General features: G+C 38.3%; 1 protein-coding gene and 1 long non-coding RNA gene across 7 annotated transcripts; one reads left to right on the top strand and one right to left on the bottom strand.

Annotated features, from left to right (window-relative positions):
• Positions 1 to 31,417: 31,417 nt before the first annotated feature.
• On the bottom strand, positions 31,418 to 44,807 carry NABP1 (nucleic acid binding protein 1). Of its 5 annotated transcripts, none has more exons than XR_635623.4 (7): positions 44,179 to 44,775; positions 43,757 to 43,895; positions 40,869 to 40,940; positions 39,100 to 39,175; positions 38,621 to 38,687; positions 37,062 to 37,315; positions 31,418 to 34,622 (listed from the first exon to the last, which is right to left on the bottom strand). XR_635623.4 is itself a non-coding variant. In XM_009182660.4 (6 exons), exons 3-6 carry the CDS (start codon positions 40,928 to 40,930, stop codon positions 37,146 to 37,148), a joined length of 375 nt encoding a protein of 124 aa, XP_009180924.1. In that variant the 5' UTR covers positions 40,931 to 40,940; positions 43,757 to 43,895; positions 44,638 to 44,807; the 3' UTR covers positions 31,916 to 37,145. The 5 variants fall into 5 exon arrangements, 2 of the variants coding, with proteins under 2 accessions (XP_009180924.1, XP_003907794.1); XR_635624.4 differs by adding an exon at positions 40,289 to 40,392 and having other exon boundaries at positions 31,916 to 37,315; positions 44,638 to 44,803; XR_001893487.3 differs by adding an exon at positions 40,289 to 40,392 and having other exon boundaries at positions 31,916 to 37,315.
• Positions 44,808 to 44,892: 85 nt separating this feature from the next.
• LOC103876396 lies at positions 44,893 to 49,137 on the top strand. Of its 2 annotated transcripts, none has more exons than XR_635621.4 (3): positions 44,893 to 45,259; positions 45,876 to 45,969; positions 48,978 to 49,137. It is a non-coding gene; the product is annotated as an uncharacterized LOC103876396 (long non-coding RNA). The 2 variants fall into 2 exon arrangements; XR_002516209.2 differs by having other exon boundaries at positions 44,893 to 45,357.
• The last annotated feature ends 22,952 nt before the right edge of the window (positions 49,138 to 72,089 follow it).

Below are 72,089 nucleotides of genomic sequence, written 5' to 3'. Positions count from 1 at the left end.
CAGTATACTCCTCACTCATCATTAATATCTTACATTACCACAATATATTTGTCAGAGAAAAAAAAAAGCACCAACATTGATACATTATTAACAAATCTCCAGATTTATTTGAATTTTACCAGTTTTTCCATTAATATTCTCTTTCTGTGTTAGGATTCAATCCAAGGTATCACATTTCATTTACTTGTCATATCATGGCTTGTCTTCCTTGTCTCCTCTGGTCTATGACAGTTTCCTCCTATTTCTTTTTCATGGCCTTGATAGTCTTGAGGAGTACTGGCCAGGTATCCTGTATAATGTCCCCCAATCTTGGTTTGTCTGATATTTTTCAGAACTAGACTGGGATTATAAATTTTTGGAAAGAAAGGTGGATAGAAATGCCCTTTCATTTCACCTTATCAGAGGATATGTGCTATCAACATGACTTCTAACTACATAACTTTCATCATTTGGCTAAGGTAGTGTTTGCCAGGTTTCTCCATTATAAAATTGCATTTCCCCCTTTCCATAGTCTGTTAATTTGGAACTACTCACTAAGCCTAGCCTACACTCAAGGAAGAAAGAGTTCTACTTCCTGGAGGGGAGAGTATGTAGCATATACTAAATGGAAGGCTTTGTAAGTAAGATTTGTCTCTATTTATTTATTTATTCATGACTATTTATTTCTATCAGTATAGATCACATACGATATGTTTACTTCATACTTTGGGGTTTTGATATTATGATTATACACACACATATATACACACACACACACACACACACACAGATTTTCATCCACAGTTTCTGGTTCACAAAACTCCCATAACCTTTGTTACAGTCCTTTGTTATAATGTTGGAGACAAAATCTTTCTCTCTGACCTTCTTCTGCCCTACTTTCACCTGCCCAAGGCAGAACTCTAATCTGATTGTGGATCATAAAACCCTCATTCCAGAGAAGGTCCCTGCTTCTTACTTTCAAGGAAGGAAAGCCTCACAGAGAGACCAAGAGGAATCCAAACAGAACAAGCCTCATTGTGTGTAGATAATGCACTTTTTGGCCAGCCACGTTTCAACAAGGTTGTCCATCAAAAGACAGAGTTCAGGGAGCTTCCAGAGAGCTGAACACATAGAGGCTGACAGGAAGGTGAAGAATAACTCGTCCATGAGCTGGGAGGGTGGTGCACCCCAACTCCACAGGGACAGAAACTCCTGCACTTGGGACCCCTTTGACCTTACCCTATGTATCTCTTCACCTGACTATATTCATATCCTTTAAAATATCCTTCTTCATAAAGCAGCAAAGATAAGTAAGTGTTTCCGTGAGTTCTCTGAGCCACTCCAGCAAATTAATCAAACCCAAACGGGGGTCATGGGAACCCCAACTTGAAACCAGCTGGTCAGAAGTTCCAAAGGCCTGGACTTGTAACTGGTGTTTGCGGTGGGAGGCGAGGAACAATCCTAGGGACTGAGCCTTCAACCTGTGGGATCGGATACTATCTCCAGATAGATGGAGATAGTGTCAAAACTGAATTGGAGGACACCCAGCTGGCATCTGCTGCTTGGCGGGTGGGAAAATTCCCCCCCACATTTGGTCATAGAAGACTTCTGTGTTGATTGCTGTAGTGTTATGCCAGCAGAGGAAAAAACACGGTTTGAGAGAGTTTTATCCTGTACAGGGTTAAAATCCAATACTATGTTATCTATTTTGTTACTCAAATGGTTTCAGATCTTTCAGGTTGGCACCTGTGTTGCTTTGATGTGATCCCATTCTACTACTCAACTTATTTGATTTCCTTGATTGAATCTTTTGTGTAGCAAACCATCAAACATGCTGCATATTCTGCTCATTTGTCTTTTTACTGTCTAGGTTTCCCCTTGAGAATGTAAGCTGCTAAAAGCAAAATTTTTCCTCTTGTGTTCATTTCTGTATCCTCAATTCCTAGAACAATGCCTGCCCTTTGTAGAAACTCAAAAATGCATGTTGAATAAGTTTCTTTCCCCTTGGTCATTTCAGGATCTCAGTTCAGTCATTTCAAGTTTCTGGGCCTTCCTCCCTTTCCCTGGGGGCTGCATTTTTGTTCTACTTGGGCGTATATAGAGTTATGGCAACAGGGGAAAGGGTACCTGGTCCATAGTTGTCAGACATGATAGTCATAAGGCAAGAGGAAGTAAATAACAAGAAATACCTGTGTACTCATGATGATTTCCAGTTGAATAGTCCATGCACATTGCAGCCTCCTCATTCCTGTTGTGTTGTCCTTTTGGATTTTCTCACTCTCTGCCCCAACTCCCAGTACTGCCTCAGAGACCAGGAATGCTCTGCTGCCTAAACACAGGAAGCTGCCTGCAAGCCCATTTGCTTGCAAAGGCCTCACTGCCCAGCCACCACACCAGCCCCTAGCCAGCCAGTGGATTCACAGAGAAGCTGACAGTCTCCTTGGGCTACACTTGAAAAGGAGTCACAGGCAAATTTTTTTCTGTGGGATCTTCTATAGGATCTTTATGTAGGATTGTGATCACCCTTGCTGTCTTGAACCATGGAGAGTTGGCACATAATCAACTCCAGAAGTTTATTTTCCTCATCTTCCATGCAGAAAGGGATTTTATATCTCTGCCTGGGGGAGGTAGGGGTGGGTGGTTGTATTATCTCATATTTGTGATTAATGGATCAACTTTACTGAAGATTTCCTTTGATGCTTGATGCTTAAAGTGAAGATTATGGAATTAAAAACAAAAAAAAAATCTTTTTTCTCTCAAAAAGCTCTTGCAAACCAAAAGCACCCAGGCTTTCAAGATGTAGTTCTACCACAGATTTTTCAATGTATTTAGAAAAGTAAATAACTTTTTCTTCTTTCCTTACTCTTCTGTATGTGGCCATGCCAAGGGCAAATGAATATCTTGAAGGGCTTTGGCTGGGTGAGGGAGTGGAGGGGGAGGGAGAAGAGTGTAGGAAGGTGGAGCAAACCCAGGTCAACAAACCCACCCTGATAGCTCCAGAATGTGTTCTGCCACCCAGAATATGCTGCTGGAAGTTTTATAAAAACTCGGAAATGGAGGTCTAGCAGATCTAACTTGTCTCTAAACAAAGCAGCCAGATACAGCTTCTTGTACCGCACTTGGAGTCAGGAGATGAGGCAAACCTGGCCATGGCTTACTTGCTGAAGGGCATGAGAGTCAGTAAATGGCTTCACTGGTTTATCTCAGGAAAGGCTGTAGCAGCAAAAATGTGACCTTTCAGGAACTAAGTGCCCTGGAGTAGTGGTCTCCAAAGAGGGGGCACACGGTGCAGGAGTTCTAAAAAAAAATACGATAAAAACTATATTGTGATTATTTCTAATTCTATTATTTATTTATTTATTTATTTATTTATTTATTTATTGAGACAAGAGTCTCGCTCAGCTGCCCAGTCTGGAATGTAGTGGCGCGATCTCAGCTGGTCTCAAACTCCTGACCTCGTGATCCACCCAGCCTGGCCACCCAAAGTGCTGAGATTGCAGGCGTGAGCCACCGCGTCCGGCCACATTATTATTTCTAATTCTATTCTATCTAAAGAAAGACAAGAAAGTAGTTCAGCTTCACTATTATTTCGTGTACCAATTCACCCCAGCACTCTGCCTTGTTCTATCTGTGCAGTAGCCATGAGCACATTAAATTCCAGGTGTCTTGAGGGAAGGTGGGAGAATCATGAGGTCGGCAGTGGTGCCCGAGTTGTTCATTTGCCTCTGGCATATTATAATAGATCATCATTAATCTGTGCCTGATAGAGCAGCCAGGTTGGTCTGAAATTTGCTGACGTGGCTATTCAGTAAGGAAATTGGCCCCTGGAAATTAATGCAGCATCATGTATTAACCATCACAAGACAGCGAGCTCAAGTCTCAAACAAATGGATAAATCCTAAGGTTTTACCTGACTACCACTCCAGCCACATTCCACTGTATTATGTTATCTTGTTTTAGCTAAATGAACCCTCAAATGTTGGGCAAGTAAGTTAAAGGTGTTGCCACAAAGAAAACCCGGATCAAAGATGACGCTAATAAGGCAAGCAGGAATAAATTAGAAAATGGCAGTGGTGACAGGAGAGAGCTCTGACTCAGCCACATGCAGACAAAAACAAGCAGAGTCTTATCCAGAGGCTCCCAGACGTTCACAGTTTATAACATTCTTGGTGTCTCGGCAGTTTTTTCACAGCACCCCTAGACAAAAAGTTTTAAAATACTCAAGAGTTTCGTTTATTAAGAAGTTCAAATAACTTGTTAAATATCCACTTCCTAACAACTGAGTAGCCATTTAAAAAAATAATACACATAAATTGGAAAAAAACTTATTTTCTTCTTTAACAATGACACTTACTTAACAATAGGATATATGCACCTGTTGGGGACTGCACAGCTTCTCAAACCTTAGAATCCAATTGGGCACACCACCTTCATTTTCTGTTCTACAGTGATTTCCAGAGGCACGTGGCTTTTATCCTGGTAACCACAAACACCTAATGCTGCAAATACATGCCATCACTAAAAATATTAAAGTGCCACCTAATGTTGAAACGGGAGCTACCTTGTGCCAGTAGGTCATTGCCTGTCGACAGATATTGAGTATTGCTGTATTCCACTCAAATATTTAAATATCTCACTGAACCCCTCTGAGTTTGCAGTAGCATCCTTGAAGAATATCTGAGTCCATGTCTAGGGCAGGAATACATAAGCCTAGAACATTTTCTCATACCAAATATGTGTGGGGGTGAGGGGATAATCTACTAAAGACTGCTAGAGTCATATCAAAGAATGGCATGGAGAGGGCCTTTCTAAGATGTTAAACCCAAAATAATAATAGAAAATACTGAAATTTGACCACATACAAATTTTTAACTTTTGTAAATAAAGAAATACCACAAAAAAAGTTAAAAGATAAACAAATTGGAGAAAGATATTTGTAACACACACATCAGAAAATGAGGTAATTTCTTTAACATTTAAAGAACTCATAAATCAGTATTTAAAAACCACTGCAATAAAAAATGTATGAAGACATGAAGCATCAGTTTCCAGAAAAACAATTACAAGATCTATTGCCGCTTTCTTCATAATAAACAAAGTCTGAAAATACGTGTTTATTGATTATCAAAAAAAGAGGGGAACATGTAGATTAAAATAAAATTAAAATACACATCAATCAATTGCATTGTGTGGACATTACTTGAATCATGATTCAAATTTAATATTTTCAAAGAAAAACATTTATGAAACATTGGAAATTTGAACACTGACTGAATGATGATGATAAAAAATTTGTTTTAATTTTTTTGGCCTGATATCATCAATATTTTTAAAAGCACTTATCTTTTTGAGAGTCATGCTGAAGTACTTACTTATAGATAAAATTAAATAATGTCTGAGATTTCCTTCAAAATAAATAAGGAGAGAAAAGCATAGAAGAGATATTAATGGCTAAGTATTGATAGTGGAGCTGGGTGTTGAGTACATGTTGGTTCATAAAATTACTCTGTCTACTTGTTATTGTATATTCAAAATTCTCCTAATAAAATGGAGCTTTCTGCTTTGTAAATAAAAGCCATAGAGGAGACAGTATAGTCTGATATAATTTTAGGAGTGAAAGCTTCAGAGTCAACTGCCTAAATTCAAATTTAAGCTTCATGGAGCAATTACCTGAGCAGACATTTTCTCAGTTTTCTGAACTGCTAATTGGAGAAAATAATGCTCGCTTCATTGGATTGTCATAAATATGGCTTTGAGATACGATCCAAAAATTGGCCAACATAATGCCAGTGACTTTGATTTCAGAAAATCATGACATACAAGTAATTCCTTTCATTACCTACATTATTAGTTCTAATTTTTTCCCACGTCATACCTATCAGTACAAGGAAGTAGTCTATCAGAATCTCAAAATAGGAGATGATATTTGAACAATTCCACATGGAGATTCTGGTACATTTGCCATAGGGAATCATGCTCCTGCTTGAGACCATTACTCAAGCTGTTTTATGGAAAGGCCCATATAGCAAGAAGCCACATGCCAGCTATGTAAGCGAGCCACTCTGCAAGTGGATCATCCAGCCCGTTAAACCTTCACATGGCTGCTGCCCCAGTGAACAACTGACTCAACCTCAGGAGAAACACTGTGCCAGAACCACCCAGCCAGGCCACATTCCTGATCCACAAAAATAACAAATGCCATGTCAGATCAAATAACAAAGTGCTTATTGTTATTTACAGACACAAAAATGTTGGGGCAATTGATTACACAATAACAGATAACTAATACACATATAAAGATAATGTGAAAATTAAAATTCAGCTATGAAATGCTACCCTACTTTGCAAAATTCTCAGAAAAATATTCTGAAATGAACTTCAGAGAATTTTCTCGACAAAATCAGTACTCTTCATGGTAAATATATGGACCGATTAATACAGCATAGTACGTGTTGGCCCCCACAATCTTTCTTTTTTGGGATATATAATTCACTTGCTTGAAAACATAGTATGTTCTTGAAAAAATGAACATTTGGTTAGAAATGACCCAATATAAAGCTTAAGATGTAAAATGGATTGTCATCAACAAACTGCTCCCCATGGCATGTGTATTTTTGGTTTGTGGTTAATACTTTTTTCTCAAGCAATCCTAGTAGTTTTATCAGAACCATTTGGCAATATTACTTTCAAATATGCATTGGAAGTCCTAGTATGGAACTTTGCATGGTGCTATGCAAATAAAGTCAGGGGTGGTTGGAGCTATAAACTATAATTGATGAACACTTTAGTTGAACAGAAGGTCTTCTATTAGCCAAGCACTGTGCTACATGTTTGAAACAGAAAACTTATTCATGTGTGGATTTTTAAAAAACTCAAAGACTCTGAGAATTCTTTTCCAGTAATTAAATGCTTGATATAAGGGACTGATCAATTCAAGAACGATGAGAGGAGGACCAGAATGAAAATCATGGGCCACGGAGAACCAAAATGATCAAAGAAAAAGAAAAAGGCCAACCAAGAGTTATAAGACTTGCCCACTGAAAAGATACTGGAAGTTCAGTTAATTACATCGCAATGTGTGTTACTTTTAGATTTTCTGTAATGTAATTATATTAATTGTTCAGTAAACTCAACTCTCAATTAACTCTCATTCTGTGGGGTGAGTTCTATCATTCCCAGCACTTTTAATAACTATGTAAACTGTACTGGGAAAATATTTACACAGAAATATACATAATAAGTCACACTATATTTAGTTTTTAAACCTTTAAAATTAAAAAAGAACTATTTAGTAAATGAACATATCCTTAACCTACTAATTCCCGTTCTAAGGAGATAACTCAGAGAAAAAGTTTGCACACATGAACATGAATACATGTAAAGAATGCTCTATTGTTTATAACAGGTAATATTAGAAACACTAATGAGACAATAAAGCATGGTTTGTTTCATTACTCTTTATTCCAGCATTTACCTATTTCTTCTTCTTTTGTTTATTTTCCAAATTATCTTTAGATTCCATTTGTCCAGGGGAAAAATTCAGTGGCAGTTTAGCAAGGTAGTGGGGGAAAGCCTTGAATTTATATGTTAACTTGAGAATTGACATTTCTGTGAGGTTAAGCCATTGTATCCAAGAACATAGAATGTCCTTCCACTTGCTTACATTTTCTCTCCTTTTTTGTGTGTTTATTTTGTTTGTGCTTTTTTTTCCCGTGGAGTTCATAGAGCCATCCCTCTCTCACTGTCAGACCAGTGGTGTGGGTGGGGTTGAGACTAATCTGATTGAGGGGAAAGAGAAGGTATATGACCCAGGTTCTGTTAATCAGAGTAACAGTGCTGGGTTCGGAAATGGATATACATTCCAATCTGGACCAATGAGCGTCAGCTTAAGAACTGTTTCTGGATGTAGTAGAAAAGAAAGATACTTCAGCTGGTGTTGCTAAGATGGTAGAGTATAAGCGTTCAGCTGCTCAGAAAGACCCTAAAAACAAAGTCAACACCAAGAAAAAACAAGTCAAGTTAATGGAGTGAGTCAGGTTCTTGACAGCAATCTCTGTATAGAAGGATCCAGCTTAGGCTGATCATACACCCTGGAGTCAATATTTTATTTTCTTTGTTTAAGATAGTGCAAGTTGAATTTTTACTACTTACCACTGAACAAGGAAACAAGACTAATGTAATATTTTGTATTATTGTCATAGAATCATTTCTGTCTCCTACCAAAGTCACTCTCATGTCACGTCATCTGGATTAAAGTCTTGAAGTGGGGGAAGGATATAATAAGAAATATCCAAGCCCCTTCCTTTCAGAGACAGAGCTCATACAAGCACACATCACTTTCTCTGGAAACTCTTTTGCCTATAACTGGATGAGAGGGTCTCTGCTTAGGGTCATGCAATTACTCTTATAGTAAGTATTTCCCTTCAGGGAGAAATAGCCTTTCTTTCTACCTACTACACACCGTTCCATATGCATAAGATTCCTGGTAACAGTGTTTCTGACATGTCCCTTATTTTCTGAACATAAAGATCAGCCTCCTAGTTATTGCTTTACAAAGCAGACATAGGCTTTCTAACTGATTAAACACGTATAAAGGACAGAAAGTATGAACCTGGAGCTACTGTTTCTAAGCAGTTTAAATATGTGCAACCAAAGCTACAAGATATCTTTAATATACCCGTCTTCATTTCGCATATTCTGCTGCTTATTGCCTGAATCACAAAACACAAAGAGCCTAGCAATACAACAAACCCAGCAAATGTGCAGTACACCATTTCACAGCAGGGGCCTCAGCATCTCACAGCATGTGGTTCTGCCTCTCAATGATGTGAAAAGCCTGTCGCAGATTCACTTTCCAGCTGATGCTGCAGCCCCCTTACACTCTGGATAAGCAATTTCTATACTGTTATTCTCTCACATGGATTCCAGAAATGGTTAATATGAATTTGGCTCAACCTTGCCATCTGAAATTTCAGGAGAAATGACACTTCTATCCCTGGAAATATAAAGTAATTTGTAAATGTATTTGAGGATTTTGCTTTAAATATTTTGTTACATATTCGAGCTACACTTTGTCTCTTGGCAATGAATAGACTTGTTTCTCTTCAATCATTCTAAAATGGATGTTATGTTTACATAACATATACTCTCTTAAAAAGTATTAGAATCTCTGGAAAACTGTAAATCATTACTTACTATCATCCATTCCTCCTCTTTCATTATTAAGCATTTATTATGTACTACTAGACATTTTGAATTGTGCACTAGTAATTCCTTCTTTATTCTGTTCCTCCTCCTTATTTCCCTCCCTCTTTTCATTATCTCCCTCTTGCCCTTCCTTTTATTATGCAAGGTCCTTTGCTAGGCCCTGGATTAATTTTCTGCATGTATTTGTGTATATATATTTAATAGAATTAAATTAATCTGTTACAGGTGCATTGACTTGATCCTGAGGTGTGTTTACTGAGGGGTTTAGGATATCTCCATATATGTAAAGGAATGGTGGAGCAGGCAAACCAAAATTCTATTTGCAGCAGGAAAAATAATTACTTTCCAGAAGAGGAAAAAAAAAAAACCCTCATCCTAAGAGAAAAAAGAGTCAATATGTACATCTTGGTAGTAGGATTAGGGGGCAGTGAGTCCTAGACAAAGGGGCTACAGTAAGAATGAGAAATGCTAGAACAGCCGGAAGTTTGGAGAAGCAGAGTGGTTAGCACTGAAGACATCAGCCTCAGCAGCATCAGAAGATGGCGCCCTCAGTATGCATTATGCATGCTCTCATAGCCCTGGCTGCCCTCAGCCCAGACTTATGGACAGACCCAGCTGCCCACTAGCACCCTCTGGCAGCCAGGGACATAGGTCCGTGGAATTACCAGCAAGAGAACCAACCAACACTGACAGACATCAATGCGTACTCCCAGAGGCATTGCCATTTGGGGCTCCGGCAGCAACAGGAACTATCACAATATGTAGGGACTAGAGGGCAATCTCTCTCAGTATTCATTCTTAGAAGCTGTGAAGAACAGGATTGTGTCTATCTTAAATTATTATCCAGCATCTAACATAGTACCTGACACATAGTAGGAATGTTTATAGAATGAATGAATGAACTAGAAAATATCCACATCACTGGATATACCTTTTCAACTATGGGAATACACACCAAAGGTAGCCTTTAAAAATGTATAAAAGGAATGTTTGTGAACACTTAAAATTCCAGTCGAGGTTACTGAGAGAAATCTCAAGGAGGCAGAATGGGCATTTGCTCGTAAGCAGAATCCTAATCAAGCACATCAGACCTGAATTTGGAAGAAAAACCACATGAATAGAAGATGATCAGTCACAGAAGCAGGGGAAAAAAAACAAGGTCCCAGAGGAAGAAAATGTTGACAAGTAATTATGCAACTGTTGCCTAGAGGAAAAAAAAAAATTTTGCTTAAGCATGAACATTTTGAATTTCTAGGCAACACCATCCCTAGAGTACCTCAGTCTGTTTTAGCAAGGAGACACTTCTTGAATCAAATCAGTCCTAATGTTTGGATTCCTTGCTCACCAAACTTCTGCCAGTCCAGGCATTCTCATCTCTTGACGGTTATATTGCTCTCTAAAATTTAACAAATGGGTCCATAGGAGACAAGCCTCTGAGAGCTAAGTTAATCCAGGCCCCACCGAAGGGATAGCCCTGTCTCGGTATGCTGATGAAAGGAGACTTCTGAACTCCAGAGCTGGGGACTAGCTACATCCTGATGGTGGTGTCACACTTCCAGGATGAATGCCAGAAGCTATGGGCAGTGGCTGTTGCCTGGCTAGCCTCCCAGGAGTCACCTCTCTGCTTTACCCTGCGCCTTTGTAAGCATTACCTGTCCCCACAGAGAGCCAGCTAAGGAGAGGAGGAAAATGGCAGATGCCACTTGGAATCAGTGGTTTGTCATGAACACAAAAAAACTCTGGAGTCCCCCAGAAAGGTGTGAAGAATTTTTAATCCTCTGGATTTATATACAGAGCAAATAGAAGCAGGACCAGAAAAAAAACCATTTTGTGTCTGTCATTGTGACTATATTTTGTTGGGCCAGTGTCTCTGGGAAATTTTGTTTATACCATATTTATCATAAACCTAATAACATTCAAAGTCACTTACTCTTGGTTTTTATGCATTCCATGCAGTCACCAATTGCCTCCAAATTACCAAGCATGTCTTGTGCATTGATTATTTTGGTTCTCTAAAGGATTTGACATTGTAGTTCACCAGTTCTCTTCTCATTAGGCACAATAATGTGGCAATATTAGAGCTCACTTCCTATCTACTCCAGAGCCTCCTTCACTAGGTCCCACTTCTCCTCCTGATCCTAAGTGGCTTTTCAGTCTTCAGATCTCTAGTCTCCGTCTTATCTTTTCTCCCAGCAAGTCCCAACCCATTCTGATTACTCAAAACACACTCGGTTAATATTTACATATTGAGCAGTGCCTGTGTGGCATGCTACCATCTCCCTCCATGTTACTCAAGCCCATCCTCAATTGGTGTCCTGACCTTTAGATGCATGTCCATAACAGAATTGCCGGACGTGGACATGCTGATGGCCTACCATCACCTCCATCAAAGCACAGTACAACATTTGTGCTTTCTCACAAGTCAAAACAGCCTAAACACAGGTGACAATTACTGACTCAAGCCCAAATATAGAGTGGATTTCAGGATTCTGGCTTCTTTTCTATCTCCCTCAGCTCTGCTGGCTTCCATGGGTTGCTTTAATTCTCAGGCAGGCTTTTTCATGGTAAGATAATCATTGCTGTAGTTTCAGGATTCAAATGTACATCTCAGATGACAGAAGAGAGCCTCTCTTCCACAGCCACCGAACAGAAGCTAAGGGTTTTACTCTGACTGATAAATTGGGTCCAGTACCTACCCCAATTCACAGATGTATGATCACCTGTGATCAGAGAAATGCTATGAGCTATTGGTTTATGGCATGGCTACAGGCTCATTCTTGAACTAGTTACTCTAGCAGGGGCATGTGATTATCATGAGTAGCTTAGGCCAAGCAGAGCCTATGTCTGGAGCCAGAGGTGTGGTCAGTCCCACCACGAGCATGGCTTCTAAATAGTGGAAGAATGGTGGAATGGATACTGGGAAGAAACCAGTAGTTTTAACTGTATCTTATTTATTTGGAACCCAGTGAAAAGGAATAATTCTCTATAGCCAGGTTTTCTAGACAGCTAAGGGTTCACTTCTTATGTTTTTTAACCAGTTTGAACAATATAGTTGAAAAGTGCATTTTTTATATTTCTGACTTTTAAAAGATAGATACCAAATTTAATTTAACCATTTAATGACAATTTGAGGTCATCAAGATATAAATGTATTCTTACACCAATTATAATGCAGTGACTGACCTCAGGATTACTGAGCTGTGTGTGACTGTGCCCATTAAATGACCCCAGAACACTCTTCACTTTAAAAAATTATATCTACTTTTTATGACTTTTCTTTTTCTTCTCTTTCTCTAAATTGCTACTTCTAATCTACAGTGGTATTGAGAACCAGATAATAAAGCTTTTAAAATTTCATATACATTTAAAGTAGAAATGAAATTGCCTAGGAAGAAATATGCAAAAGTGCAAACTGTGCAGGCAAAGTGCATATTGCCTCTGCATAGGGACATTAACAGTTTTTGTTTGTTTGTTTGCTTGCTTTCTCATTATTTTTTTCCTATAGCAATGAAGAATAACTTTATGATTACACACACATGCACACACACACACAAATGAGTGAATGAAGTAAATAGGATTTGTGTGGTGCCTTCAAGTTCCCTAAGTGGAAAAATGTTCTAGCTGTTAATCCTCGCAATCCGTGACAACTCTCCTAGCAAATTAGAGGCCTCACTGAATTCGTGGTTGCCTGGTATGTTTGGAGTTAGAGAGCAGAAGTGGTCATGGAAAAGCCAGAACATATCAGGAGGAAGGTCAGCTGTCTATCTACCATGAGGGCTTAGCAGGGAGCCTTGACTGGTAGGTCACCCCCAGGCAGAGACTGGACTGCAGTCTTATAAAGAGAGAAATTCGGTCTTGCCTGCACCCCAGAGTTGGACAGATGGTGAGGGTGATGACTCAACATTGTGGAAACTCAGAAGTGACAATTTAATAACAGACAATGTAAAGGGATCTGCTACTCACAAGGAATTTTTCTTCTGCCCTAGAAACTATATGAGGAACCAAAGTATAATTAGAAGGTATATTTGGTTAGGATAAAATTAGAACAAATGATGAAGTGGCATAAGGTTAAAATAGACTGGTGCATCCATCCATCAACACACTGGGCCACATCTGGCAATCACACCAGACCTAAGCCTCATGCCACTAAATGGTGCTCTTGTGGAACTGCCAAATTTTGTCTCCATGACTCACCATTTTCTTTATTTCACTACCAAACAATTCTTTAAGGAGCCATTTTTTTTTCTTTACCTATGTTAAGATAATCCCAGGCTATGGATAAAGGTCGTTGTTCTTAAAGTTACTTTTCATACTTCTCTATATAACTATAGCAGTTTCTGAGTTCCAGGGCAACCTCATGGTTACATCCCACTCTACATACTACATTCAGCTTCTAAGAAAGCTGACAGCCAAACAGAAAAGGGCTCAAATATGTATAAAACTAAACTCATTATCTTCTCCGCAGCTCCTCCACTGAAGAAAAGCAGTTTCCCAAACTCACTTTTTAAAACATCACTGTATGTTCATCTTTCACTTTTCTCTCTTCGTTGGTGCCCCACATTCTTGTGGAGGCCAAGTCTTATTTATTCCTCTTTCTCTATGTCTCTCCCATCCATCATTTCCTTTCACTGCCATTGCCCTACTTCTTTATCTCATTCTGAAATATTGCAATGGCCCAATAACAGGCATCTGTCTCTTCCCTTTTACTCTCATCTCCGTATTATTGCCCTATTAATCCTCTAGAAGCTTTCTTATTCAAAACTTTTAACGATTCTCCATTTTGCAGAGAATCACATGCAAATGCCTTGCATCGGTGCTCAAAGCCCTGCCATATTTGGTCTTCATGTTATGTTTTGGCTTTACCTTCTGTGACCCCTCCACATGGGTGCTCTGTATTAGCCTTTGTATAATCACTATGGACAAATTAAAACATTAAATATAAGTAATGTTTATGTTTTGCGATGCAAACCTACAGGAAAGAAGTCTTCCAAATTAATACCAATAGATACAGTATGCCGATTTTCATTTTAACAGCCCATTAACATCTTTCTTTCCCTCTCTCCCTCCCTCCCTCCCTCTCTCTCTCTCTCTCTCTCTCTCTCTCTTTCTTTCTTCCTTCCTTTCTTTCTTTCTCAGAATCTCACTCTGTCACCCAGACTGGAGTGCAGTGGCGCGATCTCGGCTCACTGCAAGCTCCACCTCCCAGGTTCAGCCATTCTCCTGCCTCAGCCTCCCGAGTAGCTGGGACTACAGGCTCTCGCCACCACGCCCAGCTAATTTTTTTGTATTTTTTTTTTTAGTAGAGACGGGGTTTCACCGTGTTAGGCAGGATGGTTTCGATCTCCTGACCTCGTGATCTGCCCGCCTCGGCCTCCCAAAGTGCTGGGATTACAGGCTTGAGCAACTGCGACCGGCCGGGATTTGTTTTTTTAATTTTCTGCATTGACTTTTATAGACACGTACATACATTTATAGAACCATGGTTTGTTATCAGGTAATCTACAGGCATCTATGACTTCAGTCATGGTTTAGAAAGAATTCTGAAACCGTCCAGTGTAGGTCTTCATCCAATGACATCAGACAGACATCACATAACTCACATTAACTTCAGTCTACTATCATTCAGAAATATCACGGAAGGTAAACCACTTTGACAGTTGACTTGGTGGAAACCCTGCTTATTCCTCACACAGGGTGTGGCCTTGAGGAGCATAATATGATTGGGCAGATTTGGCCACCTTTCAAAAAGGACCCAACACAAACAGTGATTTGAACAATAAAGGAAATATATTGACTTGCTTAACTCAGAAGTCCAGGCATGGCTGTTTCCAAGTGTTCAAACATAGTCTTTGGGAAGCTCCTCTGTATCTTAGCGCTTCATTTCTCCATGCTTTATTCCCCAGAAGAATTTTTCTATACAGGAACAAAGATGGTCAACAAGATTAGCATCCCCTAAGGATGCTAAGGATGTAAAAGGATGATGTCACTTTCCTGATCAATCAGTAAACATCCTACAGTGGGTTCTCATTGGCCCAGTTCAAGTCACATGCCTATTACTGAGCCAATCACTGTGTCAAGGGGTGGAGTCAGGTATGATATTTTTATTACCCAGAACCTTCTCATATACTTTTGCTCTCTTCTGAAGCCAGAGGATGGGATCAACTCCATTGAACTACATGGACTGAGAATGGGAGCAAGGTGTTTCTCCAAAGGAAAACCAAGGTCCTGTTATCAGAAGAAGAGAGAAGAGAGAAAACAAACAAGTGAATAGTAGGGGAAGCTTCTTGCATTTGTGGACATGCCTATTACCTCTTACTATAATATGCTCATTAATGAGACCCACAACTTTATATTTCAAATTTAAAATAAACTTTGGCAATATGCATCAATATTTTCACATACACTTAAGCCAGCAATCCTATTTCTAGAAATAATAATCATAGCTATGCTAATTAAGCACTTCATTATGTGGCCAACACTGGCTTAAGCAATTTGCATAGGTTATTTCATTTAATACAGAACAACCCTAAGATGCAAGTGAAATTGTCTCCTTTTTTAAGCTCAAGAAATTCAACTTAGAGAGGCTGAGTGATTTACCCAAGGTTGCACAGTTAATAAGCGGCAAAGCCAAAATTCAGCCTCCAAAGTCTAACTCACTATTAGCTACTTTTTTCAGAAGTCTCAGGGGCATTACAGTCTCATTGATATTTATTCTAAGAAAAAATACTATAGGTGAGAAAAGATGTACATCCAAGGATGTTATTTATAAGTATTTGTTAACAAAACTCAAATGTGAAAAAAAATCAATAAATTATGTCAACCTACATATGTCCCCTCATTATTAGTAAATACATACTAAGTTCCTACTTTATAAAATGATAAAAGATTAATGACTTTTTTCGTAAGGCTGTGAAATTGCAAGTTTGTTCAAACCAGCTGCCTAAGCTACAAAAATATCCACAGTCAAGGTTAATCAAACACAATACGGCCTTGTGCATTGTTTCAAATCTAACACAATGTTAGCTTATTATTTAGGAAAAATTGAATACTTAATCTGTACAATCACTCAGAATGAATCTGTATATGTATTACTGTCTTCTATCAGGCCAAAGGGAGCTTTAGGCTAAAGTAGTTAACCTTGATGATGCTCAACACTGGAATATTCCGTCAAATGGGAACATGATTGGCTTGAGAGACCGGAGAGCTGATGATTTTAACCACTGCACCTAACATGAGAAGTTTCGATTAACAGTTGGAAACCTACACTCTTCCGTAGTCCCCAACTCAGGGCAAAAGACAGACGAAGCAGGACAGCAGCAGCCCTGAAGCTAATAAGGAGCTTAGGCCACTAGGAAGGACAGCTGGAAAAATAGTCATACTGCTCTATACTTCTGACACTGCCTAGGCTGGGTGTGGGGAAAGGGAAGCTCAAAGTGTATATGTCACTAATTCATTATTGCCACTTTTTTTTTTTTTTGAGACGGAGTCTCGCTCTGTCACCCAGGTTGGAGTGCAGTGGCCAGATCTCAGCTCGCTGCAAGCTCCGCCTCCCAGGTTTACTCCATTCTCCGCCTCATCCTCCCGAGTAGCTGGGACTACAGGCGTCCGCCACCTCGCCCGGCTAGTTTTTTTTTTTTTTTTTTTGTATTTTTTAGTAGAGACAGGGTTTCACCGTGTTAGCCAGGATGGTCTCGATCTCCTGACCTCATGATCCGCCCGTCTCGGCCTCCCAAAGTGCTGGGATTACAGGCTTGAGCCACCGCGCCCGGCCCATTATTGCCACTTTTAAAAAAAGATGGATATTAATGTAAACAAGGTGAAGTTCTTACTGGACTTCAGATTTCTTTTCTTTTTTTTTCCTTTTAACCTTTAGTAATACTTAGAAAGATCAATTAGTTTAGAATCAGGCTCTTTCCATCATGCCTCCATTTCTCATTACCTTCAGGAATGTATCCTCAGCAAATATAGCCCTAAAACACTCCTGAAAAGCGCATGAAGGAGAAGCTCATTTGCACAAGAGTAATGATTTAGTCCTGTTCACTTATAATTTGCATAATCCCTTTTCCTTTCTCCCTTCATAACTGTCTTTGATATTTTTTCTCCAAATGACATGGGCTGGGAGAAAAAATTAAGCAAGCATCAAAGTTCTGGTGCCTGTGTTCTCAGCTATTACATTAATCTTTAAGATTTTCTTTCCTGTTTATTAAAATCAGTGACTCATCCAACTTTACACATAAATCCATATCAAAGTTAATTAGAATCTGGGAAGTGTAATGTTTGTCTCTGCCTTTATTAATTCCCAGAAGCTTGAAGTCAAGGCTCTGTGTGTGATTGTGGAAGAAAGGAAAAAGAGAAGCCAGTAGACATGACCTGCCAGGATTAACCAGCAGTGTTTGCATGGCAGGTTTCAGAATTTTGCCCAACCCCCCTTGGTGCAAGGAAGAACCAGACTTCTAAGCAGCCCAGCTGTCAGGTCAGCCTCCTCTGAAATTGGGATTAGCCCTGTCCCCAACTTGAAACAGGGAAGATGGAGGTAAGAAGTAAACAATGAAGAATAGATCCCTGCTTACTGACTTATTTTTCTCTCCCTCCTCCATAATCAGAAAAGCAGCCAATTCTTATAAATTAACTTTCTCTCCTTTCATCATGAAAAGGTTAAAAAAATGTATCTCACACAAATTTGCAAAACTTCTACTGGAGCAGGAAAAACAAAGTGCAGGAAATAATGTGGGTACAAGGTGGAAATTATCATGTAGCAAGATATTTTTACATTTGGTTTTCTCAAATTATACCTGGACACAAATGTAGGCGAAGGTGCATGAGTAGGACAGGGGATTAGGTCTAATACACTTATTAGTGAGAAACTGACAGCAACAGCTCCAGCACCCAGGATTTTATCGCATATTGATTTTGCTTTAGGAGGTCTGTGTGGAAATCACATAAAACAAACTTAGAAAACTAATTTTCTTCTCTGAAACTGCTCTTGAAAATGTTGGAGAATCTTCCAATGAATTTTTTCTTATTTTAAAACATTAGTTTCATTAATAACATTCCAAAATCTAAAGAAAATGCTACAAGAAAGCCAAGAAACCCACACTTATACCACACAAGAAGCTTAAATCACCCATAGATAAGACAAGTTAGAGTTTTAAAGCATAATAAATTTATTTTGCGTGGACACATTTGAGACTACTTTTTATGAAGTTGTTTAATTCTATGGATGTGTAAGGAGATAATTTCAAGCCCCTGAAAAATGTAAAACCAAAAAGTTAATACTGACTTTAACTCACCATGGAGGGCTCCTTCAGGCACTCCAGCTCCCTGCAAAATACTCACCCAATCCAAGAGTTCCAAGAGCCCTTCACAATCCAGGGGGCCCCCACTTCTCTGCATGTGCACCCCTGCCTGCTCCCAACTCAGGAGCAGCCCTGCTGCTTTCACCGGTCCAGCAGTAAACATACAAGTTGGCAACCTCCTGAACCCTTAGCTGAGTCTAGCAGGGCAAGTGGATGAATAATGTCTCCTTTGGCTCCAGGTGTTTGAACCTGTGCGAGAGGAATCTCAGAGCAACCTTGAGCTCTACTATGTTACATGGGTTACTGAGTCAGCCCTTTCCCTTTGTCTCCAAAGCTCTCTCCTTCCCCAGAACCCAGCCAGCATGCAGGGCTAAGGATGGACTCTGAGAAAAGTCACTGCATTGTACTCAATGCCTCCTCTTGCCCTGTTAAGGAAGGCTTTGTTCTGGTCAACTTCCACATGCCCAGATCTTTTTTTCCTAGGATGTTTCTCACCCTTTCCCACCACCTCCCTCACCCACTACCTCCCTCTCCCACTCAAATCACATCTATTGGGCAGTCTCACCAGTGGGTCCTGCAAGGGTAGACGCTACTAAACCCCACCAATGGGCCTAGCTTGACTTCTCTTCCCAGGAAGCTCTTCTGCCTCCAATCGACAATAAACACAGACAAGCCTGAAACCCTAGATATGTTGATAATCCCAAGGAAGGATTCAGAAGAAGAACAGGGAAGGTAACAGGCAGCGCCAAGAGCACTTTCCCTCCTACTGAGCAGCGGCTACCAGGTTGTTTTGGACCAATGGGTGCTTCATGCCATTTCACAGCACGGCTAAAACGTAGGGGTGGGGGTTTGCACAGACGGCTCAAATGTGACAAACAATTTGTCACGTAAGAGCAGGTAAAACCAGACCTATGCTTCAGAATTTGCATAGCCAAGTTCATGTTCTCTGACAGCGCAGTCACGTTTCTACCCCTACCCATTACTGCTTATTCCCTTTGGGACATTACCAAGAGTTATTTTCCCACATCCTTTGGCCCTTCCTTCCCCAGATGCTGCATTTAAGCTTCATCTTCACTCTTCAGTGCTCTCCCAACCCTGTTCTTAAGGACTTACTTTTGTTTTGTATGAAACAAAATAATAAACACCGAATTTTGACACATCCTCTGTGCCACACTGATTCACCACATTCAAATGAGGCATTTGTTTTGATTCAATGTGTATAATATAAATCATACAGAGGACTCATGCTTTTTGCAGGGATAGGGTCTAAAGTCAGCATATAAAATAAAACCATGCATTGCCTAAATTTTTTTTAATTTCTTTAAATTAACTTAGGATGCACAGTTTTATGTATACAGCCCTATACAATAAAATAAATCACTTACAAATGATTCCATTTACTGTAACAGAGATATGAAAAATCTAATTTTCAAAATTTTATTTTTATAGAGTGAGAGAAGTGGGTATTCTTCACTGAGTTCTGGGTAAGGCAGTTGCTTTACATTATTTTAAAAACAGAAAGATAGATGTGTTTTCAAGGGCTAGAGTCCCACAGAGCAGCAAGATGCCGCCCTCTAAGAACCATGTCAGAACCCAGACAGACCGGGGGGCGCCAGTTGTTGGTGTCATGGTGGATGCACTATTAAAATGAATATTTTTGTCTTTATTTCCCAATTCTGTCTTGTTTTTATTGGGTTTTGTTGGCTTTCTTGTTTGCTAAGCCAAGTACCCTTAGTGAATTGTCATAAATTAAATGTGTATGAAATGCGACTTCACTGTAGAGGGAAAAATATTCATCAGGTTGATTATTCAGCAATGTTTGCTTACTCAAATATTTAATCTAAATATGAAGTTAGGCTCCTTTTTACCAGGGGATTGAGTCCTCCTGGTATCACTGGTGCTGCACAATCATATGGCCATACAAACACATCCACATCTGCATGCTCATGGTACATACACACTCACAATCAAGCAGCCACACAACCACCACCAAGAAGGCAGTGAATGAAACACCATCCTCCAAAAGCTCCAATCAATGATGAATCAACGTATTCTCCCACTAGTTGGTAAACTCTTTGGTGTCTGTGACCCCACATTAACTCCCTCCTATGTGGCAAGTCATTACTCCTACTCCCCTGTGTTCCTGTGGTGCCCTACTGGCACTGAGCTCCTTGGCTCCATCTGCACTGTTGTCTCGCTGGGTCCCTGCTGTGCACTCTGCTGCCCTCCTTGCTGCCAACATTTTGCAGCCGCCACCTTTCTGCCTCCAGCGCTGCTGGCAGCTTCTATTATTGCTGCATTTGCTGAGAAAGCCAGTCCTACAACTGTCTCCCTTCTCTAGAAACAAAAAAAACGAAGGGGAAAACAAGGCACTCTCAGGGACTAGTCAGTTTTCTGTCCTTCAAAAGTCCAAGGTCTTAATTTCTGGTTTGTATAGAGTCTCAATAATACCACCTCACAAAGGTAGGAGGAGGTCTTCCCAGCACTAGTGCTTATTTCAGGATGGCTGATGATGGGGAAATCATTAACATGAAATAACAACAACAAACATTTACATAGCACTTAGAATATTCTAGGAACTGTTTAAAGTGCTTGGCACACATTAATTTATTTAATGCAATTATTATACCCGTCCCTTTCAATGTTAAAAGCATGCTTATACCTAAATTGGCCTCCTAAGCCCCAGATCTAAACTTTCCAATAGAAGGGAAATCCTTTGCTCTTGCATCATCATCCAGAGTGATAGTTACGTCTTCCCACTCAGGATATAGTAAGATTGGACAAGGTTAATACCTGGCGTGTCCCAAATTCTGAGCATTCCTAGATTGTTATTTCATAGTATAAAGGTTTAGCTTTCTCAGGGCAGATAATGTGTCCATTCAAATTTTTAAACTTTTTTAAAAATGAAAATAAATAGAAGATAGAAAAATATAATAAACCCTTTTATACTAGTCCCCAATCCTTAATAATTATCATCTTATGAATAATCTCACTTCATCTATACTCCCACCCACAGTACTATTTTGAGGCAAATAACTAACATCCTATCATTTCATCTTGTGTGACCAGCTGCCTTGTCAATGGGCAGGAATATTTTGAAAAGAATCCTTTTTTCTGAGTAGTAGTTCTCAATAGTAGGCTTAAAATATTCAGTAAACCATGCTATAAACAGATGTGCTGTCATCCAGGCTTTGTTTTCCCATTTATAGAGCACAGGCAGAGCAGAGTTAGCATAATTCTTAAGGGCCCTAAGATTTTTGGAATGAGCATTGTAAATGAGCAAGTAAATGAGCATTGGCTTCAACTTAAAATCACCAACTGCATATCCCCTAACAAGAGAGTCAACCTTTTCTTTGAAACTTTGAATCCAGGCATTGACTTCTTCTCTCTAGCTATAAAAGTCCTAGATGGCATCTTCTGTCAATAGAAAACTCTTTTGTCTAATCATCCTTCAGTATTGCCTCCAGGACCTTCTACATATACCCAAATACACACATGCTCAAGTCACACAGTCAGTTCTGTGGAACCTGCATATATGAGAAGATGGCCCTCTATATATGTGGATTTCACATCCCATGAATACTGTGTTTTCAATCTGCATTTGATTGAAAACAATTAATGTAAAAGTGAACCTGCACAGGCACAAACCATGTTGCTCAAGGGTCAACTGTGCATTGAAAATCTGTTGTTTAAAGTAGCCACCTGTCTTCCTCTGTTTGTGTTGCTATCAAGGAATACCAGACACTGGGTAATTTACAAAGAAAAGAGGTTTATTTGGCTCATGGTTCTGCAGGCTGTAGAAGAAGTATGTTGCCAACATCTGCTTCTAATGAAGAGCTCAGGAAGCTTCCCCTCGTGGCAGAAAACAAAGAGGAGCTGTTGTGTAGAGATCATATGTCAAGAGGGAAAGCAGGAGAGAGGGGAGATGCCAGATACTCACAGAAACCAATAGAACAAGAACTCACGCATTTCTACAAGGATGGCACCAAGTCCTTCTTAAGGGATCTGCCCCCATGACTCAAACACTTCCTATTAGTTCCCACCTCCAACACTGGGAAACAAATTTCAACATAAGGTTTAGGGGGACTAACATTCAAACTATAGTACCAACTTCTTCAATTAACGATCTTAGCTAGATCTTCTGGAGAACTTGCTGCAGCTTCTACATCAGCACTTGCTGCTTTACCTTACACTTTTATGTTATGGACTTGGCTTCTTTCCTGAAATTTTATAAACTGACCTCTGCTAGCTTCCAACTCTTCTTCTGCAGCTTCCTCACCTCTATCAGGTTACATAGAATTGAAGAGAGTTACAACTTATTCGGCATTAGGTTTTGGCTTAAGGGAATGTTATAGCTTGATTGATCTTCTATACAGACCACTAAAACTTTCTGTATATCAGCAATAGGCTGTTTCACTTTTTTATCATTCATGTATTCAGAACAGAATTCTCTGGTTTACTTCAAAATGGCTACTTTTCCCATCCCTCTGCCAGAAGCAGAAGAGGATTTTTCTTTGATATTCACTATGAGAACCTGCTAGAGCTCCAGGAGATAAAACTCACGAAAGTGTGGGAGCCTCTCAGTGATTGGGTTTTCCTGGTGTTTTTAATCTCTAAGAATTGTCACTCTGAGCCTCCAGCAAATCATCCACTGCAGTTCAAGTTTTCCTACCCTGCACTGGTTCCCGCGGAGTTTTCTGCTCCTGGGTTTTTGCTCTGGTAAGTTGTGATTCTTTGTATTTGCCTGACTCTACAAATCTGTGAGGCAGTTGTTTGCTCTATGACCTCACTGTTATTACAGATCAAAGAAGAGCTGTTGACTTTTCAGTTTGTTCAGTTTTTTTACTTGTTGTTAGGGTAGAGTAGTGATGTCCAGGCTCCTTAAATGTGGAACTGGAAACTAGAACAGGACACAACAGGTATCTCCAAAATATTAGAACTCTTCAACATAGCCAACAAGCCATGTCACACTAGGAAAAAAGTGACCCATTTCTTAATATTATCAATATCTAATCACAGTTCAGAATTTCCCAAATGTCCATCGAATACTTTTATCCGGTGGATTTTTTCACAAAATTCAAATAAGACTCACAAATTGCATTTAATTTATGTTTCCCTTGAGAGGACTTTCCACAATCATCACCCCTTTAATTTCCTTGCAATTTATTTGTTGAAGAAACTAGCTGTTGGTCTTGTAGGGTTTCAAACTTTGTTTCTGGATTATTTAACTTGTTCTCTGTACTCTAATTTCCATAAACTTGTAGATATAGAGACCCAAATACAGTCAGGCTCAATTTTTTTTGAAAGAATGATAGTGTTAGTTATTATTGCTTCATATCAGGAGGTGCATAATGTCTGGTTGTCTAGTGTTTTGTGATTGATCAAGGTAGTTCCGAATTGTCAACTAGGTCCATTTATTAGAAAGTATTCATCAATTTTCCAAAATGATTTAGAAAACATTGGTGATCATTTCATAGATTCATTATTTCATTAGAAGTAGCAAAATGGTGATATTATAATGCTGTCATTCCTTCTTAATTTATTAGCTGGAATTTCTTATAAAGAAGAACTTTTCCATATCAACTATTAGATTACCCTGAGGCATGGTTTCTATAGGAAAGACAATATAAATATTCTATTATTCTTTTTATTTATCTTTTTGCAGAACAATGAGCTTTCTGTGTGTGTTTTGAATATATATAACATATATACATATATACACATATATAATATATATGTATGCAATATATGTAATACATATATATGTATTGTATGTGTATATGTATATATGTATTATACACATATAATTTTTTTTGTTGTTGGAGGCAAGGTCTTGCTCTCTTGTCCAGGCTGGAACGCGGTGGCATGAACATGGCTCACTGAAGCCTTGATCTCCTGGGCTTACAGGACCCTCCCACCTCAGCCCCCTCAGTAGCTGGAACCATAGGCATGCGCCACCACACCCAGCTTATCTTTTTTATTTTGTGTAGAGATAGGGTCTCGCCATGTTGTCCAAGCTGGTCTCAAACCCCTGGGATCAAGCAATCTTCCCGATCTGCCTCACAAAGTGTTAGGATTACAGCCATGAGCCACCACATCTGGCCAAGTATAATTTTAAACTCAGAGATTTTAATATGAATTTCGATTTATTGCAATTGTTTTGGTATACACAATTTCCCATATTTGGCAAGAAATAATCCCTTCAAACTGGCTCCTAAGTCCTTTAAAATGTAGTATTTTTTAAGGGTTTCCTTTCTTTCATGTTCAACAAGATGTTTTCAGCTTATCTCATACATTGTCATTTCTCCAAGGAATTCTTATTCCTTTTAGCAGAAGATTGCATTTAGAGACTATAATCTGGGTTCTGAGGGTGCTCATTACTGATTTTCAAATAACAGGGCTAGAAAATGTGCTTCTGTAAAGGAAATACATTATTATTTTATAATGATATTTCCAATTCAAATTTGTAATTATAAATACAATTTATAATTTTACTTAGCAGCTTTGATTTTATATATATAGTTTCTTGATTCCTAATATTAACAAAATTGCATGTTATTTATCCTGCAAAATATATATAACAGATTCAGAGTAACAATATTAACATATATTATTATTTAATATTAATACTATTAGTAAGTTAATTTTATTTTTAATTCATTTTTATTTATTTTTAATTTATTTTCATACCTTAAGGCATATCCACTAAAAATGCATAGACAAATGACTGTGTTTTAAAAATACTTGAAGTAATTCTCCTCTGTGTGTTTTGGGCACCAACACAATTAGTTTCATTTATTTCATTTTGCTTTTGCTTTGGATATATAGTTATGCACCTCATAACATTGTTTCAGTCAACAATGGACCACAGTGAACCATGTAAGACCTGGCAGTTCCACAAGGCTGTAATGAAGCTGGACAATTTCTATCACCTAGTGACATTGTAACTGCAGTGACATCATAGCTGTCTTAATGGTATAGCACAATGCATTACATATGCAAATCTATGATTAAAAAAGAAGCAAATAGAGTACACCACCATGGACATATTTCTGAAAAAAAAGTGACACCTCCTCAAAAAGAGCCTCAGGCAGGTCTTTCAGGAAGCATTCCAGAAGGTATTGTTATCATAGGAGATGACAGCTCCATATATGTTACTGCCCCTCAAGACCTTTCAGTGGGACAAGATGTGGAGATGGAAGACACTGATATTAATGATCCTGAACTGGTGTAGGTCTAGGCTAATGTGTGTGTGTGTCTTAGGTGGTTGTTTTTAAGCTTTAAAAGAAAAAATAAATAGATACATTTGAAAAAATTTTGAAAAGCTTATAGAATAAGGACACAAAGAAAATATTTTTGTACAGCTGTACAATGTGTGTTTTAAGCTATGTGTTATTACAAGAGTTAAAAACTTAAAAAACATTTTAAAAGTTTATAAAGTAAAAAAGTTACAGTAAGCGAATTCATTATTGAAGGAGAAAATGTTTTTTATAAACTTAGTGTAGCCTAACTGTTTATAAATTCTATAGTAGTGTAGAATAATGTCCTAGGCCTCCACATGCACTCACCACTCACTCACTGACTCATCCTGAGCAACTTCCAACCTCTGAGCTCCATTCCTGGTAGGTGCCCTATGCAAGTGTACCGTTTTTTGACTTTTATAGTGTGTTTTTACTGTACTTTTTCTGTGTTTAGATACACAAATGTTTACCATTGTGTTACAACTGCCTACTGTATTCACTTCAGTAACATGCTATACAGGTTTGTAACTTAGGAGCAATAGACTACATCATATAGCCTAGGTGTGTAGTAAGTATATTCTATGATGTTGGCACAGGGACAAAATTGCCTAATGGCACCATTTCTCAGAATATATCCCTGTCATTAAGTGACACATCACTGTATAAATATTTTTTATCTTGATTGTAAGTGTGCACATGTGTGTAAAACATTTATATGGTTCTAAAGTTCTAGCTACAAAACAAAGTAAATTTAGAGATATCTAACTTCCATCTGTGTCCCCTCTTACTTCTAAAAAATCATTATTAGTGTTTTTTATTAATTCTTTCATTTTTTAAATAAAAGCAAAATACATATTTATATTCTCCCTTTATTAAATAAGAGGTAACATACTCTATTAACTATTCTGCACATTTTTTCACTTAATAATGTATCCTAAAGATCATTTTATGAAAGTATACAAATTTCCTACCCCTGTTGGAGCTGCTTAGTATTCCATGGGGTGAATGCACTGTAGTATGTTCAACCATTCCTGAGTTGGTGGACATCTGAGTTGTTTCCAGTCTTTAACTATTATAGGCAATGCTTCGGTGAACATGTCTTTTCATATTTGTGCCATTGTATCTTTAGCTTTGTATCAGTTAGCTTTTGCTATGTATAGCACACTACCTCAGAACTTAATGGCATAAAGCAACAATCATTCATTAGCTCAAGATTCTGTAGGTCAGCAATTTTGGCAGAGCTCAGTGCTGTCCTTCTGTTGTTCTCACTCATGTGACTGAAGTCAGCTGGCAACTCAGCTGGAGCTGGATAGTCTAAGACAGACTCATCCATGTGTCTGGTATTAGCAGGCTGTGAGCCAAGGCTTCTCAAGTGACCTCTCATCCTCCAGCAGGCTAGCTAGTGATCATTTATATGGTCTCATGGCAGTCTCAGGGCTCCAAGCACTTCAAGAGAGAGCAAGCTCAATGCCCAAGCACTTTTCAATCTTCTGCAGCCATCAAGTTTGCTATTGTCATTTTGATCTAGCAGGACACATGAACAAGCCCACCGTCAGTAGAAAAGAAGAGGACTAACCAAAGGCATGCAAACATACTTCCCTGCTTCCATGGGAGGGGTATACCACCATCTATTTGCAAATCATCTACTGTGGAGAGACATTACTAAACGTGGGTGATACAGTTTGGGTACTTGTCTCCTCCAAATCTCATGTTGAAATATGATCCCCGCTGTTGGAGATGAGACCTAGGGGGAAGTGTTTGGGTCAAGGTAGTGGATCCCTTGTGAATGGTTGGACACTTTCTCAGTAGCAATGAGTTCATGTGAAAGCTGGTTGCTTAAAAGAGCCTGGTATCTCTCTTGCTCCCTCTCATCAAGTAATATGCTGGCTCCTCTTCTCTTCCACCATGACCAAAAGCTTCCTGGGCCTCATCAGAAGCTGAGCAGATGCTAACAGCCATGCTTGTACAGCTTGAAGAACCATGAAAAAAATATACCTCTTTTCTTTATAAATTTTCAGCCTCAGATATTTCTTTGTAGCAATACAAAAGGACTTATACAGCAGGATTGCTAGGTCACAAGGCAAATTCAAATGTAAAATTGCCAAATTCCCCTCTATAGAGATTATATAGTTTTGTATTTCCTCCATGAGTGAATGTTCCTATTCCAATAGTGTTACCAAGAGAATATGTTTTTTTGTTTTGTTTTGTTTTTTTGAGACGGAGTGTCACTCTAGTCACCCAGGCTGGAGTGCAGTGGTGCAATCTCGGCTCACTGCAACCTCCACCTCCCAGGTTCAAGCAATTCTCCTGCCTCAGCCTCCTGAGAAGCTAGGATCACAGGTGTGCACCACCATGCCCAGCAAATTTTTGTATTTTTAGTAGAGACAGGGTTTCACCATGTTGGCCAGGCTGGTCTCGAACTCCTGACCTCAGGTGATCCACCCGCCTTGGCCTCCCAAAGTGCTAGGATTACAGGCATGAGCCACCCCACCCAGCCAAGAGTGTGTGTTTTCAGACTTTCATATTCTTTCCAATCTAAAAGTTACGAATGGTATCTCAGTGGTATTTTAATTTACATCTTTCATTATGAGTGAAGTTGCTTCTTTTTATATACTTAAGGGCCATTTGAACTTTTTTTCTGTGAACTTTCCATATCTTTTGCCCATTTTTCCACAGTGTATTTTGTCTCCTCTATTTATACAAGTTCTTTTTATGTTAGGAATATTAGCCCTTTGTGATATTACACATATTTTTCCCAGTTGTCATTTTATTTTTTAACATGTAATTGTAGTCAAATTGATCAATCTTTCATTTAATGCTTCTGAACTTTGAGCCATTTTTAGAAAATTTTCTCCATTCTTAATAGAACTCACCCATGGTTTTTTACTGTTTGTGTGGGGGTTAGGGAGAGTATCCAGTTTTCCCAATATCCAAGACTCCATATTTTCCCTGTTGATCTGATACTACTTCTGTAGATTTAAATTTGACTAATTGGGTCTGTCATATGTTGACATTTAAAGTATGACTAATCTCAGGTAAAAATGTAAATTAGTAAAATTCCGTATTTTGTTTTCCATTTCGCCTCTGCATACACTTCCTTTCAAAACTAACTCCAATTCTATCTCCTCTATGAAGCACCATCCAGGGTCAGCAGCAGCCACAAAGTTTCACTATTGTTCAGTCATAACAGTATAGGCTTTGGTGTGTTGAACTCAGTCACCGTGATCTCATGCAAACTACTCAATCCTTCTCATGGGGATAACAAAACCTCCCTCTCAGGGTCATTCGTAGGTAACTCACTAGCATAGTACTTGGCATATAGTGTTCAACAAAGTATAGGCAGCCCATTAAAGAAGTGGAAGGAGAGGATCCTTAAACAATTGATGAGAAGGAAAAGCAAAGACCTGATATGCATGTGACTCAGAAATGTGGAGTTCAATGCAGACACCTCTGTTGGCAGTGATAATGTGTCATGTGTTTGTGTACATACGTGCATGTGCACATGGACTGGGAAAGAACACATGACTATATATTTTCAGTCTGTTTCACTGAGGAATGCTTCCCTGTAGACTCAGGTTGGGGAATTGTAGTGGGGGGTGGGGTGTCTTTGCTTGACAAGTAACTTACACTGTCTAGCTATGCCGATTCTGAATGCCAACCTAGGAGTATAAAATCCTGAGAGGGCACGTCAGCCCAGCTCATACCTTAAGAAAATCAGAGCTTGAGAATCAATATCTGCTGAAGAACTGAGCACCCAAACTGCAAACACTGAAGTTCCAGGATACCCCCTTCTATGCTTGGCACTCTATCTCTGAGGACTTCATATCACACCCTGCCACAGGCTCCTTCTCTTGTTTAGAGCTGTTCAGGGCAGAGGAGTGGTGTGCTAACTCCTTTCAGCCAGTCCTTGGATGGCAAGTCCTCCTTCATTTCAGTAGTTTCTGCCCAAATGTCAAGGATGACAGGTGTAAATCTTGATGGGAAAAAAAAGAGCTGGAGCTAAGTTGAAACAGGGAAAGAATAAAATACCAAAATCTTGGAACTATATTTGAGATGCATGATGGGGCTAGGTTTGGCTGTACTCTGGCATGGTTGAGAGTTATAAGACTTGGAGAAATCTAGAGATGACTTTGGCACATATGAAATTTTCCTTTCAAATAAGAATGTTTTTTACAGTATCGAAAGAGTGATGGCTGCTGGTGCCATGGAAAAAGAGATTGACTGGGGAAGGCACGTTGGAGAGGCTTCTAGAATGACAGCAATGTTCTGTATCTTGATAGAGGTTGTGATATAAGCCTAGTTAGGTATTTGTTAAAACTCACTAATGCACAACTTAGATTTCCATATTTCTTTGTAAACTTTACCAAAAAAAAAACCACCCTGAAAAATACTGAATTCTAATGAATAGGCATGTTGCAATGTTTAGGGAAAATTGTACGGTGTCTGTAATTGACTAAAAATGTATTAAAAATGCATTAATGGCTGGCCGGGCATGGTGACTCATGCCTGTAATCCTAGCACTTTGGGAGGTCGAGGCCGGAGAATCACTTGAGCCCAGGAGTTCAAGGCCAGCCTGGGGCAACATGATGAAACCCCTTCTTTACCAAAAATACAAAAATTGACCAGGCATGGTGGCTCCCCCCTGTAGTCCCAGCTACTCAGGAGCCTGAGGTGGGAGAATCGTCTCAACCTGGGAGGCAGAGGTTGCAGTGAGCCGAGATTGCACCATTGCAATCCAGTCTGGGTGAGAGAGAAACTCTGTCTCAAAACACATAAATGTATTAATAGGATGCACAGATATCTGATAGTGGCAAAATCTAGGTGGTGAGTATATAGATATGTACGCTAAAATTCTTTCAACATAGCTATATGTTTAAAATTTTTAATAAAATGTTGGGAAGTCATCCGATACTATAGTTATCAGAAGCCAATAAATCACTATGCACCTCTGGGTGCACAGCAATCCCGAGGACTGTCACCAGGAACAGAGAATTCCTTCCAATGTGTCCTCTGCCTGGCCCTAAGCAAGCCACTGACCTCCTTTCTGACACAAACCTGGACCCACAAGTTCTCTGTACTTTTATCATCTTGTCCCTGCTGGGCAGAGGTGAATGGAAAAACACCAGTGTACTCAGCTAGTGGGCAGGTCTTTGTAATGAAGACCCAACTCTACATGCTGTCATGGTAAATCGTCAGCATAAGTGCTTTTCTGTGCCCAGACAAGACAGGAAAAACTGGTTTGTTTCAAAAAGAACATATTGTAATAATTCATATAAATTGCTTAATATTTCAGATTTTATAGATTGTTTTCTAATAATGGCATGGAGAAATGAACAGTATTTTATCTTATTTCCAATGCTGATGGAGAAACGGCTTAACATTTGTTGAGCCTTAGATATGGAGCAGAGGTTTTGCATGCATTAGCTCACATAGTCTTCCTAACACTTCAAGTACATAGCTCCAATATCATTTTATAACGAGGTTCGTGGTCCTGGAGCCAGTAAATAGATCCAGGACTCAAACCAAGATCTCCTCAGCCCAAAACCATGTTCTTTTTCATGGAAGCACATTCTGGCATTTAAAATAGTTTATATTCTGCAAAGCTCACATAACTACAACAGCAGCAGTCATTTGACCAGGATTTTACCAAATACCATTGGGTAAAGGAATGAAATTTCTAAGGGAAGTGTCGTGTTCCACTTCAATTGTTTTTACCAAACCACCGCTCACCAAAAGGCATTTTTAACAGTTTACACTTCTCACCAACAATATAGACAGATGTAATGAGAATACAAAACTTGGCAACCTTTCCCATATTTTCTATAGCTTTAGGGGCAGTTCAGGGTTTAATCTACTTAACTGAAATTTAATGTCAGTGTTGATTGTTCATAAACAAAACAAATGGCCCAGGTGCCCCTTAATGATTTTCCATATCATGCTTACACCACCGTCACGCAAAAATTGCTATTCAATGGAACAGAACCATTTCCCCCACGTGTTAAACTAAGCCAGATTTCTTAACAGACAGAAACTATGCATTAATGACCCAGTAGATGGCACTAGCTGTGCTGACTACCTTTTTATTCAAGTAGTCCAGCAACTTAGGTCAGAAGTTTGTTTCCTACCAGGGCTATAAACATTTGATACTGAAGATTAGAAAAACATGGCAATCAAATCATGATTTCCATGTTACTTGCAGAAAATATTCATTGTAGTTGCCTCTCTGTACAGAACAGGAGATCTTTACGTGGAAGATGAAGGGTGGTTTCTGTATTTTCAAAAGTATTTATCAAGTCTCCAACTCAACTACTTTTCAACATGGCCAGCCTTCTTTCATATAGTAAAGTAGTGAATTGAGGGACAGGAGGAAGGCAGAGGATACCGATAACATGAATTTGCTGAGATGAGCAACAATAAACTCTAAATTTTCAAAACCTTAGGGCAAAAAAAGCATTTTACTTTTATCTAGATAGGCTCAAGTCATGTAACCTCCCTATTAATATCTGATCCTCACATTGGTATATAATTTAGATAATTTTATTTGAACCTTATTCAAAATTTGCAATGCCCACATCCAGAGGCCATACTAAACCTCTTATTCTGCTCAGGGCTATATGCTTTACCCAACAATTCTGCCCTCTGGAGGCACATTCTTTTAAGTACAATTTTTTGTTTTATAATCCAAAACTTCAGCATATATTAGCCTCACAAAGGTAAAAGAAACTGAGAAAATATATATATGTGTATATATATATAATTTCAATACAAAGGGAGATCTCAAGGGCAGGAAGCAGGCAACCGCAGGGTTTCAAGTGCAGATCTCCCAAATGTACTGATGTTATTCTAGTAATGCAGACCTGTACTTTTAACAACCTGTACTTTTAACAAGTTCCTGGGAAGCCTCATGTAGATGGTTTCTAAATCATTAAGAATTTTACTCAATATCTATTTAATATACAAACCAAGAAACTAGACTACCCTATGCTGAGAAACATAAATTTTGATGGAGTAGAAGACATAAAACTTACTTGAATTTCTGATTGGAAGTAACATGTTTTTAAAAATATCAATAGCCCTTCAACAGAGGTTGAGACATATTGTGGGGGTGTAATCAGTAGTGTGTCAATAAACTCTCAAGAGACCTGTGCTCTTTCATAGGTCAACAGTGATCATCCAAGCCCACATGTTCTCAAACCCTGGGGAGCCACAATAAAATTGTGGGTCGTCGACCAAGACCCTCCAAAAGACTTAAAAGAAATGTCTACTAGTCAAACTTCTTAAAAATGTTCGTTGTCTTCACATCATGCTGGTTATCTCACAGTAGTAAAAAGCCCTTAGTAACATCTTTGGGTCTAATGTTAACATGGAAAAACGTTTGTCATAAACCAGACTTGATTTTCTCTTTTCCTATCTGTGATCTATACTTTGAGAAACATCAATAGATCATTTTAGTTCAGAAACGTGGAGTAATTTGGTTACAGTACTTGAATTCCAAACTCAGGCAGTCCCCAGTAAAGCAAACCGTGAGACATTTGGATATGATTTAAATATACCTGAAAAGTAAAATGTTTTTCTAGCTTTTTCCCTCAGGGCGTAACACCACACCATTCATAACAGCGCTATTTTCCAAAGGTCGCAATTAGATTTCCTCAGAAGCATACCTGAACTGTTAATCATTACAACTCCTTTGTGAAATATGGGACTGGTTAATTACCCAGTGTAATCACTGGCTGAAACCTCAGCACACTGGTTATCACCCCAGTGGAGGCAGGTTTTCACCTCTACCCCTACCTGTACCCCTCTCTTAATGCCCATACTAGAGAACTGTGATCTTCTTTCTCCGCTAGAAATGTTCAGACTTTCATCAGGTAAGGGATAAAACAAAGACAAGAGACAGATCTTTTAAAAAAAAAAAAAAAAAAATGTAGTAATGGGGCAAGTAAACTCAGTAAGGTTAGAGGAATTTGGGGGCATTCCATGGTGTTACTATTTCATATCATGTTCAGTTTGCTGTTTCTAGAACCCTTTGAAATTCATTAGAAGAACTTAGAAGAACTTAAGAGTCATTCTCAGCCTAAAATGGCTTGGAGCAAACAGCCAGTATGTTAATGACACCAGAAAATGTCATTTCAGTAACTAAACTGAAATGTTAAGCGCTATATGTCCGCAGACTGATGTAAAACTTGTACCTTCTGAGAAAACTTTTTAAGGCCATTTACCTACTTTCCTATACTTTAGAAGTTCTCCTATCATAAATTGTAACTTCAATCTTTTACTAACCTCACATCTATTTGTTTTTAGCATCATTCCCTTGGCATTACTCAACCCAGCAAATTAAACATTCATTTAAAATGTTAAATGATAAAAATACAAATGACAAACACTACTATACATATTCAGATTATCCTCAAGTTAAACTGTCATCAAAGTTAAAATTACAAAGGCTATAGGGACAAAGTATAAAGCATTGGTACACTAGGAAAAACTGAGTGTTTAAATGCCTATGGGAAAGCACACTGTAGCCTTCCCCACTAAATATCATTATCTGGCTTTATGGATTTTATCTTTCAGTTTCTGTATTAGAGCAACTTCTCCTAGAACCTGCCCAAACAAGAAGGGGCAAGCTGATCTGATGAGACTTTGATCCACTCCAGAACCGTTTTGTAGAAACGATATGGGGGACCCAATTCTGGTGAGGGATATTTTTATACTGAGTGGTTTTTGTTTTCAGTAGGTGTTGTTTAAACTTATTTCAAAGTTGATAGCTGAGAGCACCAGGAAGGAGGAAGGTAGAAAACTTTCTTCCTCTTAACTTCTTGATGAGTGTGTTCCAGTAGGCTGGTAAGGCAAATATTCATTATGGATTGTAACTCACTTTGCTTTGCTTTTGGAGGCTTCCCTTAAGAAAAAAGAAATCTGTTAATAAATGATAAAAACACAGAACAAGGTTACATTATTGAAGCAAGTGTCAATCACAGAAGTAAAAGCTTAGGTCTTTCTCCATTTAATCTCAACTTGTTAAACAGGGGTTCACAACCGCTAGATCAGTATCAACTCTGGCCTGCTAGGAACAGGAACACCCAGCAGGAGCTGAGTGGCAGGCGAGGGAGCCTAACCGAGCTCTGCCTCCTGTCAGATTAGTGGTGGCATTAGATTCTCATAGGAGCACGAACCCTATTGTGAACTGCGTGTGCAAGGGATTCAGGTTGCACGCTCCTTATGCGAATCTAACTAATGACTGATAACCCGAAGTGAAACAGTTTCATCCCAAAACCATCTCCCCCATCCCATGGAAAAACTGTCTTCCAGGAAACTGGTCTCTGGTGCCAAAAAGGTTGGGAACCACTGTGTTACAGGGTAACAATACTTTCATACTGAATTCTGCATTTTTTTCCTACTGTTGGAGTATAAGACGACATTATTATGTGTCGCAAGTCATTATAATTACTTACATGGAAATCTTAAACAAGTCTAGAAAGGATACTGATACTTACTTGTTTTCATAGTTGTGGAACCTAAGGCTTAGAGACATTTCAAGTGTTAATAAAACTCACCCAACATCACAGGTGACGAGACAGTGAAGCCAGGATTGGAAGCCCAGCATTCCATACCTGACAGTATTAAATTTTCTAAAACTCCAAAATCTTTTCTTTTAAAATCACCTTTAATGCCACATCCTCCTACAAATAATTTAAAGTGTTGCTCCTATCTTACTTATATAAAACAATCATATACTAATTTGTTTTTTAAAAATTCTAAACATCCACAATTTTAAGAAACATATTCTCTATCCCAATCCTTAGACAACTTCTTCTGAGGTATTCTGTAATGTGAAAATCTTAAGAAAACATTAATCACAAACAAAGCCAAATTATAATCATGAATATGCATATGAATAAAGGAACAAAATTTCTATAATTTTTGTAACCCCAGTTACAAAAGTACTATAGAAGACAAATAAACTTGTGGAGATTATTCGGGATTTTGTCTAACCCTTAACACTTTCCACACAGTGCCTAACACATACTGTGTACTGAAATATTTGTTAAACACACTGAAGTAGGATAAACTGGCACAACCTTTTGTATTCAAATGCTATGGAGTTTTCAGAAAACAAAATCTACTTATTTTGTGATTTGAAGTGGAAAAAAAACAAAGCAACAAATGCAGAGCTAAGTAACCATAAGGTTGATACCATCACTACAACAGTAGTAGTTAAGATGTACTGGCTCTCCACTGTAAGTCATTGAAAGAGCAAAAATTAGGTACATTTGTTAACATTAACACACGCTTTATTCAAGAGATAATATTCAAAGAGTTAAATCCTAAGAGTTTATCCACCCTACAGTAAAAAGGGGAAGTGGGTACCACTTACGACATGTACATAAATTCCACCTTTACATTTCTGAATAAAGCTGTAATTGCTTCTTTGATAGAGCCATTTCTTAAAACTTTTGCTAATAAGGCTACATGAACTGTGTTCAGAAACTTTTACAACATGCACACTCACCCCTCTCAAAGTTAGTACCCAGGATTTTCACTCCAGGCTGAGTACCTGTTAAGTAACGAGGACTTAAGACTGCATGTTACTATATAATTCAATTTGACTCACCTCCAGTATGTTTACAATTTTTTAAAAATAATCAGATCAATGTTTATTATAATGTTATAACTCTCTCAAATTATACTTCAGTATTTAACATGGTAGTTGCAAAAAATAAATATTCAAGGCCCCACTTTTAAATTTTCCTCCAATGTAATCCACAAAGTTGATAATACATGTTAGGAGCACTACTCTAAAATAAATGTAGCTTTCTTTTAAAATTACTTGTTGAAATATAGATTACATTCTATTCCAAATTCTGATAAGGAATCTGTTTTTCTGGTAATACAACAAAAATTTGAGATGAGTCAGTCCTTGGAAAATCTCAATGGTAGTCACTCAACAAAGTCAATCATTCTGAGAGCCACAAACACTCAAAAATTACTGCTAGCATTGACAAGTTCTTGTGTTTTTTGATAGTTATTGCTTTAGTTGGCAATATCTGAATACAAGACAAAAGAACATCTCCCATTAAGCCTTATGTTAAATATTACAAAACTTATACAGAAGATAGACTCATAGAGGCTATAAAGCTGATGTAACTCACCCATGAAATGGGTGCAGGTTTTTTAGAGGCTATCCAATAATCTTTCTGCTCTAAAAATAAATGCCCCTACTTTTCAGTGTTCCCATTCTTTAACAGGAGACTTGAGCAGCTTAACAGTTTTGCTATAAAAACAAACCATTCTTCTTAATAAACCAAGAACATAAAAGGAAACCCAATAAAGGACATACTTTTCACAGTTAATAAATAAAAGTGCAGTAAGTGTTCAAGTAGGGCATGTAGTATAAAAACTACACGTGAGTATTTAGCATAGGTCATCTTTTAAAGGCTCTCCGAGGGTCCCTGCCATTACTGATTGTGGTCATCACTGTTTGATTACTAGCGGTTCCTTGGAGTTGTGGATTTATAGGTCCCCGGCCATTGCTTCTGCCAGCATGTGAAAACTGGTGTCCCCTTGATTCAGGGCCAGTGTAAACACCATTTCCTAAAAAAGAATACAAAAACTCATCACTATTTTCAGAGGTAGTCTATAGAAGTAGAACTATCTTAAGTGCCAACACGTTATTAATGCTTAAAAATATTAGGTAAAGCACACACTTTCATTTTCATACTGAAAAAAAAAACACTCAAGGTGGGCTCTAAGTTTTTCCAAACGTATTGCTATAAATACGTTAACTTGATGCTGTATTAATAGAGAGAAAAAAGCCAACTTGGGCATCAAAATTAGAAATTTATTAATAGAGTAAAAAAAATGCATTGCCTACACTATAAAAGTAAAAGAAAGGGCAAAATAGTGAATATTGGAATTTGGCTCAAATATGATTAATATCTCAAAACAGACAATGTTATTCTAACTTTTTAAAGGCAAAGATGGAGTTTCCCACAATATGATCAGCTATGCCAAGACATGTAGCCTTCAAGTTAAAACATGAGCTGGACAGGCTCAGTGGCTCACACCTGTAATCCCAGCACTTTGGGAGGCTGAGGCAGGTGGATCATTTGAGGTCGGGAGTTCAAGCCTAGCCTGGCCCATATGGTGAAATCCCATCTTTATTAAAAATACAAAAATTAGCTGGGTGGTAGTGGCGCACGTCTGCAATCCCAGCTACTTGGGAGGCTGAGGCAGGAGAATCATTTCAGTCTGGGAGGTGGAGGTTGCAGTGAGCCAAGATCACACCACTACACTGCAGTCTGATCAACAGAGTGAGACCCTGTCTCAAAATCAAAACCAAACCAAAACTTAAGCCATCCTAATGAACTCCAATCACAAAAGACTGACCTTTCCTCATATATTTAAGAAAAAAGACTTCAGAAGACCTTTAACAGGGCTATAAGGATCATAAACATGATGTCTGGGGGTCACGTTAACTGACATTTGAGGGTCATTAGCCTTTAAACGGCTCAGCTCATCTTTTAAAGCAGCAGCTCCTTGTACATGAAAAATTAAGGTAAACTATGACTCTAAAGATAAAATGCTTTCAGTGCACCAAAATAACCAGTAATTCTGTGTCTACTATAAGTAATCACTAGATTACAGAAATTTTATAGGAATCAAGTTTTAAAAAAGCATGGTATCTCTTCACAGATATCACCAAAACCTAGAATTCTCAATAAATTGGCTTAAGTTTATCGACTTTCTAGAGAATCAGCTGATTGGGGATTCCCTGTTTACTGGCAGTTCATCTTTATCACTAATTTATGCCTAAAGACATTGCTTTTCATCTAAATCTTTATAACTCTCTTAATTCTTACACCTGATCACAAATGAAACACACAAACAAAACCTTACCCACTGGTCCAAATGTACCTGTACCCATATTATTATTCATGGAATTATTCTTCTGTTCACTCTGTGCCTAAAAAAAAGTTTTTAATTTAACCAAATGAGAATAAAAACACAATTATATTATTACAACATTACTATATCCTTTCTTTTTCAAAGTTTTGGGTTTGTTTTTTATAAATTAAAATTTTAAAAGATTTTGCCTAGGTCATTCAAGGTTAAAACGTTAAGAAATGTTTCCCAAACCTTTCAGAGCTCTGTTATATCCTATTTCCTGATAATTAGTCACCATACCACGAAGTGCAAAATGGCACATATATCTAGTAGATGACACCTCAGATATATATCCTCACAAAACATAACAATAAAAATTAAGTATTCTTTTAAAAATTCTCATTATACTGAGTATCAACAGGGCTAACCTAGTCATAGAATTGTAACACAGTCAAAATTAGCCTAATCATAAAAGTATACTACACAATTACCCCTTTGTTCTGCTGTCCTCGATAATCTGGGTTGGGTTCACTGAAATTTGGCACTTCTGAATAAACCATACAAAATCTGAAAGAAAATAAAGAACAAATTAAATGACTTCTGAAATAAAGTCATCAACCCTTCTTTATATAACATCTCTAACTTTTAGGAATGAGCTTATGTGTCAAATTAATAGCAACAAACTATCTCTTCATTTACAACAAAAACTTCCCAAATGATTATGTCCCATAAAACATCAAATATTTGACTGTCTACAAGATATATAACATTCTATTTTGTATTTAAATTCTTCTTTAGTGCTGAAAAAAATAAATCACATCAAAAATCAAGGACACAAAAACAACTCTGTCCTGTTTCTCCACAAAAGCTGATCAAAGGAAAAATAACATGAGAGTGAACCATGTTTAGGGTTCCAGGGTGGTTTCTCCAGCAGTGGTAATGGATTTGCACCGATCCATTCACCCACTCCCATTCAGTCCCTCTTTTGATCGATCACTGTGGATCTGCAAAGATAATCATTTAGGATTAAGAGTGGTTTCTGGCAATAAATAAAAACAGGCTACATAGCCACCAGTTTATCTAAGTGCTTCCTGTAAGTTGACCATATAATGTGTACTAACATTACACAGAAGCATTTTATTAGCTCCTCACCATACCAAAGACAAATCAGAACCAGTTTTGGTAAATCCTAGACTGACCCTGACAAAGAGCAGTCATTAAGAAATGAGAGACCTCTAATGGTTTTTCACATAACTGACCCCCATTATTATCAACACCTCTGTCAGGACAGAATCCTGAACCTTTCAGTAATAGACACTAAGACCTTTCATAACCTATAACTCTATGAATACTACCCTAAGTGAATTCTAACTTTCCTTCTAACAAAGGCAAAGTGTTAAACATTTCTGATCTTTAAAAGCTAGCATAATCATTTCTTTTCCTTCATTATTAACCACAGGTTCTCCAAATAAATATCTTATTCCCTCAGTGGAGAACAGTTTTCCTTTTTTTATTTGGTGCCATTTGTGGCTTCTCTCTTTAAATATCTTCCAATTTGACAGGCATTAAGTAGATGGCTGAGCATTAACCAAACAGAATGGACTGATGATTTGGCTCACTGCCTATACCATACTTTATGAATATAACCCAATGTCTAGGCTAACATGGAGGCTGAATTACCTTACACCCCTAGAGAGGATGGCTCCTCCAGGTCAGGGTGGAGATCATTACCAGGGTAGTAGTGTATGGAATCTTGCATTGCGGCTGCCTGCACCGCACCTAGACTGTGGATAAATACAGGACTTCAGTTTTCATTGCTGCAAGTCCTTTTAACATGAGTACATATTCACTCATAACCATAGAAAAAGAAAATTTAAACGTATGGCCTGAAACTTAGTGAATCACTAGCTTCGTATTTGGTGAATCACTATAAGAGAGAATTTACTTCAAATGGCACTTGTGACACCTAAAAAATGAACATTTCTAAAACCTACAGAAATGCTCCCACTAAGGCTGGTCTCAACTGCAGCTTCTTCTACGGCTCTTTGCCAGGAAAAACTGACACTTTCAACCACACAAAACAGTACTGACAAGTGTTACATTTGTACACACGAAGTTATTTTTTCAATTAAGCTACCAAAGACACTCAGTTTACTAGTCAAAAAAGCCAAAGAAAAGGTTTACAGTTCATACCTACCAATTATTCCGTAGATATTATTTATAATGTATGCAATTATACAAAATGTATTTTAATACTTACTCCCCAATTTTTTGAAGTTCACCGCCCCTTCCAGTATAAAGTGTCAGACATCCTTTCCACATGGATGCATACCTAGAGAGAAAAGAAACATTATTTCTTTAGAAATATATTTATTTTCTTCTATTTAAATCAAGTAAATCGTCACACTATATATTTTTTGTATTAAGGTAGAAGTGAGGATCAAGCCCTCTCTATCCACCATAGTAAATCAAATTCAATAAATCTAACTTTGATAACTTGCTATTTACAAAAGAATACAAAAATTCTGTTGAATTTTGACATAATTATCTAAATCATAACAAACCCTGGAAAATAAGTCTTTTTGCAAAGCAAGCATTATTATACCTGATGATCACATCTTTAGTCAATCAACAGAAGAAAAGCTTTTAATTGCAGACATTTAAACAGAAACTATTTTTCAGCCACAGGATATGTAAAATCACCCTAATGTTTCCTTTACAGTCTAGTCAAATAATGATATGTTTTTCCTTCTGCCTCCATAAAAGACACAGGATTTCTAAGCTACCGAAGATCTGGTAGAATTTTAAAGTGCTAAAAAAAAAAAAAACTAAGGTCACAAATCTTTCACCTATCTGCCTTTCCAAACATGCAATTTTTAATACCACACTGGGTTTGTAGTAAACGAGCTGGCAATTGTTTACTCCGAACAATTTTGAAAGCAGACAGCATCGTTAAATAAAATAATCCTAGATAGATAAACGGTAAATTAATACTATAAAATCAATCCAAGGTTTGGTTCTCAATGGTTCTTTGTACAACTACTATGGTTACTTCTTGACTTTAACTTATTATACAGTTCTCTTAATTTTAATAAGGGTTATTTATTAAAGACACCATTCACCACTCTTAAGTTATACAAAGCGTGGCTGAGGAGATAGTGCATTAACATTTCACCTTACTAAAATAAAAATTAATGCATATTTCAAGAAAAACTTTGGTTACAATTAAAATATTTAACATTGACTTTAAGAAATGAGAACACTGAGGTGTTTTCAGGATATTCTGATAAACATGTTGATATTTGAACCAACCATTATTTAGATTTTAGGTATGTTTTTCTTCAAAAGCCATTTTTCTTAGATTCAACCAGAATTTAAGGGCCTTAGAATGGGCCAAACTCCAAGCTGAGTGTGTTATTTTGGTAAATAAAGTATAATTATTCCCATTTCACAGAAGAAGAAGCTGAAGTATGAGGTGTAGTAACTTCTCAAGGTCATACTGTAGTAAAGAGTTTCTTTAGTTTTTAATTTTCGTTTAAATTGTACTCCCAGGTAACTGTTCCCCTTAAAATTCTATAGATACCTAACTAATAAGTTTAATTTTCCAATAATTTTTTTGATGGAAACACCTATGACTGTCACTACAGAACATGAAATACTTCAAATAAGATGCTGTTTTTAGCATAAAAAATACTTTCAATCATTGGGTGAAAAATATTTGGGGAGCCAAAAACTCCAATTATACTAATCAATCCTCACCATACATCCCTAAGTAGGAATTCTCTTTTGTTTTTTAAAGATGTGGAAGTTTAAAAAACATAGTTACTGTCATGAGTCAGTGTTATGAGAAGAAAATGTCTAAGTCCTGACTCTCACTTCCTGCTTTGATGACACTTTACCTCACTTCCTGAAGATGTTGTAAGCCTGTAAGGTAACATCAAGGAGCTCTAAACTCCTACTCAGTGCTTTCCAATACTTCTAAGATTCTACTTATTAGGCCAACATCAATCTCCACCACTTTCCCTGCAGTTATGATAAATTATTACAATTTTATTGATCTCAAAAGCTTCCAAATTCTGTTTCCAAGATCCTTTTCTGACCTTTTATCTTCCTAAGATAAAAATTTGGTAAATCTCTACAAGCAATCTACATTTTTTAAAAAAAGTTGTACTATTTTTTAAAGCCACCAATCTGCCAATTGACTCTTTTGGATGAAGGTATTGCGGATGTCTTTCTGTCAAACATTTTCTGTGTATCCCTTTGGTTTTTGAACAACATCCACCTTACAACAGAAGACACAAGAAATCCTTTTGGAGAAGGAGCCTTCCAGATACTGTAAAGTTTCCCTCTTTTTCCAAGTACAAATTTGACATATCACAGAAAACGCTAAATCCTTTACCTATAATTTTATGTCCACATTGTCTAAATAACATAAGTAAAATATTGGCCAGGATTTCAAGTCATTAAAAATGGAGGAGGGGTGGGAAACAACTGAGTGGCAACTATACTAAAGAAAACAACTTATAAAAAAGAAAAAATATGGACTATATCAGTCTCCTAAAAAGACTCATTGACTCTGAATAGAACTAAAAATCTATGCCGGGCGTGGTGGCTCACGCCTGTAATCCCAGCACTTTGGAAGGTGGGGACAGGCGGATCACCTGAGGTCAGGAGTTGGAGACCAGCCTGGGCAACACGCTGAAACCCCATCTCTACTAAAAATACAAAACTTAGCTGGGCGTGGTGGCACACGCCTGTAGTCCCAGCTACTTAGGAGGCTGAGGCACGAGAATCTCTTGCTTGAACCCGGAAGACAGAGGCTGCAGCGAGGAGAGAGAGCGCCACTGCACTCCAGCCTGGCGAAAGAGCGAGACTCCGTCTCAAGAAAAAAAAAAAATTTAAAAATCTACTTAACCTGTAAACCGGGGTGTAGGCGCGGATTTCCCAGCTGAAACCGACTGCCTTTCACCGCAAAGGTGTGTTACATCCTAGCGCTGCCCACCATTCAAAGTTAACACCAAAGGGGCTCAAAACTCCTCAGAGTGGCCCACAGAAAAGGCGGGGGACTTCAGGGCTTGCCGAGATACCGGGAGCCGGCCAATGCCGATTCTGCAGACTGTTACGTCCCCGACTTTTTTGCACACCTACCCTCTGGTCAACCGAATAATATCCCCTGGCTGTATAAGACCTCCGATCTCATCCCACACGGAAATAGTGATGCTGCCCGTTTTATCTGCTACTTTGCACGATCTCACTTCATGGCCGTCTTTGGTTTTGGTCACGCGTCCTGTGAGGATTTAAAAATCAAAGGGAGGGGGTGTTAGATAATGAGGACATCCAGAAAGGCTAACTCCTCCTCCGGTATTTTAATACATCTGGAAGGTGGAAAGTGACCAAGCCCAGGGCTCCCGCCTCAGGTAGGATCCGATCTCCGGCGGAGGCCACTGGAGCCACGTGGGTGGGGGAGGGGAAGGAGGGGGAGGGGAGCCCCGGGCGCGCAGCGGCTGCGCCCCTGTCTCCCGCCCCGGGACGCACAGCGGGCGGTGGAGTGGGCTGCAAACCCCACTTACCTATCTCCAGGACAATAAAGACGACATTTAAGTTTTTCAGTCCGGGCTTAATATCTCTTATAAAAATAAGTGGGTCGTTGACCCTATTCATATTGGGGCAGGTGCGGCTACGGCTGCGAAGACGCGAGTGGGCAGGGCGGGGTCAAAGCTTCCCACCCTCCCGGGACAGGGGCGAGGGCAGAGGGGCGACCTTGGGCAGGGGTGGCGACAGAAGGGGCAGAAAGCGGTTAGTCAGGGACCGGGGAAACCAGCCCGGACAGCACTGAGCCTAAAAAAAGAAAAAGAGAAGAAAAAAAGGGCTCACAAGTTCTAAAGAAAAAAGGCGAACCACTCCGCAAACCAACCCCGCTCCCAACCGGGCGACAGGACGGCAAGCGTGCTAACTGCCCCGTTCTTTGGATAAAAGGAAAAAAAAAACGCAGTGAGGGGACACTTCTGCCCTGAGTCCCGCTCACTCACACGGGCGCGCGCCCAGCCTGTCCCGGGCTCCGGGAAGGAACGGGTTGTGACAGCGAAACGGGAGCGGAGACAGAACACCGCACGCCCAGCGTCCCAAACAGCGACTGATGAACACGCCCGCGCGCCGGCAGGACCCTCGGCCCGCCCCGCCCCTCTGTGACGTCACGCTGCGTCGGCACGCCTGCTGCCACGCCCGCCTGGTGCTGGGGAGGGGAAGCGAAGAGGCGGGACCCAGCCGCCGCTGCCCGCAGAGCTTCCCTCGCTCCTCTCCGGGGGCTGTCAGCGCGGGCTCCGCCCCCTCGTCCTTCCAATCGCTCTCGGCCCCGCCTCCCCCGCCCGCCTGCTCTCCGCCCACTTCAGCTGTTGCGGCGGAGTGGCAGTTCTGTGCCGCCTCGCTTTCGTGCTGAGGTCTTCTGCCGCTCACTGTCCGACTTTCGGGTTTTCTTGCCTTTTTTCTCTCAGAGTTGAGCCCCTACCCGGGCCCTTTAGTCCCTCGGTCACGAGGAACGGTGGAGTTTAGAACCTGTGAGTACGTTAGATAGTTCGCAGTCGAGTAAGAACAGAGTTCGGGCAAGGGCGGCTGGTCCGGGACCAAGGGAAAACACGCTGGCATGGTGATAAGGTCAGTGGCTACAAGGCTGGAAGTTTAGCACCAGAAGGGAATTTGGAGATCAATTCAACCGCCTCATTTCAGGCATACTTAAATTGAAACCCAGAAAGGTGAGGTAATTTGCAGAAGGTCACCCAGCAACCCCTGAGCAGGCAGGACTGCAACACAAATGTCGAACGTGGCCTTCCACTGTGTAATACTAAGCAAATAGACACGTAAATTCCTTTGTAGACTTCTCATCTTTCCTTACCCCCTGCCTCTCATATTACACACCTTCCCCATTTTGCCTTTCTTCTTTTGCTTTGCACTTGTTTTTGTACATCTAAAAGGAATTAATTATTCAACAGCAGTGGGAACCCTTGAAACATAATCTGGGGGAAAAAATCAATAAAGTTTTCTTTATGTCGCGTAGTTCTAAAGAGCATGTGCTTTAGAGACAAACCTGGGCTCCAGTTATTTACTTGTGAGACCTTTAGGTCAATTGGCTTTTATTACAGCTTTTTAACCATAATAAAATGGGGATCCCTGCCTCGCAGAAGGTTGATTAAATGGATCATAAATTGTCCAACTAGTGCCTAGCAAATAGTACATACTCAGTATTTTCCCCTTTTTAATCCCCGTTTTACAGGCGATGGAACTTACCAGAGACCAGATAGCTAGAGAATGGCTGAACTGGGTTTTGAATCTAGTCAATCTTGACCCCAGAGCTCTCCAGCCTAAAGGTAATGTATAGACTTAGCTTGCAGTGGTGTAATTATAAGAGTCAAAAACAGACTGAAGAAATAAAATAGCAGGATAAAGTAGTGGGGCATTAAAGAATCATCTAGTTAACTCTTGGTGGTGGTAGCAGAAATGTTGGGAAAAGGGTGAGAAGCCTTAATTTTTTCCCTATTTTTATGAGTATTTTTAGATCAACCACCACTTCCCAAATATTTGCACACAAGCAGCATAGATATTATAGCCCTAGAAAGAGTTGCAAAAATTGTCACAACGTTAGCAAGAGAGTCTAGGCATTTTTAAGGAAACAGAAGCTTCCATTTCATGAACTAATAAAGCCCAAGGTGCCAAAGACACTGATGTCATACTGGAAAGTGGTGTAAAAAAATTATAAGCATGATTTCAACATCAAATAAAACAAATGATGAAACATGCCAGTTAATGGCAGAACCAGTGTCCAACCTCAATCCCAATCCAGATCAGAAGCTCTGATTCTACCATGGTTATCTGGCAGGACTTGACACTTCAATTGGATTGTACTCAAAGCTGTATTTTCTTACACAGGCAAAATATTCTCACAGAAGCAATATTTAAGGCAGAGCTCTCTTTTTTTTTTTTTTTTTTTTTTTTTTTAAGGTTTGACAAGATCTTCAAGAGATTAAGAATAGACAGGAAACCAATTAAGAATGTTAAGAGTTATGGCCAAGAGTTTGGATAAAGAAAGTTTGCCACTCAACTCTCAATCATTTGCCCCCAGAAAAGGGATTAGGTTGGGCTGTTCAGACTAACTGTATGGACATTTTATAAAAAGGAATCAGAAGCAGAAAATCAAGCCCCACAAAAGCAGAAGTTGGTGCTCCAAGCTGTGGCTCCGCCCTTCCCTTCCTCCACAGGAGAGAACTCAGCTGAACACCTACTTCCTTCCCTACCAACTCAGCAGTTCTCAGAAAGGAAATGGCAACCATATGCTTTCTCATTAACCAAAACAAAAGGCAGCCTTGAGAAACAAGATGTTCTGGACAATACAGAAACCCTTCGGCCCAGGCTAGTTGGTTTCAGCTACCGCTAAATCACTCCCAAAGGTGTGGTTAATAAAAAGAAAAAGGAGAGGTCAAGAAGAACAATTATTGCTATGCAGGTATCTTATGTTACCATTCAGTGAAATAGATCTGCCACTCAGTCTACTCATTTAGGTCATAATGATTGTATTACTCATTCTTTAATACATACACAAGATTACTTCACGGTCTTCTTTTCTCTAAGGCTGTTGTTCTTCAAGCCTCCATTTTTCACAGCCTAAACATAAGCTTACTCTGAGATAATGGACTCTTCCACTTTATGCCCATAACCTCAACACCACGTTTTAGTGTAAAGATGCTTGCTGAGATCCACTATAATACAGAAAGGCATCCATTAGGATCCTGCACATGGAAGGTTCTGTTATCTGGGTCCCCATTGATAAAGGTTTCGTTGTAAATTTTACCCAGCGCTCAGTACCCACGCTCACTCACAGGTTTTGGTTTCTGGAATTACCAAAATTATTTTCACTTTGTTTGCACTATCCATCTATTTAAAACTATTACAACATCAATGAAACAGTTGTTTGTACCAAGTACTGTTTGATTCTAAATATCTTGTATAGTGAAACTTAACAATTTTTAAAATTGACAAGAACCACAGTGTGCTCACTCACCATACAGATATAATCCACTTTGTAACATAATTGGCAACTCAAAAAAAAAAAAAACCAATGGTCTTCTCTTAATTTTCCTAAAACAATTTAACCAAAAGACTCAGAAGTAATGTTTAGTAATGATTGCAGCAATAACCACATAAATCATTCATATAGTGATAAATGCTAATACACTGAGCATTCGCTATGGGCCAGGCGTTTTACACTTATAAGGACTTTACACTTTTTTGGGTTTTGTTTTTGTTTTAGAGACAAGGTCTCACTCTTTCACCCACCCAGACTGGAGGCAGTGGCTGCACCATAGCTCACTGTAATCTGGAACTCCTCTGCTAAAGCGATCCTCCAGGTTCAGCCTCCCAAGTAGCTGGAACTACAGGTGTGCACCACCACGCCTTAGCTAATTGTTTTATTTTGTGTAGAGATGGAATCACACTGTGTTGCCCAGGCTGGTCTCAAACCCCTGGGCTCATGCAGTCCTCCCATCTCAGTCTCCCAAAGTGCTGGGATTATAGGCATGAGCCACCAGGCTTGATCTGATGTACACTTTTTGATGTGTTACTTATGTGAAGTAATTGATCTCATTTTATAATAAGTTATGGAGCTTGCATTTCAAAATAACTGCCTGTTACATGTAATAACTTTTTCTACAAAACAGGTTATTTGCCCTAAAAAGTACATAACTTTGTTTATCTAAATGGGTAACTGGATTTTTCAAAGGCTTTTTAATTCACAGTGATAAGTGCAGTGAACATGTTATCTGATCCCCCAAATCTGATTGTGTGGGGATTGTGAAATCTACTTGTGAGGAATAAATCTGTAGTTTCCCTTGGGAAGAAATGCATCCCTAAATGGGTTAATTCAACTCAGCTACATTATCTTTATTATTATTATCATTATTATTATTATTATTATTATTATTTGAGACAGGGTCTTGTTGTCACCCAGGCTGGAATGCAGAGGTGCAATCACAATTCACTACAGCCTCGATTTCCCAGGCTCAAGCAGTCTTCCTGCCTCAGCCTCCCATATAGCTGAGACTGCAGGCACATGCCACCACACCCGGCTGATTGTTTTTATTTTTTATTTTTTAGTAGAGACCAGGTCTCGCCGTGTTGCCCAGGCTAGTCTCAAACTCCTGGGCTCAAGCAATCCTCCTGCCTTGGACTCCCAAAGTTCTGGTATTACAGGCATGAGCCACTGTACCCAGCATCTTTTTAATGACATTTAATGATAGAGTGAACAACTTTGGCTTCTGTGTTCTAAAAGGCTTTTCAAATGTATCATACCTCAAATAGCTACCTGGATTTTTTGTTTATTCAGGTTAAGAAACAATATTATTAGAAGATAAACAAACTGAAGACTGATGGGACAACATGCAGTGCCAAGATGCTTCAAAAAGAGTTGCTTGCTACTGTTTTCTGATGTTTCCCCTTGTCCTGTTAATAAAATGAATAAATAAATAACAGTTTTGAAAAACCCAGCTGGCCCAGTTGCAGAGCCCTGTTCCTTAACAGGCCCTACAGGGAGTTTGTGACAGTATGTATAGGAGATTAATATCATGCCTGACATGTTGGAGTAGAAGGCTTGGTATCTCTTTTTAGAATTCTGACTTACTATTGTGGTTTCTTTATAATAAAGATGGATACCTTTTCTTATTTTGGAGCATTATCAAGCTTATATACATGCACACAAACATATGCCAGTAAATCACCAGGAAGAAACAGTAAATGCTTTCAAACAAACCCCTAATTAAGAGTGTTACCCATAGGAGCATAGCATATCCCAGTTCTAAGGATGCTTACAAGTAACGTACGCTAACCCTTTCACATTGTGTACAAAAAAATACAAGCCCAGAGATGTTAACAAGATTACCACCTAGAGCCCCTAATGAACTAATGGATCTCAGTAACTTCACCAAAGGCTGCTAATAATCACAAAAAGAGAGACAACCAGTCCAAAACAATTAAATCAATATCTCCCAAGGTGGGACTCGGTCATCAACATATTTTAAAACTCCTTAAGTAATGACAATGTGCAACCAAGTCTGAAAACCGTAGGAGGCTAAGAGATTTTTTTTTTTAAATAATTTTCTTTGTTTTCCAAATACCTATTAATATGCTAGAGCAACGTTTCCTTTATATTAGTTAGGGAAATCCTGCATTGATAAATTTCTAGGAGTGAAGACTTCTGATATGTGTTATCAAATTACATTTTAGGAATTTCAAAAGAGATTTGTATTCCATTTGCCCTTTGTATGTATGTATTAAACATAATTCATTAATTTATTCAACAAAATTTTATTGAACTGCTACTACATGCCAGCACTGGGACTATGTCAGTAAAAAATAATACAAAAATCCCAGACTTCATGGAGTTTACATTGTAAAGAGATAGACAATAAAATAAGTAAAATTATATAGTATATACTAGTGAAAAAGCAGGGGAAGAGATGGGGATTTAGCAGGTAGGAGTGTAGAAAGTGGTGAGGGAAGGTGATATTTGAGTAAAAAAACAAAGAAGGGGAGGGAGGGAGTCAGGTGGGTATCTAGGATAAGGCACTCCAGACATAGGGAGAGCCATTGAAAAGACCCAAGTATCTCTGGCTTTTTCCAGGAATAGCAAGAAAGCTACTGTAGCTGAAGTAGTGAGTAAGAAGAAAGTTTAGAAGATGCAGGGACCAGGGGAGAGGGCAGGGATATCATATATGAAGATTTTGTGCTGATTTTGGCTTCTTAATTTGAGACAGGAATCTATTAGAGTGTTTTAAGCAAAGACTTGATATGCTAACCTCACTTAACAGGGTCACTCTGACTGTTGGGTGGAGAGCAAAAGGAGCAACAGTGGAAGCAGGAAAATCAGGAGGTATCATATTAATCCACTTGTGGTGAGTGGTGGCTTGCAATAGGGTGGTAGCAGTGACAATGGTATAATGTGATTAGCACCTGAAGCTATGTGGAAGATAGAGCCAACAGGTCCACTGTCTGGCTGCAGTGGAGCATGAGAGAATGAGATGAGTCAAATATGACCTCTAGATTTTGATTCCGAGCAACTAGTAGGATGGAATTGTCATTAACAGAAATGGGAAGGAATACAAGTGGAGCAGTTAGGGGGATGTGGAAAGATCAGGAGGATCATTTTAGACATAAGAAGTGAGATGGGAAGAACACAACAAGGTGAGTGGTGTGTTGGATGCCAGGTGAATCAAATGTTTCTGGGAAGAGGGGGTGATAGTTGTGTCAAATGCTGCTGATCAGGTGAGATGAAACAGGATTGATCACAGGGTTTAGCAAAAATGAATATCATTGGTGACTTTGACAATGAAGTTGGTGAAGGATGAAAGACTAAGTTGAGTTCAAGAGAGAACAGAGTTCATAAATTAGAAATATGAAAGTAAGCACATATAGCTCCTCCTAGGAGGTTTTTTGCAAAGGACAGCAGAGAAATTGGCTAATCACTTAAGGGGAAAGTGGGACAAAAGAGGTGTTTTTTTTTTTTTAATGTGAAAGAAAAATAGTAACATGACTGTAGGCTGAATGGCATTATTCAATAGAGAGAGGGAAAAGTCAAATTGCTGAAAACAAATCCTTGTCCTTGAGTAGGTGAGAGATGATGGGAGCTAGGGCTGCTGTGGAGAGGTGAATAGGCGCATAGAGGGATTTTCTGGAACAGGAGGCTGAGTTGCTGTGATGGTAGGAGTGTGTGGAAGGTCTTTTCTGATAGCTACTATTCCCAATGAGATAAGCAAGATCATCAGTTTAGAGTGAGAATGGGGAGGAGGTGCTGGAAGTTTGAAGTGTAAGAAGAAGTTAGAAAGAGTCATTGGGGATGTGGGGGACTGAATGAAATGGGGAAATTTATTACAATTTTAGAAGCCAACTAAAGACTCATGTGAAGGAAATGAACCGCTAATTTAAAGTTGACCGATGCACATGGTTTTGTATTTTTCTTCAGATACATTCATCTGTGAGAGTTTAGGCACAGACCAGGCTGAGAGTTGGATTTTACCAGTATCAGAGTTTTGACAAATGATAGTAATCTTGGTTTTTGCAACATTTGTTGTACACATCTTTCCCATTTGTGATTTGCCTTTTCCTTTTATCTGTATTTTTAGTGCAGAAACTTTATATTTTTATATCTTCAAATTTATTGTCTTTTCCTATCATGTCTTCCATTGCTTTTTTGCTTGAGGAAATCCTTCATCATAAGATGATATAAACTTTTTTCTATACCTTCTTCAATTTTTATGATTAAATATTTACCTCTTATGTATGCTGTGATGTAAAGCTCTAATAAAATATTCATCAAAAAGTTATTTTATTTTTCCAATCTTATTTATTAAAGAAACAATTTCTTAGATTTATTTTTTAAAATATTGTCTATTTTTTCTATTTTATAAACTCAAGTTCCAGTTTATCACTTTTATCTGATTTATCTGTCTGTTCTCAGTATTTAACATGCTCTGACTGTTGTATGTTTATGATTCTTCAGCATCTGATAAAGGCAAATACCAACCTCTAGACCCCTTTTTTGTAAACATTCTTTAATCATTCTTGCTTACCTTATTTTCCTAGACTATTTTGTCATGATTTAAAAACAGACTTTTCTCGGGATTTGTTTGGAATTGAAAGAAACCTAACCACTAATTTGGGACATGCCAATTTCTTTATAATATTCAAGTTCCCCATTCAAGAACCAGGCTATGATCCTCAATTCTTGTCTTTTAAATTGTACTGGATTGATTACTCATTCACATTTTTAATATATTTTAAATCCCCTTGAAATCAGAGTTTTACTTTGGTTTTCATTTTGCTAGAGTGGTGATTCCTCAAGTAAGTTCCCCAGAAAGAAAAGAGGAAGAAGGTACCTTCTGATACTTTACATATGCAAAAATGTCTAATTTGTTTCTCACATATTTGGGGCAGATATAGAATTTCCACTTGTAGTTTTTTTTTCTTAATATTTATCATTAAATCCAATGGATAGAATGTTCCTTGAAACACTGATTTTAGAAGGGAAAAAAATGAAAGAGGCTGGGCATGGTGACTTACACCTGTAATCTCAGCACTTTGGGAGGGCAAGGCAGATGGATCACGAGGTCAGGAGTTCGAGACCAGCCTGGCCAATATGGTGAAACCCCGTCTCTACTAAAAATACAAAAATTAGCTGGGTGTGATGGCGCACGCCTGTAGTCCCACCTACTCAGAACACTGAGGCAGAAGAATCGTGTGAACCCAGGATGTGGAGGTTGCAGTGAGCCAAGATTGTGCCACTGCGCTCCAGCCTGGGTGACAGAGCAAGACTCCATCTCAAAAAAAAAAGAAAGAAAGAAACCTAAGTGTTATAAAAGGAAGATTAAGTTAGTGTACTATTACTAGGGAAGTATATGTAATTTTATAAATGAGGTCAATATACTGATAAGGAAACAAGTACATGCAAAAAAAGAAGCTACATAATAATATGTATACTAACTTATTACAAAATAAAAACATATATCAATAGGTTTTTATTATAGATATATATCTATAGTAAATATAGATATTTACTATCTATAATAAATACAGATATGTTACTATATATGTATAGAATCATTTTCATACTATATATAGATATATAGATGTATTTTCATACTATATATATCAATATATTATATCTATTTTCATACTATATATCTGGAAGAACATACACCAAGTAATAACAAATCACTATGGGTATTAAGATGTGGGAGAAAAAGAACTTTCACTTTTAATTTTATATACTCTGAAATTATTTGAAGTTTTAAAATGATGTTTTATTCATAGGTGTACAGTTTTTTATAGCCAATGTACACATTTATTTCACCTTTTTTATGCTTTTATTTCACTTGACATGGTTGACCACATCCCTTTTGTACAACATTGGGTCAGGCACTTCTCTTGTGTATTCCCGTAACACATTGTACATATCCCAATTACAGGAATTTTCACTTAAATTTATAATTTCCTCTTTATTTGTGTATTTCCAAGGAGACCAAAAAGTCAGGTACTTTTCCTGTTTCTAATCTTATGTTTTACCTTACAAAGTACATGTTCAATAACTATTGTTTGAAAGTGTCTGTGTGATTTGAAAGGGAATGTGTATTATCTAGCATCTGGAAAATAAAAGAGGCAATGCTCAGAAGGCAGAAAAAGGAAGTGAGCTAGGCAAGGTGGAAAGTCCTGAGGGTGAGCTATGCCCATTGGTTGAGCAGCCAAACCACCAAGGGAGCGTTTCTTTAACTGCAGCCTAAGTAAGGCATAAGGAACAAGTGGAGAACAGTGAGAGAAACTGTGCAAGAGCAGTAAGAAGATAACTGGCCTTCTCCATTTAGGGGAATTCCACACCTAAGTGGAAATGTAAATGTCCTTCTCTGGTGACCTCGTAGCTCAGCTATCCCAAGTGGGTGGGATAGATAGGAGTAACGTGGAACCTTTGAGGGGGAAGTTGATAGGCAAATACCACTGCGAAAGCAAGAGAGAGCTGAGTTCTTGGTTGTTAAGATAAAGCCTTAGCTATTCTAAAAAGGAAACACCAAGAAGTGTACATCTATATGCAGAGGCTTAAATAAGATGGAAGTTCATTTCTTCCTTGTGTTGTAGTCCCAAGAAGAGCAATGCAGATTTGCAGGATTTGAGTTTGCAGGAACTCAAATTCCTTCCATTTTCCACCCACCATTCCCTTAGGTGATATCATCAGTGGGTTGTGGTCACACTCACTGGTTCCCATCTGTGGAAAAGAAAAAGAGAGGAACGCCAAAGTAAGCAGCTTACTTTTAAAGGTAGAAATGACCCAGAAATTGCACGTACCTTCAGCTTACATGTTACTTCAACTCACATCCTATTAGCCAAAACTTAATCATGTGGTCACATTTAGCCGTGAAAGAGGCTAAAGATGTAGGCTCTAGGTGAGTAATCATGTACTTAGTGTAGCCTTTATTTCTATGGGAAAAGGGAAGTATGGATTTTAGAGGAAAACTGTAAGTCTTTGCCATATGAAGAAACCAAATGTTGTGTTGTTAACCTAACTGGTAAAACTTGAAAGGCTAATGGCCACCAAATGCTGGTCTAAGACTACTATACATGTACAGTACAAAAACCAAGGACAGTGGAGGAAAGCATGCAATTTAAAGGTTTGTCCTTTAGTATGAGATAATATTCTTCCTGTTTTTATGTTGTATTTAATGAGATGGTGATGATGGTAGATAGCATTTCAAATGTCCTTTCTTAAAAAAACAACAACAACAAAAAAAAAAAACCCAGAGTATTGGCAACACTACATCAGTATATCCATTCCCTAATATATGTGTGTGTGTGTGTGTGGTTGAGATTTTACTGATTCTTGAAATCTTTATCTGGGAACTAATGCTCCATGTGACAACCAAGTACAGAGGGTCAGCAGAGAAGGCAGTATTATCCCTACTCCTCCTTTAACATCGAAGATGGTTTCTCACCTCAAGAATAGGTTTTGTAAACTCTCCTCACTGGACCCACCATCATCTCCTTCTCTATATCCAGTTAGGTCCTCCCACCTCTAGACTCCCATAGTATTGTTTACATGGTTGCACCATAGCTGCAAGGTCTCTAAAGGCCTAGACTCTGGAACTAGCATAATGTCACTTTTGTCACATTCTGATGGTCAAAGCCAGTCATCAGCTCAAACCAGATTCAAGAAGATGGACAGGTAACCTCTGCCTTTTGATGGGAGGAGTAGCAGCATCATATTGCAAAGAAGCATGTAGACACAGAGAAGTGTGATTCATTTGGGTTGTGGGGGAAGGAGTCATTACTGTAATGCTTTTCCACAGCTGACATTTCCCACATGATAACATTCTATCTTCCAGCCTTCCTGTCATGCCCACAACTTCCTTTAAAACAAAGTGCAGTTCATACGGTACCTTGCTTCGTACTATATAATTCTGCCTCCTGACTTCAAGAAGTCAGACTAGAGATAAGTACTTCTATTAGTTAGGATTAGGACTTACTTCAAGTGAGAGAAAACGCCAATTGGCTGGGCGTAAATAAAACAGAAGTTTATTTCTGGCTCTTGTTAAAGTACAGAGGTAGATTCTAGAGGTTTGGTATTGGCCTCCACATTATCAGGCCTATTCTATCTTGTAGCTCCATTGACTGTACTTTCCATTTCCAAGGTTGCCTCATTATTCAAAACGGCTGCCAAGGCTCCAAGCATCATACATCCCATTTCACTCAATAGAAAGGAAAAAGGCAAGGGAAAATAGAGCCCACTCTAATTCGGGATGTTTCCTAAAAGTTGCACACCCAGCTTCCTCTTATATCCCATTGGCTTGCATTTACTCATATAGACACACCTGTCATCAACGGGGATCGGGAAGGTGACTTTCTGGTGACTGTGTCCCCAGCCAAAAATCAGTGGTTCTGTTACTATGGAAAAAAGAGTAGATAAGAATGAAGATATGAAGGAAGTGAGGGAACAAACCACGTAGATATCTGTGGGAAAAAAGCACAGGCAGAGGGAAAAGCAAACACAAAGTTTCAAAGCAGGAGCATTCTTGGAAAGTTTGAGGAACATCAAGGAATCCAGCATAATTAGAATGAGAGGAGGGGTATCAGATGAGAATGAAGAGATAGCCAGGGGTCAAGCATAGTAAAGACCAGGTAATGTGCTGTGAATAAGATATTCTAAGAATCCCAAAGCAAAGCGGTGTAGGGGTCCTCAAGACCACCTACCAGGTTCAATGATTTGCTAGGAGGACTCACAGGACTCAACATATAGTCCTACTTATAGCCATGACAGTGACAGGATACAGAGCAAATTCAGCAAAGGGAAAGGCATATAAGGCAAAGTCTGAGGAAACCAGTTGCAAGCAAGCCTCCAAGAGTCCTCTCCTAGTGGAGTCACACAAGAGGCACTTTATTCCTCTACAACAAGTTGTGGCAACAGGTGTGAAATACTGCCTACCAGGGAAGCTCAAGGTTTTGATTGTGGGGTTGTCACAGAGGCACCCTTTTCCTGGCATATACCAAAGCCCTGACTGCCAGAAGGAAAGCAGATGGTTAGCATAATAAACTATGCTGTTTATACTAACAATTTAGACAGAGTGGGCCACTTTTATCATTTAGGGAATGGCCAGAACCCTGCTGGAACCTAAGTTTCCAGATACCCATCAGTAGCCAACCTTGCAAGGAGATTTCTAGGAATAGCAGTCTTGGGCCTATTGCTAATTCTTTCCTGAACAAAAGTACACAGGGAGGGATGCACAGAGCAAAGTAGTGTAGGAACCAGGAAACCAAGCAGAGACTAAGCAGGCTCATAAGTTAGTAGAAGCAATGAGTAAATAGAAACCATGAACCAGATAAACTGAGACTTAGAGAGTACAATAGTAACAGAAGGAGGAAGAAGCAAAGAGAGAAGTCCGTGGGACGACAACCTCTATTACTGCTCTTAGGATATCAGAGTTGCTATTAATATGTGATTCTGGAGACCAATGAACAATGCTCCAGCTTCACATAAGGCCTGATTATTCCATTAAAATTTTTCCTATACTTGCTTCCTAATGTATTCGTATCCTTATAATAAATTGAAATCACCAAAAGTTAGAGGCATATTTGTGCTCCTTGAAACCTAAAAACACTTCACTAATACATCTAGGGTTTTGGCCATTGAAAACTAGACATTATAGAGAAAAACTAGAATGGTAGCCAAAGGATCACTGGCCAACTGGATAAAGGATGAAGATTTATACTGTGGCATAAAACCTCCACCCACTCCCCACCATAAAGCCCCTGCTCCAGCTACATCAAACTACTCACAAGTACATTCAAAGTACATTACTATACTTCTTTGATTTTGATCATGTAGTTTACCCTGTTTAGAATTCTTGGTCTTGTCATCCTCAAAAAACCCTGAAGAGCTTCTTTACCCAGCTCAAGAGTCATTTACATTCTCTATGAAGCCTCTCTGACCATTTCTTCCCCATACACTCTTGTCTAGCCCCTTCAGAATGAATCTTTATTTCTGTACTACTCTCTCAGCTCTTGGTACATATTTCTGTAGTAGCACATATAAAACATATTGTAATTGATAATTTATGTGTCTGTCTGTGAATAAATTATGGTTCCTAGCACTTAGCATAGTGCTTCACAAGTGGTAATTCTTTACTATGTATCAAGGAAATGAACAGATGAACGAACCAAGAAACAAATGCAATGAATCACATATTGAAGAGTTATGACACCAGGAATAAAGGACAAGGCTCCATGACCAAGACACCCAATTTTCAATTCTCATGCTTGAAACAATAATATCTCTCATCTGTTGGGGTACTTTTTATTTCTCCAAATTATATTGCTTTTGTACTACCCTAGTTCTTTGAAGATACTATTACTTTACTCATGTTAAAGAGCTGTGTTAGCATTGATTATAACAATTTCTCTAGTGAGCAAGCAAATTATTTTCTTAAAAATTATGGCAGAACTTAAATATCCCCCAACTAAAAAAGTCTGATGCTAAATATACTTAACTCTAGAGTGTCTAAGTGTATTTATACAAGTAAGTAAACACACACAATTATTCTCCTGCTGTGAAAGTACTTTCTACCTCTAGTGGCTTATATGTGTATGCATATTCTTAAGTTAAACTTTTCAAAGGGGAAAAATTTCAAGTAATATTGATTTCACAACCCACTACTATGACACTAAAAGTGAATTCCCCAAGCAATTTTATAATAAAACCAATTCTAAAAGCTTAGACATGGTCATATCAAACATTAGATAAAATCTAAATTTGTTACTATTTCCATGTTATTTCTTTTGAGTAGTGACCCTTTAAAATCTGATAGTATGTAGGTTTCCTTTATCTCCCTGAGAGTTATCAGAATCAAGGCCTTTGGTTAAATGCTTTCATCACATGTTGTGGTTGTGGTGGCTATTGTTTTCAACACGCAAGAGGTTGCAAGAACTGAACTACACAAAATGGATTCCCCAAAACTGAAAAGAGATTTTTAAAAATAGCACTGTCTGAAATTAAAGCTCATTCGAATTAATTTTGAATTTCCTAGGTCAGCCATCTGAGAGAGGGCTTGCAAATGTGTATTGACGAGATTGGGGTGTTGCCCAATTCTCACATGTGTGTAGAGAGGAGAATGTTGTTGCAGAGTTAGAGAAGGAAACCAATATTTTTTGAACATTTTCTTTGTGTCAGGCTCTTAACATATGCTCTCATTTAATCATCACAGCACCCTTCTATCATAGAAGTCATCATCCACATTCCACAGATGAGAAAAGGAAGTTTGGAGAACGAGGCTCCAGGCTGCACACCTATTGCTGAGGAGAGCTGAAATTCCAACCATGTTTCTCCAGCTCCAGAGTCTGTGCCTCTACCACTTGATATAAAAGACCATGTGATCACATCACAAGCTACAAATAACTCTAACTAAATGTAAGCTATCCTGGAATTCATCCCTAAAATGGAGTGATCTGCTTGGAGATTAAAATTAAAACAAACAAACAAAAAAAAGAATTAAACAGGGATCAGCAAATTATAGCCCCAAACTTGCTTGCCAAATACCCTAAGGCTGCTTCCAGTCTACAAGGGCAGAGTTGAGTAGTTGTGACAGAAACCAAATGATCCACAGAATTCAAAATATTTTCTTTTTGACCCTTTGCAGAAAAAGCATGCTGATCTGAACTCTGGAAGAGAACCTTTGTCAATCAATATCTAGCGTTGTCCCAGGAAGAGAGATTCAATGTGTAGCAGACACTGGAAAGCCTACCTTATATAAGTGCAAGGGGATCTGCGCTGACCCTGCCCCATTTATTCAAGTGAGTAAATTCCCCTTGCCATGACCTATTATCCATCAAGAAATCTCATCACAAATACCATTTTCTAAGTACCATAATAACTGAGAACAACTATGAAGAAAAACAGATAACAGATAATAGTTGCTGTGAAAATATAGCCAAATTGTAAATTAACAGTTTAATATGCTGGATTTAAAATCACCACACAATGAATTTATAATTGGTATGAAACTCTTAAGTAGATCTGATCATATCTAAAAAAACTGGTAAAAATTAGTTTCTGAACTTTGCCAGAATCAAAGATTAGGATTCTTATTGACCCAAAAAGACAGATAAATGAAGAATATCCAAGTTAAGAAAGTTAAACAGCCTCTCAATCTACATCAGTTTATCAGTATGTTTCATGCATTAAATTTGTTCAAAGAATAAATAAACTTAATTGATGAAAAAGGTTTATATGCTTTTCAGCAATTGTATTCACACTGTGTTTCTTATTTGTTTTTATACCATGATAGAATAATAGGATGGAAAACATGAGACTCTGCACTATTTTGAATAATTCACAAAAAATTTTGGAATAGAATATAGATAGTTTAAGTTAATTAGATTGGCCCTATGAACCAATAATCTAATTTTCAAAGTAACATGGAAGAAATAATTTTGGGTTACTAGCAAAAAAATTAAAGAAAAAGCTGGAAATAGTTTAATTATAAAGAGGGAAAAAGTTTTTAAACTGAATAATCTTTAAAAAGTAAATAATTTCTTCTCAATTTGAAAATATAGAGAAATTGGTGACAGTGTACACTTCTGGTTTTAGTCTCTTTTTATATAAATGTGTATTTAGGACAGCTTTAAATTTACAGAAAAAAAATGCAAAGAAAATACAGAGTTCTTAATATACTCCTCATTCAGTTGCTCCCCCATTAGTATCCTACGTTAGTATGAAACATTTATTATAACGAATGAACCAATATATTATTAACTAAAGGATTCCCTCAGTTTTTATTTAATGTCCTTTCTAGATTGGTTTAGTTTACCCATCCCTGAACCAAGTAGACATTGGCAAGGAAAATGGAATTGCTGTGATTGATTTAATTAATCCAGGCCGACCACTGGCAGCCCAACTATATGCCAGCTAACCTTAAGGGTGAAGTTGAATGGATGTTGACAGGTCAATCACTATATTCACTACAATGATTTTCTGATGAGGGATCTGCTAATATATACTATGGGGAAAAGAATCCTAATTCATCAATCAGCTTTTCCTTATTATTCTCCAATAGGACACTCACTAATATAACTAATCATGAATAGCCAGAGATGTTCATGACACAATAATTGTTTGACATTTCTAGAGGGTATTTCTAGAAACTTTAAAAATTTCCAACATTCAGAAAAACAGAAAAATTTTATATGATTTCTTGGTTTTCTTTCCATTCTATTGATAGACATGTTGCTTCCTATGCACTAATTTAAACCCTATAGATCACTGTCTTTTCTTTAAAAAAAAAAAAAAAAAACTATTTTTTAGAGAATAAAATGCATTCACAAGATTAAAAATCAGAAGACTCAAGTATATATAGTGAGATTTTCCTCTACTACTTGTGTTCCCTAGTGATTTCCATTCCTCCCTACCACCAAAGTTACCATTTTCTTGTGCATTATTCCAGAGATAATTTGTGCAAATGTGTATTTATGTATATATTCTTTCCTCCACTTCTTTTTACAATGCTCTCTTCACCTTGCTTTTTGTCTTTATATCTTATTGCTCTTTCCATAGTGATATTGAGAGAGCTTGCTCATTCTGTTTTATGTCTTCATATTATTGCATTGATGAATTTACTGTAATTTATTCAATTAATCTCTCATTAATGCACATTTGAGTTATTTCCAATTTTTTGATATTACAAACTCTAAAAAGTGCTGCAGTGTATAAGCTGAGATATATGTCATTTTACCCCATTCCCAGGAGGATATCTGCAGAACAAACTATTGCCTTTCCATCTTTCACCAAAATTTTATTTTTACTCCAAGAACAAGTTTTGCACTGGGTGAGAATACTCACAAAATAACTTTCACTAATCTTCGTTTGTTTAATATAAAACACTCATTCAAGTCACAGACCAAAACCAACTTCATATTATATATTTCACACACTAATTTACACTAAAACTCTATTGTCTCACTAACAACAATCACTTTCTTAGAGCTTTACTTGGAGTACCAGAACTAGCAATTGGAGGACACGTAACAAAATAATACCATTGACTGAATGTGAAACAAGTTGATAACAATATCAGGAAGATGAGACATGCCAGGAGATTGCCTGGCCTTGCTTGGTCGCATGGTAACTTAGTCACTGGCCTTGGGATCCTTTCAATTCAACTTGACATCTCAGCAAAGTTTCTAGGTTTGTGACCCTCTCCAGGGAAATTTCTATACATCCAAAGTTCTGTAAAATTTTCTGTCAGAGTTCTTAAAATTATAATACTCAGGGTATTTCAGCTGGCTCCCATTAGCAAGGGTCAGGAAAGCTAAATGCATTCTTTTCTAGTTACCAGTCCAGGGCAGAAGCCAGTGTGCTCTGAACAAGATCTGAATATGGATTATACCATCACCTGGGACTTATCAATGAATGCTCCGTTCAGTCAGTACCCTCAGGAGCTCAGTAGTGGGACCCATAATGGTAACATTATAATTAAAATACTCACATTTATCGAGCATTCACTATGTGCTCTGCTACCAGCTTTAAAAGCATTTTTTTCATGATTCTTTTTCACGATTCTAGACTTGATTCATTTGCAGATTTAATCTAGAAATCTTTTTCATGACTTTAAATTTCAGTCATTTGCAGATGTAGTACAAGGGTCTACAGAAAGCTCATCCCTTCCTCTTCCACTCTGTAACCCAAAGTTAACCTTGATGTCAGACTCTCTCATTTGTCCTAAGAGTGACTAAAATGAAAATATCCCTTCAAGAGGGAACACAGTAAACAGAACCAGTCTTTTACACATCATTTTGACAAATTTTATCATATTCTTTCCAGGATAAAATCTTCATGAGGAGAGGACAGAAAGAGCTCTGTTGATATGTTGGAAGGTGGGGACAGAGTACTGCTAAAAAGGGGGCACTTAAAGGCAGGTTGATACACAGTAAAAGTTTAGTTGGCTTCAGAGCAGTATCTGAAATATAATCACCATTATTACCCATCTTCCAGTTATACATCTCTGTTATGAACGTGTGGGAAAACAAAGGCCAGAATGGTTTTGTTTGATTCTCCAAAGTATTGATAATAATAAACTTTAAGTAATGGTTCATTAAGTAGTGGCATGCTCAAGGATCAGAAACTTCTAATCAAAGCATTAGATAGCCTTCAGAAATTGCTTTTAGGTATTTATGAAGGGTGTTAGAGATTACCCCTTTTAAAATATAACCAACTCAAAGACCAGTTTCATAGACATTTGCTTTTCAAAATTATTTTTTGGAGATTTTGATCCTGGGTCTTTAAGCATTAGATGTGAGTTATTACTTATCAAGACCTAAAACCACTCAGACTGAAGAAGATCTCTGCCCAGTTGCTGCAAGTGGTTGGCAAGTGGCATGGAATGCCTGAAGAAGTGGGTCACACAGTTAATTACACACAATTTAGCCAAGAGGTAGGCAAAAGGCAATCTCACTCTGTCTCTTATCTGTGTCCAGTTTGAAACTTTATCATTGGCAGCAATTTGGTTTTTGTACCTTCTTAGCTTCCAAGGGGCATTAGGCTGGACTGTATCATTTATGGCCTCTCCTAGATAACTGAGTATACCTTGCTGAGTGAATGTCCAGGGCTGAGGGAGAAAAAAAAAGACTGTGTGGTGTCCCACTATAGTCCCTGAATATAGGCTCTAACCAGAAGCACACAACTGGGCTGTGATTACTATGGCCTCACCCTTATTTCCAGAGAATTACCCAGCAACATTACTGGAAATGAGCTGTCTTGTCCAGTCAGCTCCCTTTCTCTCAGCAGAAAGGTTAGAGCCCCATGAATTTCACAATGTTGCAGCTTCTTGGAAAATGCATTATGAATTTCCAAATCTCTTGTTCAGCCTTGATAAAATTCCCAAATGATTGCAAAAGTGAAAATAAAACCCAAGGCCATTTGGAACCTTGGTATTTACAAATAAGACAGGGAATAAAAATTACATGCAAGTAAACTGGACATCATAATTATATCGACTTTTTGGCACTTAGTAGAATCCATAGTTTCTGTGTGGAAGGAATAAATATTGATAGTAATACAAGTTTAATCTTGTCCTCTATTGCAGTAATTTATGGGATGTTAGGACTGATATGAATTTAAATAACATCTACTCCATACCTTCATATCACAAATTTGAGACCAGAGAGACTGTCAACACACTTATGGGCACTTAGCTTACATGGTAGAAAGAACACTCAGCTTACAATGAGAAAACTTGAACTTGAGTCCAAACCCCGACACTTTCTGGTTGTGACTTTCAGACAAGCCAGCAGGCCTCAATTTCTATATTGGCAAATTGGAGTAATTTATGCACCAGGAAGGCTTACTGTGAATGTTGCTTTTTGAGGGAGGAACAGTGAAGTACCACCAAAAACTCGGAAATACATTGACTCTTAAAACTAGTAAAATTCACATAATAGATGAGAAAGCCACCTTCAGAAATTAATAATAAAATTGTCAATTTATGATGGAAGAGTTGTTTTTAAAACAAGCCTTTTTCCTGATAAAATATTACTAAATTTTCATCTTTTAAAAATCTAGACAATAAAAAACAAAGTGAGGATTGGCTTACTTATAACGTAGTGAGTAGATCTCCAAATGTATTCTGGAGGAATTGACCATCTACATACAGATAGGAACCTATCATATCTGCTTTTGACACTCAGCAAGATATTGGTATAATCTTTCAACATATTTGAGAGCACACAGAATTCTAAGGAAAGTGAATTGGGTGAAACATTTGGGAAGCTGATTTGATCTGAAATGTGATGTTAATTTGATAACCTGAGGAACAACAGTGAATAAAATAAGGCAGATTGGCAAGAAGTAAAACAAAAAGGAAGCCCCAAAAGGCCCAAATGTAGACCAGGAATGGTCCAAGGCTTTACAGGCTTTATTTATTTTTTATTTATTTTTATTTATTTTTATTTTTTGAGGCGGAGTCTCGCTCTGTCCCCAGGCTGGAGTGCAGTGGTACGATCTCTGCTCACTGCAACCTCCACTTCCCAGGTTTATGTGATTCTCCTGCCTCAGCCTCCTAAGTAGCTGGGATTACAGGCACCCGCCACCACGCCCAGCTAATTTTTTGTATTTTTAGTAGAGATGGGGTTTCACTATGTTGGCCAGGCTGTTCCACCAGCTCCAGCCTCCCAAAGTGCTGGGATTACAGGCGTGAGCCAGCACACCCAGCCAGGGGGATCTATTTTTGTCTTACTTTTTGGAAGTATTGTCTTAGTTATCTTGTTGCTTTTCATTTAGTTTTCTATGTAGTTATTACTAATTCAAACTCTACCTCAATTGTAGAAATCTCCTTTTAATATATTCAAATCCATTAGGACTCTAACAACATCTTCTCAAGGAAATCTGACTTGCTTCCATCTGGATAAGATGCTCTTCAGCATTAAAAATCAAATATTTCTACAAGATTTGCTTGGAAAACAACCATCCCTAGCTCCCATCTTCCATTTTTCATGCCCTAGAGGCAACTACTTGCTCCCCGACACTGCCCAGCTGATGGAGGCTGCCTTCCTCATACTCCTGGGGACTCTCCTGGTCATTCCTAGTCTTGGATCTTGTTTCCTGATTCCTATGTCTTACTCTTTCTCAGCTTGTTTCCTAGTAAAGAACATAACTAAGTAGCTTCTTGAAAAAGAATGCAAAGAAAGTAAATGTTTTGAGGCTTTGTGCTATGATTTGACTGTGTCCCTCAAATTCACGTGTTGGGAACCTAATCTTCAAATTTATATGCTGATGGCATTTGGAGGTGGGGCCTTTGGGCGGTAATTAGGGTTAGATCAGGTCATCAGGATGGAGCCCCCATGATGGGAGTGGTGGCTTTATAAAAAGAGGAAGAGAGACCTGAGCTGACATTCTTTTGCCCTATCGCTGTGTGATGTTCTTGTCATGCTGTGATGCAGCAAGAAGGCCCTCACCAGATACCAGTGCTGTGCTTTTGTATTTCCTAGCCTCCAGAATCATGAGCTAAATAAACCTTTATTTTTTATAAATTACTCAGTCTATAGTATTTACTCATAAGAATAGAAAATGGACTAAGACACCTTATAAATTTGAAAATATCTTCAGTCTACACAATACTCTTTCAAGGCATAGAAGTCTCTTTTCCTGTGAATTTTGAAAGCACTGCTCTTTTAGATTTAGGTGTTGCTATTGAGAAGACAGATGACACTCTGGTTCTTCATTTTTTATATTAAACCTGTTTTATTCTAGAAGTTTGTAGTCTCATCTTTTTGTCCCTCTTGTGCTGAATGTTTAAATTCTTCAATACAAATTTACAGATTGACTACTATGTGCCAGGCACTATTCTAGGTATTGAGGATATATCAATGACAGTTTTATAATGATACTCTCAGGTGAACATGAATTTCTCTCCATCATTCTGGTAGTTGGTGGGCCCTTCAACCTGAAAACTGAGATTGTAAGATTTCAATGTTACACATTTTTGATAATTTCCTACCCTCTGTTCTCTTCTTTTAGTAATACTATTATTACATGTTGGATCACCAGGACTGATCCTCTAATTTTCATATATCCTTTCTCCTCAATTATCCTTATTAGTCTTTCTGTTCTACTTCCTAGGAGATTTCTTTATCTTTTATCTCTTACATTAAATTTCTTATTTTTAATGTCATCTTTTTAACATCTAGGTTTCTTTTGAGCTTACTGAATATTCCTTTTAGAGATAATCCTGCTATTTTATATATTTTCTTATTTTATTGTTCTGTTAGCAGAGCTTGTTTCCTTCAAGTTGTTTTCTTCTGTTTGTTTGGTTTGGTTTGGTCTCTATCTTTCATTAATAGGCTTTCCTCAACTATCTAGTGATTCCTAGCTCTCTAGTTTTATTTTAAGAATGAAGCATTGAAAAGAGGATGTTTTGTATGCATGAGGGGACTCTCCATTGGGTTTGCTACAGGATGATGTGACATAGGCCAACATACTGGGCCAATGTCAATATCTTTTCTTTCAGGCTGATAAGATTGCCCAGACAATATTTCCAGCCTTCTGCTAAGAAAACATAAGCCTGGCTAACAGTGTTCTGGGAGCTAAGTGAAGGAAGAAGATTGAGGAAGTCTCAGTACACAATTTATATACTTAATCCCCAGCCTGCAATATTGTACCCTACATCCTCTCCTGGTAACCCCAATCCAGAGTCCTTGTATTTGTTCTTGGCACCAAAATGAGAGGCAGTCTCCCACCTGATAAGAATAGGAATGGGTCTTTATAGCAGCATGATTTATAATGCTTTGGATATATACCCAGTAATGGGATGGCTGGGTCAAATGGTATTTCTACTTCTAGATCCTTGAGGAGTCGCCACACTGTCTTCCACAATGGTTGAACTAGTTTATAGTCCCACCAACAGTGTAAAAGTGTTCCTGTTTCTCCACATCCTCTCCAGCACCTATTTTTTGCTGACTTTTTAATGATCGCCATTCTAACTTGTGTGAGATGGTATCTCATTGTGGTTTTGATTTGCATTTCTCTGATGGCTAGTGATGATGAGCATTTTTTTCATGTGTTTGTTGGCTGCATAAATGTCTTCTTTTGGGAAGTGTCTGTTCATATCCTTCACCCACTTTTTGATGGGGTTGTTTGTTTTTTTCTTGTAAATTTGTTTGAGTTCTTTGTAGGTTCTGGATATTAGCCATTTGTCAGATGAGCAGATTGCAAAAATTTTCTCCCATTCTGTAGGTTGCCTGTTCACTCTGATGGTAGTTTCTTTTGCTGTGCAGAAGCTCTTTAGTTTAATTAGATCCCATTTGTCAATTTTGGCTTTTATTGCCATTGCTTTTGGTGTTTTAGACATGAAGTCCTTGCCCATGCCTATGTCCTGAATGGTATTGCCTAGGTTTTCTTCTAGGGTTTTTATGGTTTTAGGTCTAACATTTAAGTTTCTAATCCATCTTGTATTAATTTTTGTATAAGGCGTAAGGACACATGCACACATATGTTTATAGTGGCACTATTCACAATAGCAAAGACTTGGAACCAACCCAATTGTCCATCAGTGACAGACTGGATTAAGAAAATGTGGCACATACACACCATGGAATACTATGCAGCCATAAAAAAGGATGAGTTCATGTTCTTTGTAGGGACATGGATGCAGCTGGAAACCATCATTCTCAGCAAACTATTGCAAGAACAGAAAACCAAATACTGCATGTTCTCACTCATAGGTGGGAATTAAACAATGAGAACACTTGGACACAGGAAGGGGAACATCACACACCTGGGCCTGTCGTGGGGTGGAGGGTGGGGGAGGGATAGCATTAGGAGATATACCTAATGTAAATGACAAGTTAATGGGTGCAGCACACCAACATGGCACATGTATACATATGTAACAAACCTGCACATTGTGCACATGTACCCTAGAACTTAAAGTATAATAAAAAATAAATTAATTAATTAAAAAAAAAAGAATAGGAATAGGGAATTCGGTATCCATTAGCTACTTACAAAGAGGTCTCACCAAATCCCATGTTTAAGCACCACCCTCATTCATAGTTCCTAAGATATCTGTGCTTCTTTTTTTAAAAAAAAAAAAAACAAAAAAAAACAAGGCCTCTCTATGTTGCCCAGGCTGAAGTGCAGTGGCTCTACATAGATGTGATCAAAAAGCACTGCAGCCTTGAACTCCTAGACTCAAGTGATCCTTCCACCTCAGCTGCCTGAGAAGTTGGGACTACAAGCATACAACACCACACCCAGCTATGTGCTCCAATTCTGGGGGGCTCTGTAATGTAAATTGGGTTGGTTATCATCAAGCTAAAGATTCAGCTTTCTTGGTTGTCTTTATTCAGTTTCTACTTGTCTATCTGCTTCCCAGTTTCTAAAGTTTTATTGCTGTTGTCTCCTATCTCATTCCCTTTGTCCTTGTGCATTTATGTTTTGTTAACAATTATTTCATTGTTCTCTCAACTGGGTTCAGAAGGAAAGAGATTCAAATGTATGTGTTCAGTCTAACATCTTCAACTGGACTGTCCCAGATCCTGTGCTATTATTACTCTCTATGTTATAAGGAAGTTGGCAATGTTTGTCCTAACTGTTCTAGAAAGACAGGTAGTAAAACTAACAAACACAAATGCAGTCACTAAAGAAATATATTGACCACAGTTTGGATGAAACATCCATCAAGACCTCCATCATTTTTTTGTTTTGTTTTCATTCTATGCTTAACAGAAATCTTCTAATTATATGAAACTCAAAACGTCCAAAGTAAAATTGTTAATCTTGCATTCAAACTCTGGATGCTACCGTGTTCTCTTATTACCATGTAGTAAGATGGTCACTATCCTTCTAATTACTCATGTCAGAAATGTAGGAGTCATTCTAACATCTTCTTCTTCAGCCTCTTTATCTACCCATCACTAAGTTCTGTCATGAATATTTATGACATGTTTACTTCTTTTCATCTCTACTATGAAGGTCCTAGGTCAAGTTACTAGCACATCTCTCCTAGACTGTTACAATTGCCTCTTAACTGATCTCTTTCAGCAACTCACTGGCCCATTCCCCAAACTGCAGTCATAGACACCTTTGCAAAATACAAGCCAGATCATATTCTACACAACCTGCCTAAAATCTGAGTTTCCTATGGATAAGAGTGACAGTCATTAGCAAGGCCTGTAAAAGCCTGCAGGGATTGGCCTTGTTCCTTCTCTGGTTTTATCTAGTGGTACTCCTCCCCTGGTGTCAGCTCCCTAGTCAGGCTGCCTTTCTTTCTGATCCTCTTTTTGTCTGAAGCTCTTTCCCCCTAAAAACCCCTTCAGGCAGAACAGCTCTGTGCTACAGCTGTTCCCCATGCCTAACTGCCCTGTCCATTGGCCCTGGTTATTGCTTACTCAATCCTTAGGTTTCTGTTCAGTGTCACTTCTTCAGGGAAGCCTAGTGAGGTCATTCTTCTTTTGAATTTATACATATAGAAACATGCTTCATTTCTTTATAGCATTGTCTCACTTATTAATTAGGCCCTCTTTTTATGTCTATTTGATTAATATCTGCCTCTCCCACCACACTATAAGTAATATGAAAGCAAGGAATACGTGTATTATTTCTCACTACTGTATTCTCAGGACTTGAGTAATTGCTGATTTTCCCTTTTAGAGTTGGTTTAAGAAAAAAAATATCTTGGATGGAGTCTTCTTTAAATTCAGAAAAATTTGAATATACTATCATGCAGCCTTTCTTTTAATGATTCAAGGTCATTGTTATTTTTTAAATACTGTAATACAGCCAATTTCTTAGTCTTTTGAGTGTATAGGGATATCCACTACTATGTTAATTGTCATACCAATTGTCCAGGAATAAAATGAGATAACTCGAAAGTTTTCAAAGGAGAATTTTAGTTCTTTAATGTTCAGCAGAAGACAACTGACTGGTTAAATTACTACCTTCAAATATAGGAAATATTTAATAACAAAATATATATATAGTAAAATATATATCTATAATATATAGCAAAATATTTTGGCATACAAAGTAAGATTGGAGAATAAAGAACATTCAAAAAAAACCAATAATTATTATTGTTATTGTTACCATTATGGAGTACTTATCACCTTTCAGTAGTAAGCAAGAGCTTTAAATGCATTACCCCATTTAATCCTCATTGCAACCCCCTGAGGTAGCTAACTGGTAGTATAATATTTCCATTTTACCAATGAGGAAATTCAGGCAGGTTAAGAAAGTGGTTAAGAAGCCATAGGCCCAAGCGATTGAGTTGGCATTCTTCCCCCAGGCAGTCTGGCTCCAGAACCTGCTGGCTTAATCCCTTTCATGAAAATGCAGATAAACAATTCTTTTCAAGAATTGCTTCACCAAAAGTAGATAGTTTCACCAAAAAAAGAAATATATATATACTTTTAAATTTGAGAGAACCTTCATCTGGACACAAGAAAAAACAATTTAGAAGAATTGAACATTGGAGTAAACTAGTTTTAAAAATAAGTTATATGTCTGTTTTAATTAACTATGAAAAATAGAATGGACCAGGCATAGAGGCCAGAAGAGTCAGTCAATCATATCTTTAAAGATGAGGCAGGGACCCAATGATCTTTTGACATCACCTCCAGGTCTCCAACCCTGAGACTGAGTTATCCTTTGTTTCTAACCTTTTCCCTGGGTGAAAGTTTGCCTAATGTAGTCAACTTTGTTTTATCCCAGGGTAGTTTATCCAGGACAAATCTGGCTTTATTGAGTTTGGTAGTCACTTTGCTTAATGACTTGCTGCGTTAACAACTTGGCATTCTCTTCACCCACGATCAGCACCTACCCAGCTTAATTACTTGCTTTGTTGACATTATGCTGTCTTCAGGGAAACACTTTAAAATCCAAAAGTTAATGTCTTAGTCCTTGTGTGCTGCTATAACAGAATACCCGAGACTGGGTAATTTATAATAAGCAGAAATTAAATGACTCACAGTTCTGGAAGATGGGAAATCTGAGTTCAAGGGGCCAGCATCTGGCCAGGACCTTTTATTATATCATCCCATGGTGTAGGGCAAAGGGAGAGTAAGAAAGAGACAGAAGGAGGCCAAACTTGTCCTTTTATAAGAAACCCATTCCTCTGATAATAAACCCACTCCTGTGATAATGGCATTAATGCACTCATGAGGACAGAGCCCTCATGGCCTTATCACCTCTCATTAGGCCTCACCACCCAACACTGTTGTATTGGGGATCAAGTTTTCAACTCGTGAACTTTAGGGGCACATTCAAATCATAGCACTTAACCACCTCCAGTTGTTGTTGTTTTTTGTTTTTTTTTTTTTTTTTTTTTTTTTTTTTGAGACAGAGTTTTGCTTTTGTTGCCCAGGCTGGAGTGCAATGGCATGATCTCAGCTCACTGCAACCTCCGCCTCCCAGGTTCAAGCAATTCTCCTGCCTCAGCCTCCTGAGTAGCTGGGATTACAGGCATGTGCCACCATGCCCAGCTAATTTTGTATTTTCAGTAGAGATGGGGTTTCTCCATGTTGGTCAGGCTGGTCTTGAACTCCTGACCTCAGGTGATCCACCCACCTTGGACTCCCAAAGTGCTAGGATTACAGACATGAGCCACCGCGCCTGGCCAACCACCTCCACTCTTAATACCATTCCATCCCTTCCTGACCCAAGTATAAGATCATAAATGATACTAAGGAGAAAGATATAGGGAAAAAAATTAAAGAAGTTAGCATGATTGTCATGAGCATTTTGATGAACTAAAAAAATATGAAAAAGATGAAAGAAGACACTATGGCTCAATAAATCAGAAAGGCAAGAGCGTATAAGAATAGTGTTAGTAAGACTAAACTATTGTTTAGAATTACCATGAGGCTTACTTAAAATACAATAAAGATGCTTTAAAGAAATGGATTATATTTTTAAACACAACAA

This window comes from Papio anubis, chromosome 10 (assembly GCF_008728515.1).
Source record: "Papio anubis isolate 15944 chromosome 10, Panubis1.0, whole genome shotgun sequence".
Lineage (NCBI taxonomy): Eukaryota > Metazoa > Chordata > Mammalia > Primates > Cercopithecidae > Papio > Papio anubis.
This window is presented reverse-complemented; position numbering and strand designations above follow the sequence as displayed.

Bases quoted from the DNA above. Each gene is read 5' to 3' on its own strand.
- NABP1 (XM_003907745.5), bottom strand. From the start codon at position 44,269: ATGAATAGGGTCAACGACCCACTTATTTTTATAAGAGATATTAAGCCC. The intron at 40,941-43,756 runs GTAGGTGTGCAA...TTTTCTCTCTAG, and splicing joins ATTATTCGGTTGACCAGAGG to GTATGCATCCATGTGGAAAG. The intron at 38,688-39,099 runs GTAATTGTGTAG...ACTTTTTTTTAG, and splicing joins GAGGACAGCAGAACAAAGGG to GCACAGAGTGAACAGAAGAA.